A 72089-nucleotide genomic window follows, 5' to 3' on the forward strand; every position below is an offset into this window, starting at 1 on the left:
TTAGAATGCCCATGTTTTAATCAAGGAGCATTGCAGGCATGGTCGACATTTGACTGTGGAGCTATGCATCACTTAACTGAAGATTGTGACAATGGCAAAAAGCCATCTCATTGTTCTTGCTTATTTCTGATACTCACAGAAAAGTGCAAAACAATCTTTGCAATGTGGGATGTTCCCAAAACAAGTGACTGTGGCAAAAACAACTTTTTACTGATTGCTTTACTGAGGAAGAAAAAAAAAAAATATATATATATATATATATATATATATATGTAATCTCCAAAGATTTTCTTGCTTAATACATATGAAGTCTTTGAATTAAAAAAAAAACTCTTTTAACTCTTTCTTTTTCCATTTTATAAGAGCTATAGCAAGAAACCAATGAAAGCTAAATTGAGCCTCTGTTCTTCCTTATTCAATCAAAAGCCACAGCTTCTGGTCCAAAGCCAACTTCATCCTTGAGACATGATGGTGAAGATTGGCATGAACAGATGTGATCACGTGACCAGAGTTGTTTTCAATTCTTACAGTGTGGCTATTGTGGCCATAAATAACCCTTCTGTTGACCCCAAGAACAGCCAATGCAAGTTCAATGGTAGCATCAAGGCTGAGAACACAAAACTTATAGTGACTGGAAAACTCAGCTTCATTTTCTAGAATTGGGATACCACCAACATCAAACAGGGTAATGCTGGTGCTGAATATATTGTAGAGTCCATGTATCTTTTTTTTTTTCACAGTTTTATTGAAGAATAGTTGAAAGAACTACATGTGCTCAATGTGTACAACTTAATGAGTTTGGACATATGCAAACACCCATTGTACCATCACCACAATCAAGGTAATAGACATATGCTATACTTCCCAAAGTTTTCTTGTAATAACAACCTGAGAAAATGCCAAGCCCCACTATTAGAGTGAAGCCAAAAGGTCATTTTCTCTCCCACTTCTGCTGATGCCTCTGTTTTGGGAATGAGACTAAACCAAGAGAAATGACAACTCCCTCAAGATTGTCACCAAAGCATTGTACTGCACCAAGTACTTGACTCCTTTAGCCAAGATCATTCTTGAAATTTTGGCATTGTGAGGGAACTAACAAAGCTCTGACGACCACAGTCCATGACATCACTGCTGCCCAGAAGACCAAAGATTGTCCTCCGGCAGTGGCACTCTGGCCATGATACTGCCCAGAGCACAGCCCCTGTATTTCCTGGCACGGCCCAGGCTGTGGGGGAAGTTATCCCAGAGCTGCCTCTGAAACTGACTGGTGTGGTCTTCTGTGTCCTCACACCCAACCTGATTATATTAGGTCTGACCTACTGTCTAGAGAATGCTACTGTATAATTTTCCAAGGCCTGCCATAACAAATTGCCACAAACTGGCTGACTGAAGACTATAGAAATGTATTCTCTCACAGTTCAAGAGGCCAAAAGTGCAAAATCATGATGTCAGCAGGATTAGTTGTCTCTTGGGGACTCAGGGGGATAATTGTTCCATGCTTTTCTCTTAGCTGCTGACAGTTGCCAGCAATCTGTGGCATTCCTTGGCTTGTAGATGCATCTTTTCATTCTCTGCCTCTGTCTTCACAGAGACATAAAATGTACAGGCATTCTCCCTGTGTATCTCTTATCTTCCCTCTGTGCATATCTCTGGCCAAATTTCCCTCTTCTTTCCTATAAGGACATCTGTCATTGGATTAACTGGGGCACAGTCTAATCCATATTACCTCATCTTATCTTGATTATACATGTATCGGAAAATACATTTTCAAGTAAAGTCACATTCTGAGGTTCTGGGTGGACATGAATTTGGACAGGATACTATTCAACCTAGTAGAACTACCAAATACGATGCATTAAGAAGGTGATGAAGCAGACATTGAAGAGTTCTCTGAAGATCATATCCTGAGATATAAAAAAGACCAGTTTGCCTCCTATGATATTCAAAGTGAAAAATCACACCTTCAGCTTTGAGGCTGAGGTTGGCATTGATTCAGTGAATACTACATGAAGCTCATTTCCCAGTGGGAGAATTAATATGACCATAGCAACCATGTGTTTGACTTCATGGTCTACATGGCCACCAAGCAGTAAAAGCTCTGTATCACCAACCCAGCAAGGACACAAGAAAAAGAAAATTCTTCAGTTGCAGGGGAGTAATTCCCCCCAACTCTAACACTGAGAATCTCCCATCCTCTACAGGATTCCCATCTCAGGCTCCTAAAGAAAGATAGGAGATTAGGGATTCCTACCTTGTCAGGTGCCATTAATATTATCCTAAAATCTACAGCAGCATATAGGAGAGGGATGGAAGTGGGAAAGCCAAATTGAGAAATATGCCTTCAATTTAATTAGCATTTGTTGAGAGCTTCCTAAAAAACATAACATCACACTAGGCACTGCTGAAAATAAAAAGATGAATAAGACCCAGAATAGGCCTTCAAAGAACCTCCAACTTAGTGAGGAAGAAAAGTACATATACAACCAAATCACTGACTGATTGGGTAAATAAATGGAGATAGAAGGTGGGTGACACAGGAGTAGAGAAAAAGGAAAGAGAAATGTTGTGAAACAGTCCTCAGAGAACTTCAGTCATGGGTCCACTCAGGGCTTTTATCCTTGCTATGCTTCTACCTGCAACTTTAATGTCATGAGTCTATATGACTCATCCCCTCACCCTCTTCAGGTCTTGTTCAGATGTCACCATCTAGGGGAGGCCTTCCCTGATCATTCTTATTTATAACTTCTATATTCCCATATATCTTTCTCCACTTAATTTTTCTTCATATCATTCATCACCATATAGCCAATTGTACTTTACTCATTTATTTTGTTTACTCTCTTTTCTTCTCAATAAAACAGACTCTGTGAGGTCAGGTATGCTTTTCTTTTTTTCCCCCACCACAGGAACAAACTAGAGAAAAGAATCTGATATACTGGGGTCAAATAATAAAGTAATTTAAATATCAAGGTATTGCAAAAGGCATGGAATTCATTTTAAATATAGTGGCGAATAAGAGAAGCTTTTGAGCAAATGAATGACGTAATCAGGTTGATATTCTGAGACACAGTGATCATTACTTCTTTGCCAATTCATTTAGTCATATCCTATTTCCTTGAAACCATTATTTTCTAAACACTCTTGAGTAAAAAAATTTCTCCTTGAGTATTAGCCTTGATTGCATTGGATTTGTGGCAGTTTATGTAAGCAGCATTCTCCAGCTATGTTCTCAGGAACACTGGGTCTGGGAGGTATTAAAAGGTATTCCAAAAACCCAAGTTTCCAAGATGAAAAATACACTGTCAAATGCTGTAAAATAAAGTCCCTTTAGGGATATTCACAATATGCATTCATTCTTAAAATTTTACTTGAGCACCTCTTGTATGACAGGCAGTATAATAAGAATACCAACTGGAATGTAAGGGAGCATTTTTAAATGTCCTCTGGAGAATCGTATAGAAAGAACCAATCTGACGTCGTTCAACAAACTAACATATCTGTGCAATAAAAATACTTTTAAGTTGAGAAATAATTTTTTAAGTTTTTTTTGAAAAGTACTGTTTTAGAGTATATGTTAAAATATGAAAGTCTTATGAGTGTACAGGCTTCCTAAAGAAAATGATGGGTGTTTCTACACAGAAATAAAGAATAAGCCATGTTAAGTCAAGCTGGTTATTTTAAAAATAACCATGTGGAGGCAGTTTTGCCTGCGTTCAACTGAATATTTTCAAAATAAGCTTTTGATAGAAAAATTGATTCAGACCTACCAAGTTAATCTCAACTCAACCTCAGTAGAGTATGTATACTTGACCATGAGACTTGAAAATCCCTTTTTCAGATGCTGAATGAGGATTGAGTTTCAGTGAATGAGAAGAAAGCTTCTGAAAATTGGTACTTTATTTGAAACTATTTTTTGCAAATAATTTATATTATATCATATTGTGCATTTATTTGTTTGCATAAGTGTCTTATGTTACGAATTGTAAGATGTGTAAGGTCTTTAAAAGTAAGAACCCTACTACTACTTTTCGTTTTTGTTTGATTTTTCTCTGTGCATTCTACACTCTGGAAACCATGTTGCCTTGTGCAGGCTCTTCAGAATACTAGAACCACCATACATGTTTCTTTTGTGGAATTATTTTGTTCTACCATTTTATTCACTTAAGTATCTGTTCCTTTTTAGATTTTGGACTTTCATGTGACTATTGCAGTTGCTATTTTCACCACCCCAAAATGCTCAGTTGTTCTGGACAATATTTCCTTACCATGTAAAATTTCATCTTGCTCTTCTGGAAATTCCTTTCTATTTTACTTCCCAATTATCACTGGTAATATGTCATTACTTTCAGTTCTTCATTAGTAAAAATTCAGCACATTAAATAAAGTGCAAAATTTATTACAACTTAATTCATCTTTCCCATACTCTCCTTTTCTTTTTTGCACCGATACTCTCATGTTAATCATAAACAATGACTTTGTGCCACCCTAAATAAAATTCAGAACCTTTGTATCCCCAACCTTCATTTGTAAAGTGAAGTCCTCTCCATAAAAACACTGCAAACTCCCAGAATGTGTGGTAGTAAAGTTTTATATTCTTCTTCCAGCTCTTTACTACTTCTTACCAAATATACTATTGATCTTCTAAACTAATTTTCCTTTCTTGAATCAATGCTTTTTCTCTATGCTGGGAACATCATCAAATTTGGAAATTTTCATTTGTTCCCCCCTCTTGACATTGTTTACCTCCTATGTTCTTCTTCCTCCATGAAGTTTCTCCAACTTGGGAGAAAAAAAAAATAGTTATTAACCTTCATTCATCCAAAAAAAATAGAAAATAAGCCATTTATTATCCCACTAGATACTTTGTAATTCATATGTATTAGATATAATCTATCCAATTCTATAAAATAGTCACACAAAAATCCAGTATTATTATAATATTTATGGAAATTCCTTTAGTTCAAAGTCAGTGTTCATTTAATATGGTCTTTAAAATGCACGTATAATTTATAGTAGATTACATCATGTGTAAGAAATATTTAATAACTATAGATTTATGTAAATAAATACATTTAATTTTGAAAGCGGGTGATTGGGTTAACAGCAAATCATATCTGTGTTGTGTTTTCCCTTCATTCTAAGAGGATCAGCTATTTTTTTCTTCTTCCTTCTAATCATTAGCCTTCCTTTAGTGTGGCATTCTGCCTTGTTTTCTCATTTTATTTCTTCTGGGTCTTTCTTCATCAGTCTCCTCAACTCTACTTTCTTCTCCTGCCTACTTGACTCTAAGAGATTTTTTTTTTTTTTGCTGCTCCACGAGGCATGTGAGATCTTAGTTCCCTAACCAATGCCCATGCAGAGGAAGCACAGAGTCTTAACCACTGGATCACCAGGGAAGTCACTCTAAGAGATTTTTAATGCTTTCTTTTGCCAATCCCAGTGACCTCTCCTCATTTTTGTGTTTCTCAACCTCTGCTGTGTTCACCACAACTGATCACCTTCTTCTTCAAACCCTTTTCAATACCCTCCTCATTCTCCCTGTACTACATTACCTCTCACATGTTTCTTCATTGATTCCTCTGCCTTTAACTTAACTCTAAGGCAGTCTTCCAAGATTCAGTTCTTTGACTTTACACCCTCTTCCTCTAAATTCTCTCATTACATTACAGTTTGTACTCCAAATGCAATAGCTGGCCTGTTGAAGGCACTCAATTAAAACTCAAAAGAAAAATATGCATGAGTAAATATTTTCTGTCATGTTTACAGCTTTAAATAACAAATTAATATTAGTCACTTTCAAATTGGTAAGTCATGTACTCTCCTCCTTCTTGAATCTACAAATCTCAGCTAGGCAATTCCCTTCTTGCATGTGGCAACTCTAAAAAAATGCACAATGTGAAAGTTGTGAATTAAGTTTTATTTGGGGCAAAATGAGGACTATAGCCTGGGAGACAGCATCTCAGATAGCTCTGAGGAACTGCTCTAAAAAGGTGGGGGGAAGGTCAGTATATATGTGATTTTGCTGAAGTGGGAGTATATGCAATCAAGCACATATTTTTTGCAGAAATTTTCTACTAATCTCATGAAGGTTACTGCTAGTCATGAGTAGAAGACATCACAACAAAGGATTTTAGTGCTTTTCTAGACATGAGGAGATAAAAAAATTGGGCTCACATACAAAAATTGGACTCATAAAATCATCTCCTGAAAATACCTAACTATCTGAAGACCTGTTCTGCCAGTTTCTCCCAGAGTGCAGAGTGTCTCATTTCTGCTCTCCACCCTGAACTCCTTTCAGGGGATGTTGAAAGTCAGCAAATGCAGCAGCACATGATTTAATTTTGTAGGGGTAGATGGCAAGTGCCAATGGAAAGTGCCAATTTGTAGATGACACATGTGTTATCATAACCTCAAATCCATGTATTTCCAGCAAAACTGACTTCTCCTGAAAATATTCCTGCCCGTTAGTAGCACTACCTCTCCTGATGATTACTCAAGTTCAGTATAAAAGTACCACGTCTACTCATTTATTTGTGTCACTAAACCCAATAATTTTCCATTGGGAATGTCACATGTCCATTTCTCTTTACTCTGTTGTTACAACAAGCCTAATTCTGGGCGTAATCTCCTCACTCTTGGATCCCCCACTGAACCATTAGCTCCAGGTACCCAGACATCTTGCATTTCTACACTCCAATCTCTTCTGCACATTGTTACCAAATTTGTATTTCCTATCACAGGTTTCTTCTGTTTAACATTCTGGATTTCATGTTCTGCTCATTCTTAATCCTCTGCCTGGCTCACAGATCTTTTTAAATATACTTCCTCACCAACCATTCTGAACCTGTTCAAAACTTTATTGCAATAATCATAAAATTATTTATTAAATTCATACATATGAAAGACACCAACCATATTCCCTAGACCACAAATTTAATGCCCATTTTCATCTCTGCCTCTGTCCCCAAGTAGTTCTCCCACCTTGAATTTTGCCTTTTTTTCTAATCTACTGGTCTAGCTCTTCAAGTCCAATTCAAGTTTTCCCTTCTATGGAATCATTCTGTGGTCACCAGAGTCTTCTGAATTCCTGCCAATCTTCTTGTTTGTGTCACACAGCTATTACCTACTATGTAGCTATTACCTACTAAGTTGTGTTCTTGAGGTGTTAGTCTTGATTTTCCAAATAGGTTTGTTCTTTGATGGCAGGAACTGTATTTAATCTGTGTCTCTACAACACCCATCACAGCAGTGATCGAACACATATTAAGTGCTCAATGAATCCCTGTGGATCCTGTGCTGGGCCCAAGTGGAAGAAATATTTGCCACTAACTCTTAATTTGACATCATTTGTTTAAGAGCCACAGTTGCTGAAAATGTGAGCCATGAGCCCGGAGCATCAGCATCACCAGGGAAATTGTTAAAAATAAAAATTCCCAGACTCTACTCGAGACCTACTGAATCAGAAACTCTAGTGGTGGGGCCCAGAAATCTGTTTTTCAAGCCCTCTGAGTGATTATGATTTACACTGTCATTTGAGAACCATGTCTATGGATGAATCATCTGGTCGTCAGGGCAATGTTTCTAGATAAAATAGTGCTGGGCAACACAAATGGTTAATTTACTGAGCTTTTTTTTTTTTTTTAGGACATTCTGACCTGCTTAAAACAAGGCAAGTGGTGATTAGCAATGTCCTTATTGTGATTCACAAAGTTTACATGATAATGGAAACACAGCCTATTTCCACAATCCTTCTTCAAAACCTAAAAGGTTTTGCAGCAAAGGTTAATATTCCATATTTCTTTTAACTTTTGCCTTATTGTCCCCCCAAACTGACTTATCATGCAGTTCTGAAATTGGAAGCTAAAGAACAGAGGTTATTGTTGAAAGCCACATACTTCAGAATATATTGGAAGATTTTAAGATCCAAACATTAGATTTCAGTTACTCCATTCACCACCCTTTATGGATAACCTCATCTTAGAGGATCTGAATAGAGGTGAGATCAAGAAAACAGACTGAAGATGCTGAAGTGAGGACCCCAAAGAGACCATTACAAGTTCAGAATGTTTTAAGAGTAATTGAGGGAACTCAGTGTTGAACTGTAATCTGTTCAAGGTCCACAGTTGTACAAAGGGAAGCCATGAACCCCAGAAACTTAGCAGTTAATTTCATTTCCACCTAGTTGGGTAGTGTGTTAGAATTCTCCAGAGAAACAGAACCTTACAAGTTACAATGTAGGTAGGTGGATAGATGATATGTACACATAGATTATAATAGGAGATACATAGAGTATATAGGATATAGATGATATTAAGCATATATAGGAGATATATATATATATATATATATATATATATATATAGGCTATTATAGGAGATAGGAAAGTTTTATTTAGAGCAATTTGGCTCACATGATTTTGAGGACTGTCAAGAGCAAAATCTGCAGGGCAGGCTGGAGACACAGGGAAAAGTTGACATTGTAGCTCAAGTCTAAAGGCATTCTGTAGGCAGGATTCTCTCTTTCTCTGGTGGACCTGGCTGTGTTTTTTCTCTTAAGGCCTTCAACTGATTGAATGAGGCACACCCACATTATGGAAGGCAATCTGCTTTACTACTTTAAATGTTAAGCTCATCTTTAAAAATGCCTTCACAGAAACATCTAGACTGATGTTTAACTGAACATCTGGGCTTCATAGTCCAGCCAAATCGACACATAAAATTAACCATCACAGATGGTGAACAGTCTGAGTCCTTGATGTTTATTATAACATAATTCAGGTTCTCCACACATATTTAATAACAGAGCTACTTTGAGCTTTAATCTCAATCAAATGGAAAGTATATATCTCCAGGTAGCAGTTTAAAAAAAAAAAAAGATTTGGCTGCTTTGGGAAAGACTTTTCAATGATTTGGTCTGAGGCACAATTTTTCTTAGCAGGCTTTATGGTAATATTGAACATCTTCTCACTCATGGAAGTGCATTTTATTTCCTGGGGAAGCTTTTATAAAGTGACAACAGTCCTACCCCAGACCACTAAACTGAAATTTCAGGGACGGGGTCCAGGCACTGACACTTAATGAAAGCTCTTCCAAGTGAAACTGATGAGCAATCAGATTTGAGAATCACTGCTCCAAATAAAGGAAATGTCCTACAAACCCAGTCATCTGATGAATCTGATATTGCAATGGCTGAGAATAACAGTCACCTGTTTAGATTCGTATCAACAAAATATAAGCTTCCTTTATAATTGCTTAATATCTTACCTTAAAGTTTGGTATTAATATCGTAAACATTTTTATATTTGTGTCTATTAGATGATTAGTCCTGGTCTTTCCTTTGAATTTTACACTTTTGATTTAGTTTTACATGTGTATCTCATAGAAAATACATACTTGTGTTTGCAGTTTTCTTTTATCTTCTTTTTTCTTTATTTTGCTTTTATAGTCCATAGTTTCTTTTAGTTCCAACTCCTCAAATTGTCCTTGTTTTTATTATTATAGTCTGAACATTTTCCTAGTTTTATATATTTTTTTCTCTTAGTATTTAATATACTTATTCTAATTTAGACATATTTTAATTATTTATACTAAATGATGTGTTTAAGTGGTTTCAATGCTCACCATTAGTGCTTAGAACCAAATTCCCTATCTATAATTTATTTATTTGTATTTGACCTTCAAATGGCTAATGTATATCTTCAAGAATTTTATTCTTTTGTTTTGTCACTGTCAAAGATACACTAATAATCTGCTGATCCAGTCCTGCCCACCAGAAAGACAAGATCCAGCCTCATCCACCAGAACACAGGCACCAGTCCCCTCCACTGGGAAGCCTACAAAACCCACTGAACCAACCTTACCCACTGGGGTACACACTAAAAACAACAGGAACTTGAACCTGCAGCCTGCAAAAAGGAGACCCCAAACACAGTAAGTTATGCAAAATTAGAAGAAAGAAAAACATACAACATAGGAAGGAACAAGGTAAAGACACACCAGACCAAACAAATGGAGAGGAAATAGGCAGTCTACCTGAAAAAGAATTCAGAGTAATGATAGTAAAGATGAAACAAAATCTTGGAAATAGAATGGAGGAAATAAAAGAAACGTCTAACAAGAACCTAGAAGAAATAAAGAGCAAACAAACAATGATGAACAACAAAATAAATGAAATTCAAAATTCTCTAGAAGGAATCAGTAGCAGAATAACGGAGGCAGAAAAACGGATAAGTGCTCTGGAAGATAAAAGAATGGAAATAACTACTGCTGAACAGAATAGAGAAAAAAGAATGACAAGACTTGAGGACAGTCTCAGAGACCTCTGGGACAACATTAAACACACCAACATTCGAATTATAGGGGTCCCAAAAGAAGAAGGGAAAAATAAAGAGACTGAGAAAATATTTGAAGAGATTATAGTTGAAAACTTCCCTAATATGGGAAAGGAAATAGTATCAAGTCCAGGAAGTGCAGAGAGTCCCATACAGGATAAATCCAAGGAGAAACACGTCAAGACACATATTAATCAAACTATCAAAATTTAAGAAAAAGAAAAATATTAAAAGAAGCAAGGGAAAAGCAACAAATATCATACAAGAGAATCTCCATAAGGTTAACAGCTGATCTATCAGCAAATATTCTGCAAGCCAGAAAGGGGTGGCAGGACATATTTAACATAATTAAAGGGAAAAACCTACAACAAAGATTGCTCCACCCAGTAAGGATCTCATTTAGATTTGATGGAGAAATTAAAAACTTTACCAACAAACAAAAGCTAAGAGAATACAGCACCACCAAACAACCTTTACAACAAATGCTAAAGGAACTTCTCTGGGCAGGAAACACAAGAGGAGGAAAACACCTACAAAAACAAACCAAAAACAATTAAGAAAATGGTAATAGGAACATACATATCAATAACTACCTTAAAATGTAAATGGATTAAATGCTCCAACCAAAAGACATAGACTGGCTGAATGGATACAAAAACAAGACCCATATATATGCTGTCTACAAGAGACCCACTTCAGACCTAGGGACACATATAGACTGAAAGTGAGGGGATGGAAAAAGATATTCCATGCAAATGGAAATCAAAAGAGAGCTGGAGTAGCAATTCTCATATCAGACAAATAGACTTTAAAAAATATATATCACAAGGGACAAAGAATGACATTACATAATGATCAAGGGATCAATCCAAGAAGAACATATAACAATTGTAAATATTGATGCACCCAACATAGGTGCACCTCAATATCTAAGGCAAATGCTACAGCCATAAAAGGGGAAATTGACAGTAACACAATAATACTAGGGGACTTTAACACCCTACTTTCACCAATGGACAGATCACCCAAGATGAAAATAAATAAGGAAACACAAACTTTAAATAACACATTAAACAAGATGGACTTAACTGATATTTATAGGATGTTCCATTCAAAAACAACAGGATACACTTTCTTCTCAAGTGCTCATGGAACATTCTCCAGGATAGATCATATTTTGGGTCACAAATCAAGCCTTGCTAAGTTTAAGAAAATTGAAATCATTTCAAGTACCTTTTCTCACCACAACGCTATGAGACTAGATATCAATTACAAGAAAAAAACTTTAAAAAATACAAAAAGCTGGAGGATAAACACTACACTGCTAAATAACCAACAGATCACTGAAGAAATCAAAACATACTTAGAAATAAAGGATAGTGAAGACATGACAACCCAAAACCTATGGGATGCAGCAAAAGCAATTCTAAGAGGGAAGTTTATAGCAATACAATCCTACCACAAGAAACAAGACACAGCTCAAATAAACAACCTAGACTTGCACCTAAAGCAATTAGAGAAAGAAAAAAAAAAAACCCAAAGTTAGCAGAAGGAAAGAAATCATAAAGATCAGATCAGAAATAAATAAAAAAGAAATGAAGGAAACAAGAGTAAAGATCAATAAATTTAAAAGCTGGATCTTTGAGAAGGTAAACAAAATGATAAACCGTTAGCCAGACTCATCAAGAAAAAAAGGGAAAAGACTCAAATCAACAGAATTACAAATTAAAAGTAGTAACAACTGACACTGAAGAAATACAAAGGATCATGAAAGATTACTACAAGCATCCATATGCCAGTAAAATGGACAACCTGGAAGAAATGGACAAATTCGTAGAAAAGAACAACTTTCCAAGACTGAACCAGGAAGAAATAGACAATGTAAACAGACACATCACAAGCACTGAAATTTAAACTGTAATTAAAAGTCTTCCAACAAACAAAAGCCCAGGACCAGGTGACTCCACAGGCGAATTCTATCAAATATTTAGAGAAGAGCTAACACCTATCCTTCTCAAATTCTTCCAAAATATAGCAGAGGGAGGAACACTCCCAAACTCAAGTCTACGAGGGCACCATCACCCTGATACAAAAACCAGACAAAGATGTCACAAACAAAGACAACTACAGGCCAATATCACTGATGAACAGAGATGGAAAAATCCTCAACAAAATACTAGCAAACAGAATCCAACAGCACAATAAAGGATCATACACCATGATCAAGTGGGGTTTATCCCAGGAATGCAAGGATTCTTCAATATACGCAAATCAATCAATGTGATAAACCATATTAACAAATTGAAGGAGAAAAACAATATGATCCTCTCAATAGATGCAGACAAAGCTTTCAACAAAAGCTTTTCAAAAATTTCAACACCCATTTAGGATAAAAACCCTCCAGAAAGTAGGCATAGAGGGAACTTACCTCAACATAATAAAGGCCATATATGACAAACCCACAGCCAACATCGACCTCAATGGTGAAAAACTGGAACCATTTCCACTAAGATCGGGAACAAAGCAAGGTTACCCACTCTCACCACTATTATTCAACATAGTTTTGGAAGTTTTAGCCACAGCAGTCAAAGAAGAAAGAGAAAAAAAAAGGAATCCAAATCGGAAAAGAAGAAGTAAAGCTGTCACTGTTTGCAGATGACATGATCCTATACATAGAGAATCCTAAAGATGCTACCAGAAAACTACTAGAGCTAATCAATGAACTTGGTAAAGTAGCAGGTTACAAAATTAATGCACAGAAATCTCTTGCATTCTTATACACTAATGATGAAAAATCTGAAAGTGAAATTAAGAAAACACTCCCATTTACCATTGCAACAAAAAGAATTAAATATCTAGGAATAAACCTACCTAAGGAGACTAAATACCTGTATGCAGAAAACTATAAGACACTGATGAAATAAATTAAAGATGATACAAAAAGATGGAGAGATATACCATGTTCTTGGATTGGAAGAATCAACATTGTGAAAATGACTATACTACCCAAAGCAATCTACATATTCAATGCAATCCCTATCATACTACCACTGGCATTTTTCACAGAACTAAAACAAAAAGTTTCACAATTTGTATAGAGACACAAAAGACCCCAAATAGCCAAAGCAATCTTGAGAAAGAAAAGCGGAGCTGGAGTAGTCAGGCTCCCTGACTTCAGACAATACTACAAAGCTACAGTAATCAAGACAGTATGGTACTGGCACAAAACCAGACATATAGATCAATGGAACAGGATAGAAAGCCCAGAGATAAACCCGTATACATATGGTTACCTTATCTTTGATAAAGGAGGCAAGAATGTACAGTGCAGAAAAGACAGGCTCTTCAATAAGTGGTGCTGGGAAAACTGGACAGGTACATGTAAAAGAATGAAATTAGAACACGCCTTAACACCATACACACAAATAAACTCAAAATGGATTAAAGATGTAAATGTACAGCCAGACACCATCAAACTCTTAGAGGAAAACATAGGCAGAACACTCTATGACATAAATCACAGCAAGATCTTTTTTAAGCCACCTTCTAGAGAAATGGAAAAAAAAACAAAAATAAACAAGTGGAACCGAATGAAACTTAAAAGCTTTTGCACAGCAAAGGAAACCATTAACAAGACGAAAAGACAACCCTCAGAATGGGAGAAAATATTTACAAGTGAAGCAACTGACAAAGGATTAATCTCCAAAACATACAAGCAACTCATGCAGCTCAATATCAAAAAAACAAACACCCCAATCCAAAAATGGGCAGAAGACCTAAATAGACATTTCTCCTAAAGAAGATATACAGTTTGCCAACGAACACATGAAAGAATGCTTAACATCATTAATCATTAGAGAAATGCAAATCAAAACTACAATGAGATATCATCTCACACTGGTCAGAATGATCATCATCAAAAAACCTACAAACAATAAATGCTGGAGAGGGTGTGGTAAAAGGAAACCCTCTTGCACTGTTGGTGGGAATGTAAATAAATACAGCCGCTATGGAGAACAGCATGAGGTTCCTTAAAAAACTAAAAATAGAACTACCATACAACTCAGCAATCCCACTACTGGGCATAAACCCTGAGAAAACCATAACTCAAAAAGAGCCATGTACCACAATGTTCATTGCAGCTCTGTTTACAATAGCCAGTGGAAGCAACCTAAGTGTCCATTGACAGATGAATGCATAAAGAGGATGTTGTGCATATATACAATGGAATATTACTCAGCCATAAAAAGAAACGAAATTGAGTTATTTGTAGTGAGGTGGATGGACCTAGAGTCTGTCATACAGAGTGAAGTAAGTCAGAAAGAGAAAAACAAATACTGTATGCTGACACGTATATATAGAACCTAAGAAGAAAAGAAAAAAAGGTCATGAAGAAGCTAGGGGCAAGACGGGAATAAAGACACAGACCTAGTAGAGAATGGACTTGAGGATATGGGGAGGGGGAAGGGTAAGCTGTGACAAAGTGAGAGAGTGGCGTGGACATATATACACTACCAAACGTAAAATAGATAGCTAGTGGGAAGCAGCCACATAGCACAGGGAGATCAGCTCGGTGCTTTGTGACCACCCAGAGGGGTGGGATAGGGAGGGTGGGAGGAAGGGAGACACAAGAGGGAAGAGATATGAGAATATATGTATAACTGATTCACTTTGTTATAAAGCAGAAACTAACACAACACTGTAAAGCAATTATACTCCAATAAAGATGTTAAAAAAAAAATTACTACCAGATGTGTTTAACGATGTGTTTTCCAGGCAAGTTTATTTTATATTAAAAAGATAAAATGCCGGGGCTTCCCTGGTGGCGCAGTGGTTGAGGGTCCGCTTGCCGATGCGGGGGAGGCGGGTTCGTGCCCTGGTCCGGGAAGATCCCACATGCCGCGGAGCGGCTGGGCCCATGAGCCATGGCCGCTGGGCCTGCGCGTCCGGAGCCTGTGCTCTGCGGCGGGAGAGGCCACAGCGGTGAGAGGCCCGCGTACCGAAAAAAAAAAAAAAGATAAAATGTTAAAAAAAGTAAGAAGAACCTAGGGGCACGACGGGAATAAAGACGTAGACCTACCAGAGAACGGACTTGAGCATATGGGGAGGGGGAAGGGTAAGCTGGGACAAAGTGAGAGAGTGGCATGGACATATATACACTACCAAACGTAAAATAGATAGCTAGTGGGAAGCAACCGCATAGCACAGGGAGATCAGCTCGGTGCTTTGTGACCACCTAGAGGGGTGGGATAGGGAGGGTGGGAGGGAGGGAGATGCAAGAGGGAAGAGATATGGGTACATATGTATATGTATAACTGATTCACTTTGTTATAAAGCAGAAACTAACACACCATTGTAAAGCAATTATACTCCAATAAAGATGTTAAAAACAATACACAACCTTGTGTTGTGTGTGTTTCTGTTTGAAGACATTTTATTTCATATGTATTTTTTACTCATTAGCATTGAACTCATAGCCAACAGCACTGGAACTCATGGCTGAACAGAGCTTATCTAAAACGTGTATTTTCTCCAGAGGGCACATCACAGTCTTCCCGTGCTTAGGAAGCTAGACAGAACTGCAGCTCTATGCCTGGGGCCCATTTTAAACAGTGAAATTACCAACAAAAGGCACAGACATATAGAAAATCTGGCACTGAATATACTGTGAAAAGTGTGCTTGTTCTAGGGCGAAACGAAGCCAGAGGATTGTCTTGTTCGACCTCAGCAAGGAAAGTGCATATCGGGTGACCAGACCTTCCTCCCTCTGCGCATGTCTGCAAATGATTGCAAAAGTGCTGCATGTATTCATGTTGGATTTACAAATAGATTTCAGCTAGTAGGTACATTTACAAATACAGAATCCACAAATAAGGAAGACCAACTGTATTTTATATTGATTACTTATTGAAATGATAACATTTTGGATGTATTGGGATAAGCAAAATACATGCTAAAAGCAAAAAAAAAAAAAAAAAAAAAGATTTGTAACATTTAATGTCATGGGTACTGACGAATCAGGTGGAAACCAGACATACACAATTGAAATGAACAGTTGAACATTATCCCTGCCAGCCTGTGAGGAGGGCACCGAAATAGGAGACAAAAATATGTCAGTAGCGTATCTGACACAAAAGATACACAAACTTGTTAGGACCAGTAAAACATGTTTATTTGGAAATATAATAAGCCCCTTATATACGAACCTTCAAGTTGTGCACTTTGAAAATGTGAACAGATGCTCGCATGTCTAATCACGTAAGTTAGTTCACGTGTCTGGTGTACATTGTCATGTGCGTGCATCCTCTACAAATCGTTGTTCTTTTATGTACTTTACTGCACAGTCCTGTATAGAGTACAGTAGCACAGTATGCTTATTTCAAGCCCAGGATGTCTGGAAGCAAGCATAAAAGCAGCTGTGATGTAACTGGTACTGTACTGTACTTTTCAAGGTATTGTACTGTAAGATTAAAAATGTTCTCCTTATTTTTGTGTTTGTTTTTTTATGTATTATTTGTGTGAAAAGTATTATAAACCTATTGCAGTATAGTACTATATAGCCGATTGTGTTAGTTGGATACTTAGGCTAACTTTGTTGGACTTACACACAAATTGGACTTACAAACGTGTTCTCAGAATGGAATTCCTTCATATGTAGGGGACTTATTGTAATCACAATATAGAAACATAGAATAAGAAGGTAGTGGGTTTACACTTGGACTATGGTCAAAATGAAGTCTTTTGCTTTCCAGGAAGATTATGGAGTACCTCAGGCCTCCTCAATTACAAATAGGACTTTCAAGAAGACAATCAAAAAGTTTTCTGCAGGCTCTGAATATTCTAGGAGAAACGATGTGATTGTGAGACATTGAAATGGAAAAAGCCTGGGATAATCATTTAGAGGAAAATGTGCACTGCAATTACATTTTAGCAGCAAGAATAATATCTTCTATAGAAAAATGGTTGGTATCCACAGCAGGCAGAGCTGTAGCCACAACCATATATATCCACGGCCATATCCACGGCCATATCCAGAACAATATCCACAGCTACCACATGAGTTTCTGTAGTTGTGTTTACACTGTGTTTACAGGAGGAAGTTTGGTAGTTCTGTAGAGGATCAGACAGAGGTTTCTGAAGTCTGAATGTTATCTCTTGCCCTAAGACTTTTAATACTACCAGAAATGAGTGGAACACACAACACAGACTCTGTGGCCTCATTATCACAGCAATTTTCATTTTTAAAAAGCTCATCAAACTAAGGACAACATTTTTTTCATGTAGTTATGTCCAAGATCTGGCCATAGCTAGGCATGAAAATTATAAGAAACCAGATGTAACCTTCACATTGAACAAGCATGTCTTGTGGAATGTAATCAGACCTAATTTAGATTTTCATCCCAGGAGGCATTAACTCTTCTGTGCTTCCAGGTACATATATGTGCGCACTGGGAGATGCTCCAGCATCTCATATCTCAGAATTGATAGGAAAACACCAGGGCTGGAGGTGAGAGGCAAAAAGCAGGGGCATAAGGGGAGAAATTCTCAGGTTATATCTACAAAAATGTGGATGGACCCAGGTAGAATTCCTACTGCAGTTGTGGCTAGTGCAAAAGTCAGGTGAGGCAAAGAAGATCTGATTGGTACAAAACAGGGGTTTGGTATAATATATCAAAATAAAAGCGACCATGATTTTGTCCAATACAACATAACCAACTCTAGTTAAGCATTCTTGGAATATTTCAGTATGATACTTTCTTTGAAACATTTTGCCCAATTACATCATCAAAATTTTATCTACACAAATCCTACTGATTCTTCAAAGCACAGCTTAGACTACACCTCATATTAGAAGCATTCCTGGACATTCACAATGTGCTTTAGCTGTAATTCCTCTATTCTTCCACAGCTCCCCATGTCTAAATGTATTGTGATCCTGAATATGCTGTATTAGCACACTGTTTTAATTACCTGATTCCTTCAGTCAATTGTAACGTAAGACAGATAATTTTATCTTCTGTGACTCTAAAGACCTAAACACTCACTGTTGAATGAGAGACTGTAAGATTTCTTCCACCTGGAAAAATTGTAATTATTTTGATGTATAGGATGTTATATAAGAAAAATAATAACAATGATAATAACAATTAATAATATTTATATTTCCCTTTATAGCTTTGAGGCACACTCATATTTATTACTTCATTTGATTCTTACAAAAACAATGTAATAAGAAGTTGTGGTATTTATTGTCGTATGCACAGACGAGAAAACAGAGGCCAAGGAGAGTTGTCTTGCCCAAGGACTCTCAGCTGTTTAGTAATAGAGTTGAATTAATCCAAATCCTACTATAACCATAAAATCTAGGGGAGGATCCATGAACTATTTTTTCCTCCAGTTTTTAAGATGGAAAATATTCACTGCATCTGACTAAAATTACCAGTATTTTGCAACTTCTGCCTTACACTTTTATCCTCTGGATTTCCTTTTTTTGTGATCTTTGCCATTCTAGCCAAAGCATGCTGTAAACCATCAAGCGAACAACTGAGTCCCTCTCAGAACTGCTCCATAAGCCTTAAGTACCACACAGTGGTATTAGAGCTGTTCTGCTCATGCAAAGGCATTCTCTGTCTGTTGAGAGTAGAAATTCCTTAACACTCTGCAAGTTAATTTTAGAAATTACAGCATCTGTGTGGAAATGATTATAACTTTTCTAGGCATCTCAAATTTTAATCAATAGGATATAAGCACTCTAGATCAGCAACTTTCATGTCAAAATTAAAACCTCAGATTCTAGGTTTGCTTTCTAATTATGACTGTACCACTTTTGCAATTCTTTCCACTAAAATATAGTCAGCATTGGCTCCATTCCTGCAAACTTCATGACCCTATCCACATTTCACGTGTCACCTGCTATTCCCCAAAATAGCTCTAGCATGACCATATTTACTTGCATCATTTCATTACTTGTTTTTCTAGGCAGTGACTGAACCACACAGTTTAACTTTACAAGAATTTTTGAATGCCTACATCATGCAAGCCCTATTCCGGGACATAGAATATTGAATAAAAATATATATATAGTGCTCAAAGGTGAGCTCTAGGCTTTTGAAAGTCTCCAGGGAGAGTGAATACCATTTCCATTTGGACCAGTCTCCATCCTTTCACCGCATGCTACATGAAAGATTAGTCATTTCAATATTTACATTTCCTCACTTATTCACTCTTCAGTTTACTGCAACCACTATTTACTGTTATCACATTACCCCCTCCAAAAAAAAAAAACAAAACACTTTTCACGAAAGATCCTATGTCTTTTGTCAAACCTAATGGAAACTTCTCAAGTAATTATTACAATTTGATGATAAAGTAAAAAAGCAGGACCAAATCACCAGAAAACAAACTATTCCACTAAAGCCCACTAATTTGTTACTAATAATACAATGACAAATATTATATCAATATACCTGGTGTCACAGTGTATTTTAGCATTCATAACTATAGAGTATATATATATGATACACGTACAAAACATCTAAAAGAAGTGCGCCTACCTATTTGACATGAGGAAACAAATTATTGATTAAAATTCTGGGATTTTAAAAATACTATCAATAAAAATAATATATAAAATTGTCATTTTTGTAGATTAAGATGGTTAAATGTCAACAATTTCATTATTCAACAACCTAATAATAAATATAACAAAACATCTACTGAGTTCTCACGGTGGCATAGAATGCATATTTTATTTAGTTCAGTACTCTCAACAATACTGATCTAGCAGTATTCTGTCATTTTACCTTTGAGCATACTGAGGCTCAGAGAAGTTAGATAATGTTCCTACGATCACACAGCTAATAACTGATGGCGTCTATGCTTGAGCATGTAGTGTGACTCCAGAACCTAGGCTCTCCATCACTATCTATACAATCTTCTTATTTTAAGTGTGATCATTTGTATGACCTTGAGGAAATGATATCTTGAAGGAGAGTACAGTTAAAGACAATGTTTCCTGCACCGGAGAATGTGGATATTGACTCAAAACAGGCTAAAGATTTCTGAACATGCAAAAATATTGTAGCCTCTCTTCATTTATTTCCATGGATCTTTCTTTTCTTTCTTTCCTGTTTTTTTTTTTCTTTTTCAGGCTCATAATTAATACATACCTATTGTAAAAATTTCAAAGAAATAAACTTGTTTCTCAATAACAGGAGGGATACGGCAGTGGTGTGCTGTTGTTTAATGACTTCTGTTGGGAGTATGGGGTCTGATTTGCTAATTTCCATGGCATACTAGCATGACTGGTTTCAAGTTACCAACTGGCTTACAAAATTGCTGAAAGCCTATACCATCTTCTAGTACTTTAAAATTTAAATTTCATGTTTAAAACATTAATCAATATGGAAGTTCTGTTGTGTATGGTATGAGGCAGGCATCTATTTTTTCTGTGTCTAAACAGATGGCAAATTGATCGATTCCACTTACTAAATACTCTATCTCAGATCAAAACTTTGCCTTTACTGGAAACCCCCCTCCTCCAGAAGTCTTTTGCATTGAGTACTGTGGTCTTACTTGTTCAGAATGATCTACTGCCTATACGTTGATAGCATGGCTAGATTGTCTGATCTTTACTGGTGGCCTAACATGGTTTCTCTTCCTAGCTACAGACCTCTCTTGACCAGCTTGTTGAGACCTTCTAAAACCACATGGAAAAATAGAAATATATCATGAAATACTTATAGAATTTTACATTTTGCAGGAACCACATTTTAAAAAGATTAAAAGGTGAATTAATTTTATAGCATATTTTAACCTAATATATGCAAAATATTATCACTTAATATATAACCAGTATTCATGAATTTTTTACGGTAAGTCTCTGAAATCTGGTGTGTTCTTTATACTTAACAGCTCTTAGCCACATTTCAAGTGCTCAATACCCACATCTCTCTAGTAGCTTCTATATTGGACAGTGCAGCTTGAGAAAATCTGAGGATTCCTCTATGGGTGTAGCCATTGATTATAACTTTTCCAGTAGCAGTTACTACTCTAGAAATAAGCAGCCGGCTTATTTGCTTCTTTTTCTAAATTCCTCTGCCTTGAATTCTATTTTCCCCCTTATTTAACTCACCAATTTCAACTCATTATTTATGTCTCTGCTCATATACCATTCTCCTTTGGAAGCAATTTATGACCCTTGTGTAGCCTCCTCTTCCCATACTCTGGCTGACTTAGGCTTCCCCCTGGAGTTCTTGTTCAGTAGCCCTATAACACCTGCAAGCATACCTGCTATAATGTGAATCTATGATTTACTATTGATATTTTATATCCTACTGAGTATTTCAAATTCTTAGAAGGAACGGTGTGTTTTATATCTCTATACCAAACACCAAATCCCAGCACATAGCTGGAACATGAACTTAAGGTTTGTTAAATGACTGAAAGAACAAATAATGGATTTTACAGTTTAAAACCTTTACAATATGCAATAGTTCATCAAAGAAAATGATTTTGAGTTTCCTCATAAAGGGGTTATAAAGTTTAAATCATTTCCTAACTACAGAAAAAAACTCATTCATGGCAATGGTCTTTCCTTTCCTCTATAATATGATTAGATATGTGAAACCAAATCTTAATTGTTCCCAACATTCACCAAACCCATACTACATACACACACACACACACAAATTTTCTCTAATTTTAATCATCCTTATCTCTCTTATTGCCATTTTCTCATTTCACTCAAGCTGATAGTATCAAATTTTCTTGGAGTGATGGTTATAACATTTCAGATTTTGAGGATAGATTGTGAAAATGCTTCTCTGGATATATAAATTATTTCATACATGCCTAATAATGGATAGAACCTTTTCTGGATACATAAATTATTTTATATATGCCTAATAAATTACATTTTTCCTTATTTTAGACATACTTTTGATGAGGAGGAACATAAGGAAACAAGTTAGATTTTTCAAAGAGCTTTAACTGTTAGAATCCTCTGCCTCTGCTTGTAAGACTAACCTTAGGGTTACCCAGAGCATAGTTATTCCTCAGATCAGACTAACAAATGTTCCGGCTACAAAAACCATCCTGCTCTTGAAAGAACCCCTGTTTCTTCATCAGTTAGACAAATTACATCCTGGACATAACCCTACACCAGGGCAGACTTTGATGGCAGGACGATCTTCCTTGGTTTGGGCCGTTTTGTGGGGTCTCCTAGCTCCAGGGACCTCAGTGTCAGACTTTGGGCAGTGACTCATGTCATGCAAATAAGACACAACATCTTTAACACTGCTGGTTGAAACTCGATTGCTACCGAATCTGAAGAGGCTTTTCTGTTGTAGGATCTAAATGTTAGAGTTTAGGAAGATCAGATGAGGAAAGAACATTAAAGTCAGAATCCAACAAAGCAATAGGTTCTCCAATTCAGTAATTTAACTGGACTTTTTAATCTCATTCTTGTATCTGTCCCAATTAAGGCATTAGACAACCTTATTAAGCCACTAGACCTTACTCTTTTCCAGCTGAAAAATGTAGTACTACCTAAGCAAACCCAAAGCTTAATGAACTCCTCTTCCCTCTGACAATTGCTACTGTCCTTTCTAGTCTTCTTTTGCAACTGGCATCAGCTCATTGGTCACAACTTTCAAACACCTCCCTGAGCTATATCCCTAATATTTCAGTCCTTACTATATCTCTAATATTTCAGTCCTTATTCTCTTTCCCATTAAGTTGTTTTATTTCCTCCATAGCAGCTGTCAGTCTGAATTCATCTTAAATCTTTTTTACTGTTGATTTTTATCCTCAGGTACCAGAATGTAAACACTGTGAGAACAGGAAACTTGTCTATAGTTTTCCTACTGTGTCTTCACTGTATAGAATGAGACTCTTTCAAAACTATCTGTCAATTAAGTGACTTGAATAAATTTCCTCAATCTCAATAAATATGTGCAAATAAATATATTTGCAATTCCATCAAAAGCAGATGATATAGTAGAATAATTTTATTCTAACTTACCCTTTCCTAGTTCTTTATTCCTCATGTACTTTAATACCTAGCTCTGCTTCTAATTTCTCATTAATTCTGGAAAGTATCTCTCCCATTCCATTATTCTTTTAAGGACTCAGGCCACTTCTTCTCTACCTTGGACTCTGCATTAACATCCTGGATAAAGTGTCATTCCTCCTTCTCTTTCCCCTCCAGCTCCATCCTAGACACAGTGAGATTTGGAAAGCAAAGTTCTGAAATACTGTGAGATTTGTGCTTGGGTATATGAGTGCCTGAGCATGTGGGATAGAAGAAATAGGTGGAGAAGACATTATTCCTGGTGCAGGTATAAGAAGGAATGTTTGTATTATATCAAGGAAGAACTCAAGGTTCAGGCAACATGTTAGCCCAATTTTCAACAGAGGCCATATTATCTCAAAAAAGACTAATTCACAAACAAGTACACAGAGATTTGTTAGGAGCAATGGACCATTTTTATTGAGGATAAGTGATTTCTCCAACTGTACAATGTTAGGATCATCAACACAGTCATAATAGAGAATCAGAGATTAAGAGAGTAAAGCCTAACATTTGGAAAAGAATCAGATGATACTACCATGGAGCTTCAGGCCACAAAGATGCCAATCTAAAAATGGGTAGCTGGAGGTCAAAGTCTCTGTCAGGCATATAATTTCTTGGATACAGAAATCATGGGTTATAGATCCTTGAATCACCATTATCTTTAGGTGTGTTGTTTCAGAAGCAAACAAGGCTTGGATGGTGATGTTCTAGCAGCAAGAAGAATAACATCTCCTATAGCAAACTGTCCAGTAGCTGCAGTAGCCAGAGCCGTATCCACAGCCACATCTGGTTCCATAACCACAGCCATAATGCGAGCCATATCCACAGCCATAGAGAGTCCCATATCCACAGCCACAGCAGAAACCATATCCACAGCCGTATCTGGTTCCATAGCCACAGTCATATCTACAGCCATATCTAGTGCCATATCCATAGCCATAATAGGGGTTAAATCCATAGCCATAGCTGTTTCCACAGCCATAGCCACAGAAGTTGTCATAGTACTTGCAACACGTGTTGTTAATGGAAGTGGATTCAGATGGTTTCAAGAGGATGTTTCTGAAGCATGTGTGTCGCCTGCTTCCCATGGACCTTTATATACTGTCAGTAATTGGCAGAGCATACCATTCATTCCCTGACATAGACAACAAATATGCAAGCAACCTTTATATGCCAGTCACTGTTGACAATCGATAACAGTTTCTTTAAAATGAGCTCATTATTTTGTATACTCCAGTTTTATTTAAAGAGCATCATTTTAATTTGTTCTGCTGAAGAATTGTCTCAGTAGAATCATGTGCCCAATAACTGATTTTTTGGTTGGGTTGTTGTTTTTTGTGCCTTTGAGTTGTATGAGATGTTTGTGTAATTTGGATATTAGCACCCAGTCAGTCACATCATTTGCAAATATTATCTCACATTTCATAGGTTGTCTTTTTATCTTTTCAATTGATTCCTTTGCTGTGCAAAACCTTTTAAGTGTAATTTTGTCTCATTTGTTTATTTTTGCTTTTATTTCTTTTGCGTTAGGATACAGATCCAAAAAAATGATGATATAATTTACATCAAAGAGTGTTCTGCCTATGTTTTCTTCTAAGAGTTTTATATTTGCAGGTCTTACATTTAGGTCTTTAGCCCATTTTGAGTTTGTTTTTGTATTTGGTGTGAGGGAATGTTCTACTCTCATTGTTATATATATATGGCTGTCCAGTTTTCCCAGCACCATTGTTGAAGAAACTGTCTTTTCTCTTTGTATATTCTTGCCTCTTTTGTCATAGATTAATTGATCATAAGTGTGTGGGATTATTTCTGGGCTCTGTATTCTGTTCCACTGTCCTATGTGTCTGTTTTGTAGCAAATACCACACTGTAATATAGTCTGAAGTCTGGTAGGGTTGAACCTCTAGCTTTGTCTTTTATTATGAAGAGTGCTTTGAAAATTGGGGGTCTTTTGTTGTCCTAGTTTTAGAAATATTTTTCTATGAATTTTAGAGTTGTTTAAGGATTATTTGTCCTAGTTCTGTGAATTTTAAAAATATTTGTTCTAGTTCTGTGAAAAATGTCATAGGTATTTTGATAGGGATTGCATTAAATCTGTAGATTTCATTGGGAGGTATGGCCATTTTTATAATATTAATTGTTCAAATCTAAGGACACAGGATATATCTCCTTTTCTTTATATCAATTTCAATTTCCTTCATAAAATTTTATAGTTTTCAGAGTATAGATATTTCACCTCCTTGTTTAAGTTTATTCCTAGGTAATTTTTGATGCAGTTTTAAATGGGATTTGTTTTACTTTATCTTCCTAATATTTTATTATTAATATATAAAAACACAACAGATTTCTGTATATTAATCTTGTATCATGCAACCTACTGAATTCGTTTATTGGTTCTAATGGTTTTTGGGTGGAGACTGTAGAGTTCTCTATATAAAGTACCATATCATCTGCAAATAGTTATGGTGTTAACTCTTACTTTCCAATCTGCATACATTTCATTTCTTTTTCTTATGACTGCTGTGGCTAGAACTTCCAGTTTAAGTAGAAGTGGCGAGAGTGATCATCCTTGTCTTGTTCCTGAATTTAGCAGGAAGGCTTTCGCATTTTCACCATTGAGTATTATGTTGGCTGTTGGTTTGTTGTAAATGGCCTTTATTATGTTAATGTATTTTCCTTCTACACCCACTTTGACAAGAAGTTTTATCATAAATTGATGTTGAATTTCTTCAAATGCTTTTTCTGCATCTATTGAGGTGATCATGTGATTTTTGTCTCTCTTTTTGTTGATGTGGTGCATTACATTGATTGATTTGCACATGCTAATCCATCCTTGTGACCCTGGAATAAATCTAACTTGATCATGACATATGATCCTTTTTGTATTATTGGACTTGGTTTGCTAATATTTTTTTGAGTATTTTTGCATCTGCGTTCATCGAAGATATTGGACTATAATTTTCTTTTTTCTATAATCTCTTTGTCTGGTTTTGGTATCTGGTTTTGGTGGCCTTGTTGAATGAATTTGGGAGTGTTTCCTCATCTTCAATTTTTTGGAACATTTTGAGAAGGATTGGTATAAGTTCTTCTTTTTATGTTTGATAGAATTCCCCTGTGAAGCTCTCTGGTCCTGGACTTTTGTTTGCTGAGAGTATTTCAAATTACAGATTCTACTTCACTTGTAGTGATCAATCTGTTCAAATTTTCTGTTTCTTCTTGATTCAGTCTAGTCATTCTGTATGTTTCTAGAAATTTGTTTCTTCTAGGCTGTCCAATTTGTTGGCATATAACTGTTCATAGTATCGCTTATGATTTTTTGTATATCTGTGGTATCAGCTGTTATTTCTCCTCTTTCCTTTCTTATCAAAATTAAAGTAACTTTTTATAGTAACAATTATGAAATCCAAGTTGGAAGGGAGTATAGACTCTGGAAGGTGATTCCTTCTACTGGAATCTCACATTTCAACAACAAAAAATGAGTTATGATCCAGTAGTCTATAGAATGCCTTCAACAGGAATTTTCATGAAGCTGCTGATTTCACTTTCTGAGAACATTAATTATTAGCCAAATTTCTTCCAGTTAATGAATATATCTTTTTTATGATATTGGTCACTGGTATAAACTGATCACTCTGCTATGTTTAATCCATAACAATAGGCATAAAGAAAATATCAATATATCTCCATTCCAATTTTTATTATTCTTCAGTTTCTTTCCTTTTCTGTCATCATTTAAATTCAAAACTATCAATGTTATTTCACAAAGTCTCTGGATTAGACACTTTACTTTTCAATACCACTGTCAACACACATTTTCTGATAACTATACCCCTGGATTACTGAAAAGTCTTCTATCTTTATTGCATTACTTCTAATACCTTTCCATTCAAACCTCTCGATATTGATCCAAAACAAATATACATACATATATATATATATATATATATATATATATATTCTATACATCACTGAATAATCATCTCTCACAACAGTGCCTGGCACATAATTTGTACTCAATCAATATTTCTCCAATAAGAAAATGGATGAAGTCAAACATTTGTGTGGCACATATAAATTGTAGGATATTTGTAAATATTATCACCATTTCTCATTTCTATAAAGCTGAGTGTCTCAAATGTTTTTTAACTAAGGAGTCACAACGTTTCAGATTTTGAAAGTATGTTAAGAGCTAGTGTGTGAAGATTCTTTTCTGGATACACAAATTATCTCATACATGCTTAATAAATCATATTTTTCCAAAACTTAGTGAACTTCTCTCACCCCTTACACTTACTACTGTACTTTCTGTCTTTCTTTGCAATTGACATCAGCTCATTTGTCACAAGTTCAAAATTCCTCCCTGAACTATCCCTCTAACACTTCAGTCCTTACTCTCTTTCCCATTAAGCTGTTTTATTCTCCCAACTGTCGGTTTGAAATTTTCTTAATTATTTTTTATACTTTTTTTATCTTCACATACTAGAATATAAACACTGTGAGAGCAGGAAACTTGTCTATAATTTTCCTACTGTGTCTTCACTGTATCAAATGAGACTCTTTCAAAACTACTCAAAATTATTTCTCAATTAAGTGACTTGAATAAATTTCCTCAATCTCAATAAATATGTGCAAGTAAATATATTTGCAATTTCATCAAAAGCAGATGATACAGTAGAATAATTTTATTCTAACTTATCCTTTCCTAGTTCTCTTTTCTTCATGTACTTTAATATCTAGCTCTGCTTATAATTTCTCATTAATTCTGGAAAGTATTCTTTCATTCCACTATTCCTTTAAACACTCAGGTCACCTTTTCTCTACCTTAGGCTTTGCATTAACATCCTGCTTAAAGTGTCATTCCTCCTCCTCTTTTCCCCTCCAGCTCCCTCCCAGACAAAGAGCGATTTGCAAAGCACAGTTCTGAAATACTGTGAGATTTGTGCTTGAGTATGTGAGTGCCTGAGCATGTGGGATACGAGAAATAAGTGTAGAGGTATTATTTCTGATGCAAATATAAGAAGAAATGCTTATATTATATCAAGGAAAAACTCGAGATTCAGACAAGATATTAGCCCAATTTTCAACAGAGGCCATAACATCTCAAAAAAGATTAATTCACAAATGAATACACAGAAATTTGTTAGAAACAATGAACAATTTTTATTGATAACAAGGGATTTCCCCAACAATAGGATGTTAGGATCATCAATACAGAGAATCAGAGATTAAGGGAGTAAAGGCTAACAATTGGAAAATAGGCAAATGATACCACCATGGACTTCAGGCCACAAAGATGCCAATCTAAAAATTGGTAGCTGGAGGTCAATACCTCTGTCAGACATGTGATTTCTTGGATATAGAAATTGTGTCCTAAAGATCTTTGAATCAGCATTATCTTTAGATGTCTTTTCAGAAGCAAATGGACCTTGGATGGTGATGTTCTAGTAGCAAGAAGAATAACATCTCCTATAGCAAACTGGCCGGTAGTTGCAGTAGCCAGGGCCAGAGCCATATCCACAGCCATAGTAGGAGGCATATGCACAGCCATATCCATAGCCATATCCACAGCCATAATAGGGACTAAATCCACAGTCATAGCTGTTTCCACACCTGTAGTCACAGGAATTGCCGTAGTAGTTGCAAAACATGTTGTCAAGGGAAGTGGATTCAGGTGGGTTGCAAGAGGGTGTTTCTGAAGTGTGTGTGTCACTACTTCCCATGGACCTTTATATACTGTCAGTAATTGGCAGAGCATAACATTCATTCCTTGACATAGGCAACAAATATGTAAGCAACCATTATGTGCCAGTCACTGTTGACAATCAATAATGATTTGCTTAAAATAGCTTGTTGTTTTGGAGACTCCACTTTTATCTAAAGAGCATCATATTAATATGTTCTGCTGAAGAATTGTCTCAGTAGAATCATGTGCTCCAAAACTGATAATCATTTTCAAAGTCTCCTTTCATTTAATATGTATCTTATAAAACAAGCTTGTTGGGGAATGTAGGAAATTTTTGCACCTTTTTCTCTCTCATCTTTCCAAAACCCCTGCTTCCGGCTATAGGAAAGGTAATACTCCTGTCTCCTTTCTTGACTTCTTGCCGGGCTTCTCCAACCCTCTCAGTGTTCCATACCTCCTCCATGTCCAACTCTCCTCAAATCCCAAGAAACAGATCAACATCTGATCATTCAAAGCCAAGCCCATCCACTGGAACAATAACTACTTATAAGTGTGGAGACAGTGTGCTGTATGTAAGTGTTTCTTGTTATATTTCCTTCTTCCATGTACCAGGCAAAGTAAGGTCCTTCACAGGTGAGGCAGCCCTCCTTTCTCTCCCATTTTTTTGTAGCTACATAAGTATTATCATACCATTGAGGAGACTTTCACAACCTAACCAACTTTATTTGGCTGAAGAATCAGAAACCTCGGACCAGAGTCTAATTTTTCATATGCAGAACTTATCAGAGTTTTACATTATGAAAGATTAGTGCATTCCCCTAATTCGATAAACCATTCTTTCCTTCTCCTATCACTACTGTTCCTTGTATGTTTAGTTCAGAAGCTAAAGTTTAGGAGATAACATTGATAACTACAGCAAAAGCCCACCCTCATGACATAAAGTAGTACAAAACTCAATTTTGCCCTGTATTTATACGTACATTAATCAGCAGTTCTCAACCTTCTACAAAAATTTTTGTTGTGATTTTGAAGTATAATGTGTCCCCTTTCTTCCAAATAATCCTATCACATTTACCTTTTCAACATGTAAAAGAGGGAAAAGAGCATCATTTCTTCTGCTATTAATGTTTTTCTTGCCACCTTAATTCTCAGCTAAAAAAAAATCTGTTTGCCCATCAAAATTCACATCTGTGATAAGTTCCTGCGAGATGCCTTTCCTCACTGCTAACATCTGGATTGGATCATCTTCCTCTTGGCTCCTATGTGCAGATACATGTCATAGCACTTGTCAAGGTTTATTGAAACAATGTCTTGCCTCGCTAATTAAAATATGTCACTCTATGCCAAACATTCAGTCTTTCCCTGACCAAACATTCAGTCCAAAACAAAAGTGTTGCTTTTTTTGTTTGTTTCAGGGGAGGAGGTTGTTTTGTTTTGATTTGTTTGCTTATCTTACTTTCTAGGTTTTATTTAAATCAGCAACTTCAGAATCAGGAAGACTCCAAAATTTACATTATTTTTTACTGTAACAACCATGAAGTCCAAGTTGGAAGGGAATATAAGGCCAAGAAGGTCATTCTTTTTACTGGATACTTGAATTTCAACAACAAAGGAATGAGTGGTGATTGAGTACTTTATTGAATGCCTTCAACAGGGATTTTCACAAAGCTGCCAATTTCAATTTTTGAGAACTCTCATTATTAGACATTTTTCCTTCAGAGAAATCATTCTACCTATTTTTTCTGGTATTGGTCTCCAGTCTAATGATCACTCTGCTATGTTTCATCCCTAACCATAAACATAAAGAAAATATATTCCCACTCCAATTTTTCTTATTCTTCAATTTCTTACCTTTTCTGTCCTCCTTAAAATTCAAAACTATAAATTCTACTTCACGAATTCTCTGGAATAGACACTTTACTTTTCAGTGCAACTGCCAACACACACTTTTTGGTCACAGTACCCCTGGATTATTGAAAAAGTCTTTTATCTTTATTGCATTATTTCTAATACCTTTCCATTCAGATCTTGGATACTGGTTTATAACAGTAGAAACAATCTCTATTCTGTGCATCCCTGAATAACCAGCTATGAGTACAGTGACTGACACATAATTTGAACTTACTATTTCTCCATAAAAAATGAATGGATCTAGGGCTTCCCTGGTGGCACAGTGGTTGAGAGTCCGCCTGCTGATGCAGGGGACAGGGGTTCGTGCCCCGGTCCGGGAAGATCCCACATGCCTCAGAGCAGCTGGGCCCGTGAGCCATGGCCGCTGAGCCTGCGCGTCCGGAGCCTGTGCTCCGCAACGGGAGAGGCCACAACAGTGAGAGGCCCGCGTACCACAAAAAAAAATTTAAAAAAAAAAAATGAATGGATCAAGTCAAACATATGTTCAAACGTTGGTGTGCCACTTATAAATATAAGATATTTGATTATATGCTTAAATTGTCTGAACACCAATTTCTTCTTTCTAAAATGGAGCCTAACTATTTTTACATAACTGTTTTTCATATATTGCATGCCTATTTAGTGCTCTGGGTCAGGAATATTACTCAGTAAATGCTATTCCCTTTATCTCAGTTGTTTTTTTTCCCCTTGGCTATAAATATTTATTTTTGTGATTATCATTTTAATACATGTTATTTAAGAATGTGCTTTTTAGAATCCAAACATAAGTTTTAATTTTAAATAATTTTACTTTTTTTTTTGCAGCGACATGGATGGACCTAGCGATTGTCATACTGAGTGAAGTAAGTCAGTCAGAGAAAGAAAAATACCATATGATATCCCTTATATGTGGAATCTTAAAAAATGGTCCAGATAAACCTATTTACAAAACAGAAATAGAATCACAGATGTTGAAAACAAACTTATGGTTACCAAGGGGGAAAGGGAGGGCAGGAGAGGTAAATAGGGAGATTGGGATTGGCATATACACACTATTATGTATAAAATAGGTAACTAACAGAAACCTACTGTGTAGCACAGGGAACTCTACTCAGTACTCTGTAATGACCTATATGGGAATAGAATCTAAAAAAGAGTGGATATATGTATAACTGATTCAATTTGCTGTGCAGCAGAAACTAACACAACACTGTAAATCAACTATACTCCAATAAAAATTAATTTTAAAAAATCTCATTTTTCTTACCCCATAGTTTTAAACTCTTGTCTACTAATAGATTTCAGATACCCATATTTATTTGTACTGAAATGTTGATTTAGTCTGAATTTAAGGTAATAGCTTTGTAACTCAAAAGAGGTTATTCTATGATACATATATATATGCCTTAATTAAAATTATTTTTCTGATAAGGAAGCAAAACCCCCCAGAATATAAATTACCTTCTTAGCAGCCTTTTTGCAACCTGACTGAGCCATTTTGTATAGTGATTTATTACCAAAAATACAATGTCAACATTATATCATGGGGCATGGAATCATGCATATTTTCAAGTTCAGAAATTTATGTTGTATTTTTAAAGCATATATCTTGGGAACACTTTTAGGTACATATCATGTAAAAACTTGATGTGGACTTTTTTGAAATCCACAAGGGTAAAAAGCTCAGTCCATAGAAAAATATTTTATTTTTAAGACTATGTCTATTTTGATAGCTTGGATTAAGCATCATCTTGCAGTAAGACATTTTAGTCAAGATCAAAGATTTATTAAACAGTAAATCTTCATTATCCATGTGAAATATGTTCTAGAGATTCCCATAATTAGGAATGTACATAAATTTCCCCCTTAGAGTATATTTTTTCTAGCTTCAAATCCCCCAAAATCTTCTAATCTAAACTCTCATTAAACAATGAAAACATTCCTTCTAATCAGTCCATCTCTGTTGTATGTTGGAAAGTGTCTGTATACACATTATCTCAATTCATTTTCACAACCTCGTAAAATTAACAGAGTGGGTACTTGACAAACAAGTGTTCAGAGAAAGAAGCCGAGCCTCGCAGTGATCAAGTCACTAGCCTGAAGTCACACAGCAGAGGGGTATCAGAGCCAGGTCTTCATAGTCTTCTGCTGGTGGGTTCCCTGGCATATGCTCCTCTGGCCAGGCCCTCTCCCGCTCGCAGAAGAGGTATGCACTGCGCTCTAGGTACTCTTATGAGAACAGGGAAAGCCTGAGAGTTCCTCTCTAGATGTGCTTAGTGATTACATGTCCCCCAGGAGTGATAATAAATGGACACAAAGATTTATTGTCCCACTCCCCTATCCGTCTGGCCAATTCCTACTCAGGCCTCAACTCAAGGGCCTCCTCTTCTCAGATCTCTTTCCTGATGCTCACAACACTAAATAACCCTCCATATTTTATAACTTTCACAACATATGGCTATAAAAACAATTATTTCATTCTATTTTTAATCTTATGTTACTCCTACACAAGATTATGAATTCACTGAGAACTGAGCCCATTTGGATAGACAGATTAGATAGATGATAGATAGATAGATAGATAGATAGATGGGTAAATAGATATAAATGATAGATGATAGACAGATGATAAATATAAATGATAGATAGATGATAGATATGATATGATAGATATAGATAGATATGATAGATGATAGAGAGATAGATGATAGATAGAATATAAATAATAAACAGATACACAGATAAGTTGTCCACAACATCTGCCATACCACAAACCTTACCTCTCTTTCCTTAACCTCTACACTGGACAACAACTTCTTCCTACACTGCTGAGGATCCAGAAGACCTGACATGATTTTACTTAGAGACAGAATGACTGAAGCTCACACCAGCCATGATATTTTTCCTATTTTTCTACAATACTTTGCAGTGTGAAAAGCTGACTCTCCCCTCCATCCACTCTCCTTACTCCTGCAATGGAAGACGCAAATCAGAGAAAGAATATTCCCCTTTACTTTCTTGTTTCTAGAGTACTAACATCATTTTCTCTGCTAGTCAGGCTCAATACTTCTGAGTCATTCTTGATGAACAGTTCACACAATGTCATGCCTGGATGTATCCTAGGTCACCACTTACCTTGGAGTTCTCACTGTGGTGATCTTGCCTTCCTTGCCTATGATCAGGCAGCTTCCATCACATGCATTCCAGTGGAATAGTCAGTTCAGCTCTCAGAGCCATAGTTATTGGAAACATATTTTATATTTAGAAGTCATTTTCCCAGTAATTATCACCTATTAGTTCCAATTGTGATTTCTGGGACACGAGAAGCAAATCCAATTCTCCTGCCATATTATAAGCCTTTAAATATGCTTTGATAACTCATGTCACTTCTTTCCTCACAAGTCTAGATATTATATGGTTACATTTCCACTGTTTCTCTTCCTTGGACACCTCTTCTATCTTCCCCCCTCATCATGTCCAGAATTCAGAGATTCACCCTCTCAGGGGGTTCAGAAGTCTATCACTTCTTTCCCTTTATTTGTGTCAATATCCAATTCAGGTCCACATCACAGCTTCCCTGAATTCTCCTAGACTCATATCTCTTTCTGTTTCAATCCATTCTGTAAGACAATACCAGTTTCATTCCCCATAAACACATAAATAATTCTTCTTTCTGTGTATATGCATATACAAGTAGGTATTTGTTATTTTATATGTGAGTAATCGCTAAACAGTAAATTATTGAAGAGAAATGTTTGGAGGAACCAATGAAGTCACAGGGATGCACAAGAAATTAAAAATTAAAAAACAGGGAAGTTACAAAACCTGTAGTCAGTGATGCATTATAGTAAGATTAATGACACAGACTAGATAGATTCAAAGAAGCATTTCATTGGGAAACCAATTTGCCCCAGTGTGGAACACTAATGCTCATGGCCAAGGACACAATGTAGAAAGGAAGCATGAGATAGATGTAAGGGTTAAATTTCAGAAAACAAAAGGAATTTTATCTTCTTTCTTCCATTGTTATCAAAGCCCATCTATGATAAAAACATTTGAAAGGAATAAAAATATTCAATGACTCCTCCTTGGAACAGAGTTCCACTTGTCACTTCAGTAGCAAAGGATATTCTGGTAGTAATTTGCTAACAGCAAAAGAAATAGCATCTCCTGTAGCAAAATGAATAGTAGCCACGGCAACTACAGCCAGATCCATAGCTTGACCCATATGGCCACTACCACAGGGCCTTTATTCATAGACATAGCCAGAGCCATAGCTGTAGCTATATCTCCATAGGAATTTCCATAGCAGTAACAACTCATGATGCTTAGGAGCTAAAAGTGTCAATGGAAGGTATATGTGGGAAGCAAGGGAGTCTGCAAATCAGAGCGTTACCCACAATCTCAGACCTTTACATGCAGTCAGGTGTGGATGGGAAACACTGAGTCAGCCTGCTCAGTGACATAACAATTTGCTTCGAAAGAGCTCATTTTACTAGGCACTTCAAATTTGTTAAGAAGTGTCTTTAATTTGCTCTTTCCCAGAGTTTTCTCTAGTTAATAATAAGCCTGGAATAACATTGACTTCTTTTTCATGACCCCAACTCTATTAAAAACATATCTCTCATGTGACTCATGACCTTACAAAGACCAAAGTAAATATTTTGTCCCCTAATTAAATTCAGTGGCTTTGAAATCATGTGTGTGCATGTGTATATATGTTGCATAGTGTGTGTATATGTTTATCCTTATTAGGCAAGACTAGTAATATTATTATCACTATCTACACTTTATATAAAATAATATAATACTATAATACTGTGGGGTTTTTTGGAGATCCAGAGAAATTGGAGGGTATTTTATTTATTGGTCCCTATATTTTTATTTTCATACAATTTTTAAAGGTTAGTTTCCATTTACATTTATTACAAAATATTGGCTGTATTCCCCTTGTTGTACAATACATCCTTGAGCCTATCTTACACCCAATAGTTTGAGATTTAAAAAATTAAGTGACTTGGTCAGAATAGCACAGCTGTTTAATGATAGAAATATAACTTAGTCATTTGATTCCAAATTCCATATGCTTCAAGTTTGACTTCAAGAAGAGGCAGAATTTAATAAATTAGTTATCTTTAAAAATATAAAAATGCCAATATTTGCATTTTGTAAATTGTCAACCTCCATGCTTTGCTTTTTTATATTAACAGAGCATTTCTTACTTTTCACTTTGCCCTCCATAAGTCTGTATAAACAAAATGTGAGTGGATAATTTTAACTATGTTTCTGTGAGTTCCAAGTATCCCTTCATGAGCAAAATACCATTATTACTCTCTCTTCCAATCATACTGCTCTAAGCTTTGTCCTTTGAGGTCAGAATTGCCTACTCTTCTTCCTACTGAAAGGAGAGATAGGCAAAGATAGGTTTAAGAGAGGATTAATATGGCTGTTTATAAGTGCTTTAATTCTGGATCTGAACCTGTGTAAAACTTTAATCATGATCCTATAAAATTAAACCATAAAGTAAATGTCATCTTGAAGCTTAGACTTCCATCATTATTGCCTATGCCCATCCCTGCCCCCAAAGAAGTCCCCAATACACGTGTAATCCTTTAAAATTGGATCGGTGCTATGATTCCACCCACATAGCAAATTCTTCCTGCCTTCTCTCCAAACAAGTTTTGAATAACGATGTTTGCTTACACAAGTTTAATTGGATTCTTCGCTAGACAGTCATGAAGCAAATCAATTCAATTTATCCAACATATGCTGAGTACACACCATTTATGAGGCACAATCAGGGCCAACTGCACGGCTGTGCAACCAGTGCATGGGCACAAGGCCCAGTGCTCAGAAGGCTCCCTGTGCTTGGTGTTAAATGCTCCATCGTCACCATCTCTAAGTTCTTAACACTTTTCATCTTTAAATTTGTGGTTTGTAAGTGAAGTCTGCTGGGACAATGGAACATGTGCAGAGGATTTGGGGTGTTATGTCACATGCAGTCCCACCTCTCACCACTTCCCCACCTCCCCAGAATAAGTCCTTAGTTTCCCACTGCCTCAGTCCCATCCAGTAGTCCTATAACTGCTGCTACCTTCTACCCCCTCCGCCTGACAGGAACCTGGGCATGGGAAAGTTGGGATCCGGTATTTGTGAGGGTCTAGATTCACTCAACAGCTATCCTCATGCCCAAAAGCACATGACACTAAGTAGAAAACAAAAAGCATCATAATATGTCAAAAGAGACCACGGAATACAGGCAACATATCTTTTTTCCTGCCTTTTTGACACATTTTCAGTTTGCTGTGGACTCCGCAGATTATGTAGCTGGCCCTGGACACGGTGCCAAGGATTGGGAGGATTAAGTAGGAAGAGCAGGTGTTCTCAGACATGCAAAATTCCAACGATATTTTAGGAATTAGTCCTTGACCCTGTAAGCAGTCCGTAAGCTGCCAGTAGGGCACTAGTAAATTGACTCACTAAAAAAATTAAATATTTCCATCTTGGTTAATTTCAAACGACCAACAGGATGTCACTGGTGTGGAGCTGGGGAGAGATGCACATTGTTAACCTTCCCAAGCTGGTACAGGCTGGCTTCTGCACACGTCTACAAGAGAGGCCTCTTGGTGTGGCACTTTAAAAACGTGAATCCTGGCTTCAAATTCTGGCAATTCAATGAACTTCTCTGTGTCTCAGTTCCCTCACCTATAAAATGAGGACGTGAAATGATAGTATCTAACTCTTAAAGTTGTTGAGAAAATCTGAGTTAATATCTGTAAATCACTTAGAATAACACCTGACTTCCAGTAAGTACTATTTAAGTTCTATTTGTGTTATAAAATGGCATGTGTGATCTTGTTACCTCTCCCATACCCCAGAGTATGAATTCCTTGAGGTCTAGAAATTTAACTTATGCCATTAAATCCACAGCCCCTAGTGAAGTCCAATACATCATATTTCATGAATGTTTGATGAATGAAAGTTTATAATTCAGAATCTAAAATAGAGATTGGTTCATTAAAGGTGAATTTTTGTCTTTCCTCAAAGCATCCATACACACACGCATCCATACACACACACACACACACATACACACACATACATGAACACATACATACAAACACATACACACACACACACACACACTCTCTCTCTCTCTCTCTCTCTCTCTCTCTCTCTCTCTCTCACGCAATCACATTTTATCTGCTCCCTACTTTGGATCTCAAAGGTATTCAATGCTAGAAGATATCTCTCCACAATGTGATGAGGTTTCTTAAAACTAACTAATACTATTTGACTTCGCCCTCCATTACAGAAACTTGTACAAAATCATGTTATTTTTTTCTGTTTCTACATCCAGCATCATTATTCTTCTCAAGCCTTTATATTTCAGTGCCACTCTTTGCCTGCAGAATCCCAGAGTATTACAGTAAGAAGAGAGTTGAGAGGACAATTAGTTCTACCTCTCTCCTGATGCAGCATTTCCATCCACAACATGTCCACAAATTGGTGACCTGAACTAGTTTAAAACTTTTGGAGACAGGGGAGCCAAGCATATTGCCAATCCACTTTTCAGACAGAACTAATTTTTAGAGGAATTTCTAATGTCAAGAAGTCTAACCCCTTGAATCTTCCATTTACTCTTAATGATTATGGCCTCTTGAGCCGGGAAAGCAAATAAAATACAGTTATCTAATACTTTTCAAATATCCAGCACCCCAGACAATATTTCATGCCCCTATTTCTATCATTTTAAATACTATGAAAATAGGCTTCTTTTTTTCTAGTAAGGGAAATCTCCCAGTTCTCCATTTTCAAATGTGAATATTCAACATATTGATAATTTAACACTAAATTCTTTCCATGTATTTCCCATATCTTGCTTTTTCTGTTATTTTTATCTTTATTGATCTAATCATGGTTTGTTTTGTAAGCAGATCACTGTGATTAATTCACAAACCTATTGTATATCTTCTCTGAGTTACAGAATATTATTATCACTGCTATTCTTTTATAAGAGTTAAATTTTGGCAGAATATAGGAAAAAAAAGTGGGATCACTCCAGGAGTTTCTCTTTTTATATATAGTAAAGGAAAGTGGAATACCAAAGATCAAAGAATACCCATCCTAAAAACAGAGCCTCAAGTTCTCAACTATTTGTAGAAATTCTTTATTATTCAGTCATGAATGGTAAACTTTGACAATTTTTACCCATTAAAAAGTAGCCATCTTCCCTCCATTCTTCCTGAAGCCAAGCATATTTCTGCATTTGTTTCTCGCATTTCTTCTCTCTCAATAGTTTTGTAATGTCAATATTTTTAATTAATTTTGCTGATTGTCTTAATAAGGAACAGCTCTCATTAAACCCAGACAATATATAAGTCATGTCATGGTCAGCAGAATTCTAAGACAGCCCCCATGAGTCCCACCCACTGGCATCCATGCTTTTTGCAATCCCCTCACCTTGATTATGGGCAGGACCTGTAACATCCTTCTAACAAGAATTCTATCACAAAAGTGATGGGAATCATTCCCAGGATTGTGTTACCTCATATGGCAAAAGTGAAGGGATTTTCTGATATAATTAAGCTCCGTAATCAGTTGACTTTAAATTAATCAAAAGGGAGATTATCCTTGGTGTTCATGAGCCTATCAGGCAAGAACTTGAAGTGGCACATTCTCTCCCTTTCTCTCTCTTCTTCTTCTTCTCCTTCTTCTTCTTCTCCTCCTCCTTCTTCTCCTTCTCCTTCTCCTCTCTCTCTCTCTTTCTCTTTCTCTCTCCCCTCTCCCTCCATTGCTAGTCTTAAAGAATCAAATGAAACATGAATTCTATAGCATCAAGGAAATGGATTCTGCCCAAAACCTGAGGAAACTTGAAGTAATGCGTTCTATTTCAGCCTCCAGGTGAGAATCCAGCCTGGCCAACAACTTGATTTTAGCCTTGTGAGACCCCAGGCAGAGGCCCAGTGAAGTTGTTCCCAGACTCCTGACCTACTGGCAGATAATAAATGTATGTTGTTTCAAGCTACTAAGTGTGTGGTAACTTGTTACACAGCCATAGCTAATGAATCTCTGAGGAACTGCAAAATTGAAGAATACATATATTCTTCACCTTATGTTTTCACATAGAGTGTTTTGGAAGTTCCTCTCTGATGAATGACCGTCAATCTCCCTCCTCCCCTTGACCATGATGCTTCTTAAAATAGTAACTGATACTCATTTTATTCACTCCTTTACTATTCTTTCAGTCCCAAGTTAAGCAAACTGTATTCACTCTCACCTCTCTATGAAAATATTCAATATTCTCATGAAATCACCATAATTGAACTATTTGTCAACGTAATTGATGCTTTGGAATAATTCCTTTATTATTTTACAAAGAAGCAGGAAATAAAATGGTCATATCATGGAAATATAAGCTCTTACTTTTAGTGGCCTTATTATACTTTGCCTGAAGTGTTTTATATAATAATATATCATTGAAAATGTAATAAAAGCAATCTGGTATAATATGATACTTTGGAGTTCAGTAACTAAGGGATGAAGAATTTTTATCCTTACATAATATTCCATTTAGAACTATTTCTATACGTTTAATTATGAATAGTTGCAATTCTTCCTTGAAATTTTATTACCATTAAATGAGTTTGATGACTTTTAGATGATTAACTCTTAGAATTTAATAAACCCTACTCTAAAAGCTACATTTAATCCTCACAACACTCTTATGAAATGGGCACTATTATTCCTTATAATTTATTCTTAAAAATACAGTTTAGAAGGAAAGTAAATTATCCAAGACCACAAATCAAGTAAATAACAAAGAGAAGATCCTGTTTTCATGCTAGATCCTGGAATTTCAATCATTGTATGTCATTAAGTTTAGGCTTAGAAATGCTCTTTTAATGAACTGAAATCATTATTTCTTGTCACAGGAGATTTTAATGGTAATCAATGTTTCTTTCAATATTCTTCTGGAATACAAGGGTTCCCATGAATCAGAGTGTCCCAAATATCACACAACGATAAATATATGATTTTCCTAATACTCTTTCATTGCTCTCCATAGCATCTTGTTTTAATGCACATGAATACCTATTTAATTTAAATAATTCTATCATGAATCTTTCTAAATAAACTTTAAAATCTCTCCTATGCCCTTCGTGAATGCCACAATTAACAACTACAATGAAAAAATGTGGTGTATTAAATTCCAGACCTCTATGAGAAGAAAGAGTGGAGAGGATTCATCTCCAGGAAATAAATGGTATCTTAATTTAGGAATGCAACTTTGTAGGTTATTTTTATTTTTAGTAGAAAAAAGTAAGGCCCCAGAAGCATAACCTAGATGATGGCTACAAAGAAAACTAAATTACTCTGCATATTAAAAGAGAGAGAGAGAGAGAGAGAATTTGGAAGTGGGGAACAGAGATGACATAGTGAATGGTGATTAATGAGGAGAGAACTGGTCAGAGAGAAATGAGACAGATGGCAGAATATTTATAAATCTTTCATTATAATATAACATGTGTACAGAAAAGTACAAATCTGAAGTGTGCTGCTCAATAAATTTTCATAAAGTTAGCACAACTGGGAAACCACCATCGATATCAAGAAAAAACATCAGTTTCTCTGAAGCCACCCCTCTCCTCCTCCTAGCTACCATTTCAATTCTCTTCCCAAAGAGGAGAACCAAAATTATAACCAATACCATGAGTTTCAATATTATAAATTAGTATTACCTGTTTTTTATTTCACATAAACAAAATCTTGCCCATCCATTATTTTGTGTCTGACTTCTTTTGTTCATAATTATAACTGTACAATTCTTTCCCCATTTTGCATATGTCAAAGTAATGTGTTCTTTTTCACTTCTTCATAATATATAACTTTATGAAAATACCACATTTCATTATAAATTTTACTGTTGATAAACATTTGAGTTGTTTTATGTTTTGGCTCTTAAACATAATGCTACCAAGAGTATTCTGTGTTACATCCTTTTATAAACATATGTATGCATTTCTTTTGGGAATAGTCTTAGTAGAAGTACTTGATCGTAGGGTATGCATATGCCCATTTTAAAAGATACTGCCAAGCAATAGTCCAAAATTGTACCAATATATATTCCCTGGGGCAGTAAATGGAAGTCCTATTTATCCATATCTTTAATTACCTTCGATATTATCTGTTTTTACACTTTCACCATTCTGGTGGGTATGTAATAATAACACATTATAGTTTCAATTTCCATCTCCCTAATAGTGAAGATTAAAAAACTTTAAATGTTACTTGGCTATTTGAATATCCTCCTTGGTAAAACCTCCAAGTTTTATGTCTGTTTTTCTACCAGGCTGTCCTTTTTCCTGATAATTTTATAATTCTTTATATATTTTGGATACAAGAGAAATAACATCTTCTCTAGCAAAATGGACCACAGACATAGCCAGAACCACATCCACAGTCATATTTGGATCCAAATCCACAATGATAGCTACAGCCATATCTGGAACCATATCCACAGTTTAGTCCTCTGTAGCTCTTGCATCCACATCCATAGCAATAGCCATGGCCACATCCACAGCCATAACTGTGGTCCTAACCACAGCAGCCCATGGTTTCAGGACTAGTGGGTTATAGTAAGAATTTTCTAATGTCACTCACACACCTGGGACTCATATACTGTGAGGAATGTGTGGGGCTTACCTCAGTAAGAATCTTTTTTTCATCACAGAAATTTGAATAAAATGAACTCATTATTTTGGTGACTTCAAATTTGTTGTAAACTTTCTATTTAATCTGCTGTTATTGAAAAAGTATGTAAAGACAGTCAGCAACCTTGAAGGAAATCAACATCACCCCAGTCCATGCTATTAAAACATATTCAGCAACCTTGGTTTTAACCTACAACAGTCCCTCTCCTTGTTAATCTCTCTTCCATAGTACTTTCAGAAATACTGAAGATTAAATTCAACATTTCCCTATATGATGCTTCAAATGTGTAAGACATACTCCCACCAGAGTAATGTCTGGGAAAACCTAACTCATCATTTGAGAATCAACACAGACATCACCTTCTCCAGAGGGTCTTCCCTGGTTCCCACAATCTGATTCACATACCCCTTCTTGAAGGATGTAGCTCTATACTATATCATGACCCCTGCACATTATACTATAGTCTTCTCTTTATCTACCTACCTTACTGAATTTTATTTGCATACCTGAAATACCTTTTGTTTATTGAACCTAGCCCAACATCTTGTTCAAAAGAGGCACTGAGCAAATTGTGGTTTAATAAAGCAAAGAATGAATGAGAAAATGAATGAATTAATGAAAGACAAATAATCACTAGATCTGATAATATTTAAGATGATCCCAATTCTAATATTTAATTTTTATTATTTTTGTTAGAGATAAAAACACAAATTTCAACAATAATAGTTAATAAAACAAATATTAACAATTATATTTGATTTGATTATAAAGTACTCCCACCCATGTTAGCCCATGTTATTCTCAAGAGTCCTGTGAGAAATATTTTATAATTTGTTCTTATCATTTTATAAATAAACAGGCCGATGTTAGAAGTTAAGATATTTACAAGACCACTCAGATCTTCAGCAGCAGAACTTAAATCGTCTTTTGAATATAATATCTATACTTTTTCCTTAATGCCTCAAAACAAGAGAAAGATAAATAAGGTGATTCATTACCAAGGTTTTTTCATAAAGTTTATGTTCACCACATCTTCTAAGTAACAAAAATTTATGATTCTTTCATTTTAGATACCAATTTTTTTTAATCTCCTTTTTGACCTCCACCACTGCAGTGAAACCACGAATGCTTCTTAAGTAGGCCCCCTTACTGAGCTCTTACATTCACTGCAAGGCTGCCTTCAAACTCAAAGTGTTATGTTCTCGTGGTAATGCCATGCTATTGTCTGGTTTTAGAGAGAGGGGCCTCAGTATTTTTATGAAAAGGAGTTATGTAACACTAGGAGTTAAGGAGAAAGAACAGTGATTTTTCTAACAGTTTTAATTTTGAATCTTATGTAATAAAGTGTCATAAACCCACAACCTCCATGGGCAAAACGTGCCTTGTATTCAAACATTCCTCAGCCTGTTTAATTATTGTGGGTTCTATGATTACTCTTTCATAATTATCTTCTGAAATATCAATCCTTCCAGACTCCAGGATTTATTATAAATGTGTTTTTCCACTACCATTACCACAAAGTAGATTTTATTACAATAATCTTTATTTGCATTAATTTTCTTGCTTTTCTGTGGTCATCAGACAACTGGTGAGCATTTATTAAGCACACACAATCTGAAAGGCCTTAACTTATTGAATTTTAAAAATGTTTCCCTGTCTTCCAGGTTTAAACTTCTATTTCAGGAACTCCCCTTTGACCATGCATGTCTCCTGCCTATGACCCAATTACACTTCTTTTTCATGTTATCAACCTCCACTTCTTCATGACTACACTTCAACACCATCATCTACTAAAACTGTTCTTGGTAAGGATGTTTATAATGACCCATATTACATTTTCAGTGCCTCTTTTACATGCCCATTTTCTAGCATAGTAACCATGCCTTTTTCTTGAAAACTTGGAATCTTCAGTTTCGTTATAATAGACATTTTTAGTTCCGATCTTACTTCTCTGAAAAATTCTTATTTCTCATTGGCTCCTCTTAATATACCTCCTGTTTGGCTTTTTAATTATTAGGGTTGCATTAATTCTGTCTTCACCACTTATTTCTCATTCTTTACATGCTTACTGAGTTACCTCCCCTCTTCCCATTTGTTTAACTACCTGTAATTCCAAGTACATAAATCCAGCTTGCTAAAAAAGAAAATTTCTCGTGAACGTTGCTGAAATACCACAAATTCCATAGATCTTTTTCACCATTGTATTTCCTAGGATCTTAAGTGGTGCCCAGAACTTTGTTAGATCCAATAAATGTTTCTTATATGGATGAAAGAGTAAATACATCTTATTTATCCTTAAATCTCCTCTTCCTCCATGTTTCTACTCTCAATGATCAGTACAACACAATCACCCAAGCCACAAACCTGAAAGTCATGTTTCACAATGACATCTCCATCAACCACCAGGCAGTCATCAAGTCTTGATTCTATGTCGTACATATATCTCTGGAATCTGCACGTCCCCTCAGGCCATGCTCTATTCATATATTATCATCATCACCATCATCTTTCCTGCATTATTAATATAAATTTGGTCTAACACCAACCCATTTAACAAACCACTACCATAAGTTTTCTAAGCTACAAGGCTAATTGTGTGTCTTCATTCATTTAATTCAACACTCCCCATCACCATAAGAGTGAAACACACATTTTAAATTACAACATGACATACTATGTATTCCTTAACTTTGCCAAACTACAAAGATATGAATCCTAGCCTGCAGGAGGATCTTAGTAAACATCTGTTGTATTTAGTTGGCAAGAAGAATACCAGTGTTTTCATACTTTCCTGCTTTTTCACATGCTACCTTGCCTGCCTGGAATATCTCCATCAGGGTGCTATCAGGCAAAATCAGCCTTCACCTCTTTTGTGAAGTTTTTAGGATGTCCTTTCATACCAGCCAGTGTCCAGCATAGCACTCCATTAATGGCTTTACAGATGAGTAGACACATGAATTACAAAGAGAAATTACTTTTATCTGCTGTTTCATTATTCATTTTGAACTTTAAACACAAAGTAAAGATGTCTTAATTAAAAACAACTACTTAGTATCCTGAGCATAACTTTGTTAAAATTGTCATCTTGTTGGTTTTGTTCCTTTTTTTATAAAGTCTAGGAATACCTTGGGTGAAATGATTTTTTCTTTGTTCATTTATCTTATAGTCTCCCATTGTCTATCATACACAGCAAGTGGTATATATATAGGCTTGATTATTTGCTACATCAAATGGAATAAAATGGGATGGAGTGGAATTGGGTTGGATACAAAAAAATTAATTTTTATAGTAAGGTTTAGGATGGATTACACAAGAGAAAAGCTGAAGTCATAGAGAGCATTTATAAAATTATTTTACTAGATAAAAGGCAAAGAATCTCCAACCCAGACAGTTGAAATGACACTCGAAGGAAGAGTAAATTAAAAGAAATACGAGCAGAATTTGACAAGAGATTGGTTCTGGTGGTAAGGGAAAACAACTGGATGATGATGTCAAACTTTCAGACCTTTGCAATTTGGCAAAGACGACAACATTTTAATATCTATTATTTTACTTTTCTTTACTTTTAAAGTTAAGATGATTTCAGTTCTCTATGTGTAAGATCTTTGGGATCAAGGAAAGATTCCCACAATGAAAGCTCTGATACTCATCTCCACTGGGTATTTCACACCCTGGAGATGCTCATAAAAGAAATGATCTAGTTATTAACTTTACACCTTTGGCTACTCTTGTAACCACCACAATCCCTTATTGTAAACACAGTTTGCAGTTGTTACATCATTTATTTTGTCATCCTAGTATAACAGCAAGTGAGGTAACCATGATGAAGTATAGATGTGGGCCTGCCTAAGTGTTCCTATTAAGAATGACCCTACGAATTTTATACCAGATAATTTCTTTCTGAGAATCTCAGGTTCACCAGCAAACTGTAATTGGCTAAATGTCTGAGGGAATGTAAGTTTCAATGATAATTGGTCATTACTTCTTTAAAGTTACAGGAGAATCCAGGGAAGCCAGTATTGGGTTGCACTCCTAATTGAGCAGAACAGAAACCCAAGGGAGGGCATGCCTTCTGGCCTGAGTTGTGCTGATGCTGATATTAGAAAAGCAAGAAATTCTTCTTTCACAAGTACTGAGACTGTGTTTGCAACCACCAAGCCTCCAAAACTAGAACTGAATGGCAAACCGTGTTGTTATATTTTACAGTCAAGACATTTTTTGTGCCAATTGTATAATTTTGCTGTGTTTCACAAGAGAAATCTATAGCAACACGTTGCATATGATGTTGAAAGAAAAAGAAAATTATCTCAAGGAAGATACAACTGTGCCCCTACAATCCTATGAAATGTTGTGTATGCAGCTGAGAACTGAAATCCATGAAAAGACGCATAATAAACTAGACTTTAAAATAGGCAGCAAGAGGATTCATGATGGCTCTCTCCATTGTACATATGACACTTGGTAACTATCCCAACTTGCAATTAGCATAGGTTCTTTCTATGAATTGAATCATGTCCCCATAAACTCATATGTTGAAGCCCCAATCCCCTGTGTGATAGTGTTGATATTTGAAGACGGGGCTTTGGGGAAGTAATTAGGTTTTGTTGAGTTTTGTACTCTTACCCTCAGTCAATGAAAAATAAGCAGGTAATAAGCAGTATTTTAGATCTCTTACCTCCTCTTTTCATCTTCTTATGCCTAAAATATCTTTACTGTAAAAGAATTGATATAGTTTGGCAGATGAATCCTTTTTAAAACCAGTAAGTAGTTTTATTTCCTTCCCTATAACACTAGCAAGATTTTATCTCCCTACCTAGATTTTAAGTTTTGAACTGTTACTTCAGGTAATAAATTCCTCAACATAGGTGCTTCATTAAATATAAGATAAATTGAAATAAATACAAAATTATGCCTCTCATTGGCACCTCATAAAATCCAGCTCATAGAAACCTCTGGGTTTTTCATCAGTTTAAATACCTAGAATTTAAATAAATATAAATATCTAGGAAAATACCTAGACCTTGTCTTCACGTGATCAAATGTCACATCTGAAACCTGAAGAAAAAAATTAGATAATATTCTGGCTATTTTAAATATTTGAATGTTTAGCTCTTACACACTGTATCTATATTTGCTAAAAAATTCTAATTTTCAAATATTTGTCATGGACCATAAAAAAGAAAAAAGAAAGACTCAGACTATGTGATGGAGTAGCCACACACTCCATTTCTGAGGAACCCCTCAGGCGATTGATTAATGCAATCAACTGAGTACCAGATCATTACATCTGATTAAGCACTCCCTGATTTTATTGGCAATTTAAGAACTCCAGTTTAATCCTGAGGAGGAAATCAAAAAATATTAAAACACATATATCATTTTTTTTCAAGAGGGAAAACTTCATTTGGTATTCAGTCCACACTAGATAGCGGGTGATCTATGGAAACAAACATACTGAAACATGGACATGAATAAAATGAATAAACAGAAGGAAAAATATCCACAGAAACACAGGGTTTTAACGGACTGACAATCTTACTGTTGAGTGGGCTGTTCTTTCCAGTGAACTCCTTTGGAACTCATGTTATAATAATGCCGATAATAACTAATGAAATGAAGTCTCTGTTCCTTGCAATCCTAGGAACCAGAGTATTACTTAATACTCTTCTCTTATTTCCTCAATATTTCTTATGAATAAGAAATACAAGCTTCTGTAAGAAATTTCCAGAGACTCAAAAAGCACCTGAATACAGACAAAAGAAAATGGGGGTACACCAAGGACTGTTGGGAGGCATCTCTCAACCTGACGTTGAAGAACTGACTCCTGTAAAATAGAGATTGTCATACTAGCAGTTATCCTATAATAACCTTATATGAAGTGAAAAGAAAATGGGCTAGTTCACCGTGTTATAGGTAATTCAGAGAGAACCATCATGAATCTTCTTGCTACCTGTCTTAAAGTATAGGTTATGATGAGTCTTTTCATGGGTTTCAATGCTCAGGTACACACACAATGCTTCATATGGCCAGTATGGGCACAACTGTATCTTCTTGTATCAGTACTTCATTCTTTTTTATTGCCAAATAATAATATTCCATTGAAATGGATATATAACATTTCTATACACATTCATCAGTTGGCATATATTTGCTTTGTTTCCGCTTTTCGACTAATATGAATACTGCTATGTAGATTCAAGCAAAAGTTTTTGTATGGACATATGTTTTCATTTCTCTTGGATATATATACCTAGCAATTGAATTGCTGGGTTATGTGGTTTCTTTATGTTTAAAACTTTTGAGAAACTGAAAGAATGTTTTCAAAAGTACCTGCACCATTTTACATTCCCACAAAGTACTGTATGAGGGTTCCCATTTCTTCACATCCTCAAATGTTTATTATTACCTGATTTTTTATTATAGTGACCCTACTGAGTGTGAAGTAATATCCAACTGGGATTTTAATTTACAGTTCTCTGATGACCAATTATGATGAACATCCTGTCATGTTCTTATTGGATATTTGTAGAATCAGATGCTGTTTGCAATCAGATGTTATACACATATTTGAATTCGGTTGTCTTTTATTATTGAGTTGTAAGAGTTCCTTATATATTCTAGATAAATCCTTCATAAGGTATATGATTTGAAATATTTTCTCCCCTTCTGTGAGTTATCTTGATCATGTCAAATGAAGACCAAAAGTTTTTAATTTGATAATGTGCAATTTACATATTTTTCTTTTGTCACTTGTGCTTCTATTATCATAACTTAGAAAGTTTTACCTGAATGTCCTGAAGTTTACTGCTATATTTTCTTCTAAGAATTTGACAATTTTAGCTCTGATATTTATGTCTAAGTTCTATTAAGAGTACACAGGGAAAAGAAGGGGTCAAACATTACTCTTTTGCATGTAGATATCAGAGGTTCCAGCACAAAATATTTTTTTAACATTTTTATTGGAGTATAATTGCTTTACAATGGTGTGTTAGTTTCTGCTTTATAACAAAGTGAATCAGTTATACATATACATATATCCTCATATCTCCTCCCCGTTTTGTTCCCTCCCACCCTCCCTATCCCACCCTTCTAGCTGGTCACAAAGCACTGAGCTGATCTCCCTGTGCTATGTGGCTGCTTGATAATAGCTATCTATTTTACATTTGTATTTACATATGTACAAATATACAATACCACTCTTTCAATTTGTCCCAGCTTACCGTTCCCCCTCCCCGTGTCCTCAAGTCCATTCTCTAGTAGGTCTGCATCTTTATTTCCATCTTGCCCCTAGGTTCTTCATGACTTATTTTTTTTTAATTCCATATATATGTGTTAGTACATGGTATTTGTTTTTCTCTTCCTGACTTACTTCACTCCGTATTACAGACTCTATGTCCATCCACCTCACTACAAATAACTCAATTTCGTTTCCTTTTATGGCTGAGTAATATTCTATTGTACATATGTGCCACATCTTCTTTATCCATTCATCTGTCCATGGACACTTAGGTTGCTTCCATTGTCCTGGCTATTGTAAATAGAGCTGCAGTGAACATTTTGGTACATGACTCTTTTTGAATTACGTTTTTCTCAGGGTATATGCCCAGTAGTGGGATTGCTGGGTTGTATGGTGGTTCTATCTTTAGTTTTTGAAGGAACCTCCATACTGTTCTCCATAGTGGCTGTATCAATTTACATTCCCACCAACAGTGCAAGAGGGTTCCCTTTTCTCCACACCCTCTCCAGCATTTATTGTTTCTAGATTTTTTGATGATGGCCATTCTGACCAGGGTGAGATGATATCACATTGTAGTTTTGATTTGCATTTCTCAAATGATTAATGATGTTGAGCATTCTTTCATATGTTTGTTGGCAATCTGTATATCTTCTTGGAGAAATGTCTATAGAGGGCTTCTACCCATTTTTGGATTGGGTTGTTTTTTTTTTTTTTTTTGATATTGAGCTCCATGAGCTGCTTGTAAATTTTTGAGATTAATCCTTTGTCAGTTGCTACATTTGCAAATATTTTCTACCATTCTGAGGGTTGTCTTTTCATCTTGTTTATGGTTTCCTTTGCTGTGCAAAAGCTTTTAAGTTTCATGAAGTCCCATTTGTTTATTTCTGTTTTTAGTTCCATTTCTCTAGGAGCTGGGTCAAAAAAGGATCTTGGGGCTTTCCTGGTGGCCTAGTGGTTGAGAGTCCACCTGCTGATGCAGGGGACATGGGTTCGTGCCCCGGTCTGGGAGGATGCCACATGCCGTGTAGCGGCTGGGCCTGCGAGCCATGGCCACTGAGCCTGCACATCCGGAGCCTGTGCTCCGCAGTGGGAGAGGCCACAACACTGAGAGGCCCATGTACCACAAAAAAAAAAAGAAAAAATAAAAGGAATTTTGTTGTGATTTATGTCATAGAGTGTTCTGCCTATGTTTTCCTCTAAGAGTTGTATAGTGTCTGGCCTTACATTTAGGTCTTTAATCCATTTTGAGTCTATTTTTGTGTATGGTGTTAGGGAGTGTTCTAATTTCATACTTTTACATGTAGCTGTCCAGTTTTCCCAGCACCACTTATTGAAGAGGCTGTCTTTTCTCCATTGTATATTCTTGCCACCTTTATCAAAGATAAAGTGACCACATGTGCGTGGGTTTATCTCTGGGCTTTCTATCCAGTTCCATTGATCTATATTTCTGGTTTTGTGCCAGTACCATACTGTCTTGATTACTGTAGTTTTGTAGAATAGTCTGAAGTCTGGGAGTCTGATTCCTCCAGCTCCATTCTTCTTTCTCAAGATTGCTTTGGCTATTCGGGGTCTTTTGTGTTTCCATACAAATTGTGAAATTTTTTCTTCTAGTTCTGTGAAAAATGCCTGTGGTAGTTTGATAGGGATTTCACTGAGTCTGTAGATTGTTTTGGATAGTAGAGTCATTTTCACAATGTTGATTCTTCCAATCCAAGAACATGGTATATCTCTCCATCTTTTTGTGTCATCTTTAATTTCTTTCATCAGTGTCTTATAATTTTCTGCATACAGGTCTTTTGTCTCCTTAGGTAGGTTTATTCCTAGGTATCGTATTCCTTTTTTTGCAATGGTAAATGGGAGTGTTTTCTTAATTTCACTTTCAGATTTTTCATCAGTAGTGTATAGGAATTCCAGAGATTTCTGTGCATTAATTTTGTATCCTGCTACTTTACCAAATTCATTGATTAGCTCTAGTAGTTTTCTGGTAGCATCTTTAGGATTCTTTATGTAGAGTATCATGTCATCGGCAAACAGTGACAGCTTTACTTCTTCTTTTCTGATTTGGATTTCTTTTTCTTCTCTGATTGCTGTGGCTCAAAATTCCAAAACTATGTTGAATAATAGTGGTGAGAGTGAGCAACCTTGTCTTGTTCCTGATCTTAGTGGAAATGGTTTCAGTTTTTCACCATTGAGGACCACCTTGGCTGTCTGTTTGTCATATATGGCCTCTACTATGTTGAGGTAAGTCCCCTCTATGCCTACTTTCTGTAGGGTTTTTAACATAAATGGGTGTTGAATTTTGTCAAAAGCTTTCTCTGCATCTATTGAGATGATCATATGGTTTTTCAATTTGTTAATATGGTGTATTACATTGATTGATTTGCATATATTGAAGAATCCTTGCATTCCTGGGATAAACCCCACTTGATCATGGTGTATGATCCATTTAATGTGCTGTTGGATTTTGTTTGTTAGCATTTTGTTGAGGATTTTTGCATCTATGTTCATCAGTGATGCTGGTCTGTAGTTTTCTTTTTTTGTGACGTCTTTGTCTGGTTTTGGTATCAGGGTGATGGTGACCTTGTAGAATGAGTTTGGGAGAGTTCCTCCCTCTACTATATTTTGGGAGCGTTTGAGAAGGATAGGTTTTAGCTCTTCTCTAAATGTTTGTTATAATTCATACGTGAAGCCATCTGGTCCTGGGCTTTTGTTTTTTGTAAGATTTTTAATCACAGTTTTAATTTCAGTGCTTGTGATTGGTCTGTTCATATTTTCTCTTTCTTCCTGGTTCAGTCTCAGAAGGTTGTGCTTTTCTAAGAATTTCCAGCACAAATTATTGAATGTATTGTTCTTTTGTAACTACAGAAAGGATACACTGACATTCACAAAATATTCAGCTCATAAGTGTGTCAATGTTTTATAAGGACTCTGTAATCGGTTTTATTGTATTTTATAATTTTAATTCATTTATTTATTCTTTTATATTTAGTTAATGAACATTGGATTTTGTGCAGAGGACTAAAGATAAAATACACATTTTTTAAAAATTAAAATGCAGTGGGTAAATCAATACAAAAATTGTTTTTAATATTTTGAAAACACATTAAACAATGTCCTTGAATTTTATAGTAATTAATCACATTGAAAATGAGCATGGATTTGGAAATCAGAACATCACACTGAAGCTCCAGCCATCCTCATATGATATTAAATAAGTCATTTAAGCTCATTGAGTTGTAGTATCTTTGCTTTTAAAATGAGTGAGAGAGGAATGGATGAAGGAGATGTTGTACATATATACAATGAAATATTAGCCATTAAAAAGAATGAACTAATGTCGTTTGCAGCAACATGGATGGACCTAGAGATTATCATACTAAGTAAAGTAAGTCAGACAGAGAAAGACAAATATATCATGTTGCTTGTATGCTGAATCTAAAAAAAATTATACAAATGAACTTATTTACAAAACAAAAACAGACTCACAGACTTAGAAAACAAACTTATGGTTACCAAAGGGGAAAGGTGGTGGGGAGGGATAGATTGGAAGTTTGGGATTGACATACACATACTACTAATATTTAAAATAGATAAAGAGCAAAGACCTATGGTATAGCACAGGAAACTCTGCTCAATATTCTGTAATAACCTAAATGGGGAAAAAAATTGAAAAACAAATCGATACATGTATGTGTATAACTGAACTACTGTACTGTACATCTGAAACTAACACAACATTGTTAAACAAATATACTCCAATATAAAATTAAAAAAATTTTAAATAAAAAGGTAAAAATAAATAAAATGAATGAGGGGAAGGGGACAGCAGAGTGAGGGGATTAAAATAGTGAGATGTTAATGCCAATCTTGCCCAATTCATTGAGCTATAATGAGGATAGAGTGAAATATTTTTTGCAAAAGAGGTTTTTTTTCTGGTATTAAAAGTTGAAGGTGGGGCTTCCCTGATGGCACAGTGGTTGAGAGTCTGCCTGCTAATGCATGGGACACGGGTTCAAGCCCTGATCTGGGAGGATCCCACATGCCGCGGACCGACTGGGCCCGTGAGCCACAACTGCTGAGCCTGCGCGTCTGGAGCCTGTGCTCCGCAACAAGAAAGGCCGCGATAGTGGGAGGCCCATGCACCGTGATGAAGAGTGACCCCCCTTGCCGCAACTAGAGAAAGCCCTCGCACAGAAACGAAGACCCAACACAGCCAAAAAAATAAATAAATAAACAAAATGTGGGGTTTAAAAAAAAAAAGTTGAAGGCAATACAATTTGCATCATTATAGTAAAAAACTCACACATGAATTTATTTCACAAAAATTTACTGAGTCCACATTATGCCAGCCACTGTTCTGGGACTAAGGATATAGAGGTGAACAAGAAATAAGACACAGTCTCAGACGTTACAAAGCTTCCAGCTAGAAGAAGAGCTTTCAGACTACAAATTTAGGCCTTATATTCTTTTATTTTTCAAATTTACGTATATAATAATCACTCCAAAATCTAAAGTGATAATAAGAAAAATAATTACCAAATGGTAAAAATGAAAACAAAACAGCACTAGTGCTTGGCACTATACATACAAACGTCTGGTTATTGAGTGAACTTCTGCTGTAAAATTCCTTACTTGTTGGAATATTAAAGCCTTAAAAAGCTCCTTTTTACATTTTACTTTTAATATGCCAATATCTTCTTTCATGTGCAGAATCTCCCATTTTATTTTTTTCCAAAATCTGGGCTTACTTGCCCCAAAAGTTTCCTATCTAGACTCACTGAAGTATAAGCTATATTTCAAGCATGAACATTGTGCTTGAAATATAGACTTTCTAAATTATAAGGAAGGCCTCTACAGTTTATTTTATAATGCACTCACTAAAATACATACCCACAGTGCAAGTTGAGCAATAAACAGTGTTCAAGGTAAGTCAGGTGATGGAAATTAATAAACATAGTAATGTTTTCATGTGTTAAAGGGGTAAGAAACACTGCAACTTTTATAAACATCATGGTAGAAAGAAAATAATCATTTTTCTACTTTATAACAAACCAAGACAAAGAAGATTTCTCAAATAACATTGTTCTGTAGCACTTGAAACTTAAAAAATGGGTATATAAAACGTATAAGATTGGAAGTAGAGACCAAAAGCAACACAAGCTTTTTCATCTGATCTAATCCTTGATTGCTCCTGTGTCCTCTGTAGCTCTGTAGGTGGACCAGTTCTTCTGGACGATTACAACTGTTAAACATGGCCCAGTTCATGGTTAAAAAGAATCATAAAGTCTTTAACAAAAATAAGCAGAAAAAATAGTGAGATGAATTTAAATGCATTTATTAAGGAACTGTGCTATAACACATAAACTAAATAGAGTGGTTGGAACACCAGAGTTTAACAGTTTAAGAGCAATTGTTTAAATGTTGATTGTAACAAAATATTGGTAACTCTGTCCCAGAGGCTGAAGTGTAAACTGCCATGTCGTGCTGTCGCCCACTGTCCACAAGAGATGAAGATAAATGTAAGGAAAATCAACACGGGCTTCCTGAAATTTGTCACAGGATACTAGTGAGAAGCATAAAAACTCTGAAAGTCAAAAAATAGCCACAAGGGACTTCCCTGGTGGTGCAGTGGTTAAGAATCGCCTACCAATGCAAGGGACACGGGTTCAAGCCCTGGTCTGGGAAGATCCCACATGCCGCGGAGCAACTAAGCCCGTGCGCCACAACTACTGAGCCTGAGTGCCACAACTACTGAAGCCCACGTGCCTAGAGCCTGTGCTCGGCAAAAAGAGAAGCCACCGCAATGAGAAGCCCGTGCACCACAGCAAAGACTAGCCCCCACTTGCCACAACTAGAGAAAGCCTGCACGTAGCAATGAAGACCCAACACAGCCAAAAATAAATAAATAAATAAATTTATTTTTTTTAAATAAATAGCCACAAGATGACCAACATCTTTGGGAATATAATGGTCAGTAAAAAGAGTATTCATAGCCAGAGCTGTATCTAGCTCCAGCCATAGCTAAATCCACCGTCACCACCATACTTTGAGCATAAACTACAACCTGGCCCTGGGTAGCTCTTGCATCCATATTATAGCCACTACCAAGGCCACATCCACAGGCTCTGCCAAGAGTTCTTGCCATGACTGGAATGCATGATGTCAAAAGGTGAATTTTCAGTTGGTTGTAAAAGAAGATTGATGTCACTCAGAGCTCCAAGACCTATACATACATCCACTGCCAGGAATGGGTGGACCATGTCTCACACGGACTCTGCCTTCCCACTAAATGCATCCGATTGTGTAGCAGCCTCTCATTATTTTGTGGTGCCCTCAAAAAAAGACTTTGTCACAGCAGTTAAGGAAGTTTTAAGGTCACCTCCTACTAACATGGGTGTCCCCAAAATAAATCTTCGGTCTAAAATGATAAGTTCTATTACTATGAAATGTACTATTCAGATTTTATTATACATAATCATCAGTGTGACACCTTCTATTAATGTGAAGTTCCCCTGTGAACACAAAACTATGTGAAAGCTACTACAACAAATTCTTTTGCTCTTTCATTATCCTGGTATTTTACCTAAGACCATAAACTCAACTTCTTCCTCACTGCAATTTAACACGTCAGATTAGGCAGGAGTTACACTCCTATTAATGCATAAAGCCTCAGAGACAGAATTATGTCAGTGTCCACCTGCTGTCTAAACAACATACAGATGGCCAAAAAGCACGTGAAAAGATGCTCAGCATCGCTTTTCATTAGAGAAATGCAAATCAAATGGGTTATCATCTCACACTTGTCAGAATGGCCATCATCAAAAAGTCTACAAACAATAAATGCTGGAAAGGGTGTGGAGAAAAGGGAACCCTCAAACACTATCGGTGGGAATATAAGTTGCTACATTCACTATGGAGAACAGTATGGAGATTCCTTTAAAAAAAAAACTAAAAATAAAGCTACCATATGATCCAGCAATCCCACTCCTGTGCATATATCTGGAGAAAACAATAATTCAAAAAGATACAAGCACCCCAATGTTCATTGCAGCACTATTTACAATAGCCAAGACATGGAAGCAACCTAAATATCCATCGACAGGAATGGATGAAGAAGAACATATATACAATGGAATTTCACTCACTCATTAAAAAGAATGAAATAATGCCACTTGCAGCAACATGGTTGGACCTAGAGATTATCATACTAAGTATGATACTAAGTCAGACAGAGAAAGACAAATATCATATGATATCACTTTTATGTGGAATCTTAAAAAAAATGATGCAAATGAACTTATTTACAAAACAGAAACAGACTCACAGACTTCAAAAACAAATTTAAGGTTACCAAAGTGGAAAGGTGGCGGAGGGATAAATTAGGAGTTTGGGATTAACATATACACACTACTATATATAAAATAGATAATCAACAAGGACCTACTGTCTAGCACAGGGAACTCTACTCAATATCTGTATAACCTATATAGAAAAATAATCTGAAAAAGAATAGGTATATGTATATGTAAAAAAAAAAGTACAATTGTGATTAGGTCACATGTGCCATCAAATCTATAGAGTTAACTAATAAGTAAAATTATCAACACTTGTATCAAAAATTATGCCTTAAAAACAAATAATTTATTTTTTTCTGTTTGTAATATCTCATCTAACTTGTTAGTTGTTAATCATATTTTGATAATTTATCCATCCTTCATGTAATTGTTTTATGTATTTCTATTATTCAAAATTCATTCCTATGGTAAAGCTGATAAAAAATGTTTAACATTTTCCAGTGTATTCTTCAAATTCCTGCCCTTCATTCTGTTTCTCTTTTTCCACTATGAAACATCACTCATCTTTTGGCGATTGGCACAAACACTGACATATCCAAATGAAGAAATAACATAATCATAAGTATAATGCATTTTAAATGTGTTTTTTAACTAAGCAACCATATAATCACAGTTCAGTCACAAGGAAAAGCTAGTGGGACCACGTACTTAATTCGTTAGTATAATTATTAATATTGCCACCCTTTATTCTCAGGGGTATTCCAGCTTAGATAATAAATTCTACTAGTGTCCTATTATCACTGACTTGAGGGTCTGCCTGTTTAGGTTCAAATCCAAGCTTTGTTATTTACCATTTGTGTAAATTTGGACAAGCGTAATCTCTCCGTCTCTCAAATTGCTTCATCTGTAAGTAAGTGTTAAGGGTTAAATGAGTTACTATATGTACAGCATTGAGAATAGTGTCTGGAAATAGTAATTATTATTATATTATTGAGTGTTAGCTATGGTTATTATTCCATATAGTAAAACCAAATACACATTCACAGAGAGAGAGAGAGAAGAGTAACACATCTTTATGGCCTATGGCACTTCAAAAGTAAAACAAATATAATATTGAAAAAACAACTAAAACAGTACTATTTGATTATACATAGAATTAAGGACAGAGAATGTTAATAGGTACCTTTGGGACTGTGAAACTTTTAGAAGTTATTAAATAGTTATTAGTTTTGCTATATTTTACCTAAGGCAAAATGTATGTTAATATTACATAGAAATGTTAGCAGTTGGTCTTGAATATTAGTTTTAGTTTAACAATCATGGAATACAAATAGGATGCATTTAGAAAATTCTGGGGATGAAACATATATAAATAAGTGACTGTTAATATGAATAAAGTAGTTTTTAATTTAATGTTTTATATATTTAATTTTGAAAGATAAAATATTTTAAAAAATATTTTCCCCAGGATTTTAAAGCCATTGTGGAAAATAAGAAATGAAATAAATTTATTTTCCCTGAGTTTTTCACTTACAAAATGGCTTAATATGCTACCTACTAATGTTTCTGAAAATTGAAAACATTTTTAGGAAGGCATGTGGTGTGTTTTGAATAGCTTTATCTTGTTCTATTAGCGTTTACATAGTTTTTCCTTTTCATAAATATGACAGAAATAAGCCATCAATAGAAGATATACTTACATAACTATTTGTAAGAGAAACAGAAGAATAGAAATAATTAATCCATATTTTTTCCCTTTAGAAATGCCAACATGCAGATCAAAGGTGATTAACCTGGATTGGACGCCAAGCCATGGTGATGGAATACATTACACTCAACTCCCCAAGTAAGAATCATGCCTAAGACCTCCACATTATTGAGAGAATCATAGACAAGAATCACTAATTGGACCAGATGCTCTTTTACACTCAGTATTTCTCCAAAGTTCTGAGTTTTCCCCAGCAGATAATTCAATTGCACCAGCAAGTATAGAAAAGTGAAAAGAGCCACAATCAGAAAGTTCAGAAACCCCGAAACTCCTAAGTTGATTTGCAGGTAGAGTGTGAATAAAGAACTCTATGAGGAGAGTTTTATTTCCAGTTGTCATATAAAAGATTAAGTCATACAGAGTGAAGTAAGTCAGAAAGAGAAAAACAAATATCGTATATTAACACATATATGTGGAATCTGAAAAAATTGGTATAGACAATCTTATTTACAAAGCAGAAATAGACACACAGATATAGAGAACATATGTATGGATACCAAGGGGGAAAAGCGGGAGTGGGATGAACTGAGAGATTGGGATTGACATATATATACTATTGATACTATGTATAAAATAGATAACAGATGAGAACATACTGTATAGCTCAGGGAACTCTACTCAGTGCTCTGTGGTGAATTAAATGAGAAGGAAATCCAAAAAAGAGGGGATATATATATGTATAGCTGATTCACTTTGATGTACAGTAGAAACTAACACAATATTGTAAAGCAACTATACTCCAATAAAAAGATTTTTTAATAAACTAAAAAAAAAACATTAAGAAAGATCTTCCCTCCCATAACAACCAGAAAAGCTTTAACAAATGAAAATCATACTCCTCCATGGGGTTAACAAAGAGCAGTAGATGCAGGAAGACCTTGTGAACCAAATTCAAGAGAGAAGTGAGCCTCATAGAAGAGCAGGAAGCCACCAGAATTTTCACTCCTGAAGGCAAATGCCTGCTGTATGTGCAGGCAGACAAGACCTAGGGAGAAAATTTAAAGATAATCTTTGTGTATTTCAAATACAAAAGAGAAGCTAATTCCCTGATTTCACCCCAACTCTATGAAGCAGCATGTGTTCTGATTTCCAGCAGGAGGATGATCTTATATAGTGATTAAAAACTATGAATTCCATTTACAGAAAAGAAAACCAAGGTTTGGAGACATTAAACTATTTTCAGATGGCCAAGCAAATAGTGAATAGAGGGGCAAATTATTACTAAAATTTCCTTGTTCAAAATATAGGGCTCTTTCTACAGTAACACAAGACCATATTCTTTCCAATAGTTAATATTGCAATAACATGCTGGATCATATAATCAAAACCTTTGTTCTGGTCTCCCATTATTACCGTCTGATAAGCAGATGCATTACATGAACTAAAGCATCCATTCGATTGTGCAATAAATATTAATTGAAAAGTTTACATGTGTTAAATCATGAAAATGAAAAATAATCCCTATCCTCAAGGATCATACATGTAATAGACATGTAAGTTGGAAAATCCAAGGTAATATGACAAGGAGAACATAGAGATGGGTTCTAGGTTAAGCTAGAGGGTTCTGAGAAGCTTCAAAAGGATAAGTAAGTTACCATAAGACAAAGAATCATGGAAAATATTCCAGGGGGAAAGAAAAATTATATGAGGGTAGAAAATAGGGAGAATTGTGATATAGTTAGGCTGAAGCAGGATTTTGACATAGAGCACCTGGAATTCTCTCTTTGAACCTCTTCCCTTTTCTGCCTGCATTTATTTCCTTCATGGTCTAATCCTGTCTCATGGTTTTAAATACTTGTCTATTTTTAGTAGTTTCTGAAAACTACCAAACTTAAAACTCTGACCCAGACCTCTTCCTGGACATCTTTCTCAACTGTTTAATCAACGTCTCCACTTGAATATCTGTTGACTATCTCAAACATAAAAAGTCCAAACTATACCTCTTGATCTTGCCCCACAGAACCACTCATCTTGCAGTTTACTTTACCTCAATTTAAGACTGCCCTATCTTTCCTGTCACTCAGAGTAGACTTTGGAATCATCCTTAACACCTCATTTACACTTCAGCATCCAATCATTCAGTAAAATTGGTAAATTCTACCTTTGAACTATATCCTCATTTCCATTGCTATCACCAAAAGCCAATTGCAATAGCCAGTAGCCTTCTGACTGGCCTTCCTGATCCCAGTTTTGCCTGTCCCTACCCCTTAGCAGAATATTATCAACACACCAGCCAGAGACATCCAGTTAAAATATGTCAGGTTTTGCCTCTAGTCTGCTCCAAACCCTGTGTGGACTCCCATCTTAGAATAAAAGCTAAAACCCTTATTGTAGGTTCTCTGACCTCACTTCCTACTACCCACCCACCAACTTCACTCCTCTGTAGCCAAATTCCAACTCTTTCCTCTTCGATACACTAAGCAGAGTCCAGCCTCTGCACTCGCTGTTCACTTGGCCTCAGATGTTTTCCTCACATAAACAGGAGTCACATGTTCTCTTCCTTTAAGATTTTCTTGAATGCCATCTTATCAGGGAAAGCTTCACTGACCATCTTGTTTAAAATTTCAGTAAGACTGAATAAAACTTAACTCACTGCTCTTACTTTGTGCAGCTTTTCTTTTAGTCAACACTAGAAAAGAGGAAATTCAGGTCCCAATCCAGACCCACTGAATTGGAATCTGATTTTTAACAAAACCTCATGTGATTTGGGCCTTGGTTCTGCACCCAATTCCAATAGTGGGGGTGGGTGGCAGTGAATACCCCCCAACACCACCAAGCAATTCTCGGAATGTCAACCAGGTGTCCTACAATTTAACTCAATTTGGACACTATCTACTTAGAGATAGTGTCAGATCCCACAGGTTAAGGGGTCAGTCCTGCAAGACACACCCTCCCCACTTCAGATGCCAATCACAATCTCAGCAACTGACTATAAATTAGAGGTTCCAACAACCGCCTACTTGGGTTCATTTAATTTACTAGAGAAGCTCACAGAACTCAGAGAAACATTTTACTTACTAGAGCACCAGTTTATTACAAAAGAATATAACTCAGGAGCAGCCAGATGGAGGAGATGCACAAGGAAAGGTAGCACATTTCTCTTATGATCATGAATACCTCAATTAGCACTTCAATCTACAAAAACATGAGCAGTTCAGCTTACATCTGGACAGTTTGCCTGTATTTGAAGGGAATATTCAGACAATAACTACAAATCTTAACAATATGCCTTGTCTAGATAACTGATAATCACCACAGGACTGGAACCATCATAGGCTCAGAAATAATGAAAAGTTCAGAGAGTGGACATTAGGCTGCTCAGATTTCCAGAAGCTGAAGCCAAGGCAAATGTTAATGTTATTCTGTACATACCTGGACATTTTCTTTCTTTTTCTGTTACTTTTCCTCTTAAAACAGAATATATACTTATGTGCTCAGGACAACATGTTTCTAATGAAAACATACTGCATCTTTCAGCCAGGATGAATTCTACCCTCTTATATACTGATATGCTCTTTTATTTCCAGGAAATAACCCATATCAATATCTTGACAAATTAAATATGGTAGTATAAAGAATGTTATGTGTATTGTGCTTTTCTCATGAAGATTAATTAATATCACATGAATGCCATAACCTTTAGAAATATTATCCCTATGCCCCCCAAAATTAACAAGAATAATTAAAAGACCTTTATATAAAAAATATGATCATGCCTTCTAAATGCACACAGGGAAGAGTAAGGTTCTTCCCTTAATCAATTATATAATCTATAAACATTCAGGACCAAATCAGAAAAAAACAATCTGAAATGATCAATTATCAGGCTGCTAACCATAGCCCACTTGGTGCTACATTTTAGGAGGAGTACGTATGTGTTATTCATTCATTTCTCTAGGTACTCAACACATAAAATGATTTTTTAAAAAAACAGAAGTCTAATAATTAAGGACTTCAATTTTTTATCATTGATATTAACTGAATATTAGAAATATTCTAGTATAAACAACAAATGTGTTCCATCCTCTGGAGAATTTCCTAGGTAATATTTGAGCCCTGGATCCAAAGGAGGTGTGTTACATTATTTCAGGACACAGGAATGCTCCTCTTTTGGGGACCATACAGGTCAAAATACCTTAGTGATTCAACAGTGATCAAATGGAAAGGACCCTCAGAGAATCACAATCCTAAAAATACAGGCCGAAATCTAGACATAGATCTGATCAGCTTTTCAGAATAGCAGAAACATCTGCCCAAATGTGAACCTCTGAAAATTCAAAATCATGAGCAAGTGAAACAGAGGGCAAATTCAGGAAAGAAGGAGGCAAAACTGGAAGATAAATTATTCTGGGATCCAGGGTACAGACATAAATCCAGAATCCAAATTGAATACAGAATGAAAAAAATGCATAGCAACAATACAACAAAATAGACACAAAAAATCAGAGAGGGGTCAACAATGGCTACTCCAGGAAAAGAATACTTAGAATAATCCGCATAGCAAAGTGGTCCCCAGCTTGAACGACAGTGAACTCTAAGCTCCATCACTCAAGCATAGCATTCCATTAAGAGGAAAATGGACTTTTAAATAGAGAGTATCTGAGGAACTTCAGGTAAAATTCATTGCAGTCAATCCACTTTGAATTAAAATGTCAGTTCAACACTCGCATTTGGATTCCCAAGTACAAGAAAGAACAGGAAAATTAGTTACCAAAAAATAATATAGGAACTGGCAGCTAGGTATGAAGTGAGCAGGCAGATAAGATGACAGGTCATGGTGATCAAGGTGTAGAAGTCCCCAGTTAAAACGTGGGAGAGTCCAGATGACCATTATCTTCCACAGTAAACTGGGGCTTGGGTATAGGCCTAACCAACAGCAAAGACACATCCACAGTTATATCCAAGTCATTGGAAACTTTGCAGCCATAACCAGAGCCCCAGAGCCCCAGCAATAACTCAGGTCTCAAAGACACCATATCTAGAGTCACAAAGTCCAGAAAAACCCGGGGGCAGGGGGATAACCAGTCAGAAGAGCAATTTTTGTAATGTCATATTGAAACTAAGTGTGCCCTCTGATATCCCGGAGCATGTAATCAAAGTTAGACCATCACGGTTTCCATGGTCTGTAAGTCTGTTTATTAATACATCTACCTAGCAGTGGGTGGGATACTGCAAGTAAATCCCCTAACTCATTATTCTAAAATCGTATTTAAAAAATAATAATAGGGCTTCCCTGGTGGCGCAGTGGTTGAGAGTCCACCTGCCGATGCAGGGGACACGGGTTCATGCCCCTGTCTGGGAGGATCCCACATGTGGCGGAGTGGCTGGGCCCATGAGCCATGGCCACTGAGCCTACATGTCCGGAGCCTGTGCTCCGCAACGGGAGAGGCCGCAACAGTGAGAGGCCCGTGTACCGCAAATAATAATAATAATAATAAACCTCATTAACCAGTTTTCTTTTTACATGAGGACAAACTTGCTACACATTTAAAGACACAATATTCTTTGAGGTCAAGTTGCAACTTCGCTGTACCCATCTCAGTCTGTAAACTATACTAGGAAGAGAACATCTTTAATTTTTTGACCCCAGAGGTAAAGCTCTGAAACTAGACTGTTTGATTCTGTTCACATACAGCATACTGAAATTTCCTTGCCCTCTAATAAGATCTCATATCCCCTCTCAAAACTTTTGACTAGATGAAACTTCCCAGAAACTGGGAGTTTCTGAACAAATTCCCTTGTTTAGAATGCTGCCTTCCCAACACAGGGTTTCTGGACGCTGACACACCCTGCACTCCCACCAGTAAGCTGAATGACCAACAGGATGTGTCCAAATGTAGCAATTGCCCACAACTGTTAGAGATATTGACAGACCCCAGCTAAGATAACTGCCAGAGTTAACCAACACTGTTGACCTGAAGCCATGGCTATTTCTCTCAAAAAGCATCTAGATAATGTAATAGGGAAGAACTATTCTGACTCCATATTGGATCTGTTTCTTTTACTTTAACCTTTGTATTCTATTGCTTTTGCTACAAGTTAAGAATGTTGCCTATAGCCTGAAATTTACAGGATAGCCCATTCTCAAGGCTCTGACCTTTAAAGGTATAACACTTTTCCATTCATATAGAGATAAAAAGTTGCAGAGCAGAGAATAACATTTGTCTTGTTGGAGATTTACAGGAACATCATGACCTGACCTATGTGGACAGATGCAAGAACAAAGGATTCTGACACCAAGAAGTCTGCAACAACCATACCTCCTCCCCTTTTAGTATAAAAGAAGTCTGAATTCTAACTCGGTTAAAATGGTTCTTTGGGACACTAGTCCACCATCTTCACAGTCTGCTGGCTTTCTGAATAAAGTGTCTATTCCTTTCCCCTACAACTAGTCTCTGGATTTATTGACCTGTCATATGGTGAGCAGTATGAACTTGGACTCTGTAACAATAATAAATGGCTTCACTTACTTTTCCGGATGTACAGGTGTTTCAGTGAATACCTCTGCTCAATAGGAATCATATTAAACTTAACAGTTGCTGGTCCCTGAATTGATGAACAGCTCAAGTAGAAATCCCAAGGCCCTGCTCAAAAAGAGTTTTTGAAAATGAAACCTATTCTACACTTTGATTTGTCACAGTTAACAGTAAAGCAACATAAACAAATCTTATCTACTCAATAGGTTTCTAGACTGGACCTTGAAACCTACAGAAATTCCATTCTAGATCCAGAATTCTACTTTTCTATTTTTCTTATATTATGGTGAGAAGTACAATGTGCTGATACATTCATAGAGAGTCACCAAATTGCTGGTACAATCAATAAAATACTCTGAATTGCTGTGCAAACACAAAGTAAACAGTTGTGCTATCACAAGTACAAGTTTAGAAAGTAAATAGAAATAACTATACATATATCAATAAATTCAGTAAAAAGGAAAGCCATTTTCCTTTCAAGGCAAAATTAGAGCCAATGGTACTGCTTAACATAATGTTCACTAAAAAAATGATATTGTAATGGTAGAAACACAGGCACATTTGAGTATGGACTGTTAAAGGAAGGTTAAAGCTATATAAAGGATTGCAGGGATTAGAGAAGCCTTAAAGTCAGGATTAGTAGGATTACAAGAAACAACATTTTGGCAAGTGTCTGAATGTGATTTTCCTCCAAGCTACCACTAACATTTCTTTGCTCTCTTGCCCAATCCTGCCTCTTGTCAACAGTCAGTGAAAAATATTGCTGCTCTCTTCTTATGGAGTAGTGTTTAACTTCTGTGTCATGTTGCCCTGAGTGCTGGCTTCACCATTTTATTGACTGACAAAACAATGTTTAGATCAACAAACCAGTCAGTTTACAGGAGAGGTCGCTGCCATTTTATTACCTGCTCTTCTCACACTGTACTGTTTTTTGCTTTTTGTTTTTCTCCTTTAGTTGGGTTGTGTTATGGGTCATAAGTAGTGGTAAGAATCTTCTAACAAAGAAATAGATTTTTTTTAAAAAAAGATAGAGTATCACATGCACAGTATTTAAAAGAGAACACAAGTATATTAATAAATGTGATATTCTAGAAGAAAAGTCACAGGAATCTGTTCCGCATGACCTAACCTGGTAGTAAAATTTAACTTAAAAAGTATTTCCAAGCCAGCACCTATGAAGAGAATCCTAAAAGATTTCACAGAGGGGAGAAAAAAGCATTCATACAAAGGACTAGAGATCAGAATGATATTAGATATCTCAAAAGCAAAATTGTAAGCCAGAAGAAAATGAAGCAATGATTTTTAGTAAGATGAAAAAGTATATATTTCTAGCTTAGAAAACCAGTCCATATATAAATTAACTGTCAGTGTAATAAACATACTTTCAGGGCTTCCCTGGTGGCGCAGTGATTGAGAGTCCGCCTGCCGATGCAGGGGACACGGGTTCGTGCCCCGGTCCGGGAAAATCCCACATGTTGGTGAGCGGCTGGGCCCATGAGCCATGGCCGCTGAGCCTGCGCGAAAAAAAAAAGAAATAGACATTAGAAACTCATTATAATGTTAATTATGGAAGTGTTCTTAAAGTGATATTTAATAATAATAGTAACACTTAAAAAAATTATTTAACATTGACAGCTAATTCAATGTAAGACCATGAATGCACAAAGTTATGGACCCAGGGGGATGTGAATATTATTCAGGGAACTGTAATTTTGGTCAAGTTTGATCTAATGCAGTGAATCTTCTGCCATTTCTCTTATGTGTCCATTTTTATGTCAAGTTCGGTGGTTCAGGAATAAACCAGAATGTGAAATAAAACTTACTGTAACAAAATTCACCTTTCTTGACCTTTTATATTTAAAGGAATTTAAAATGTATTTCTCATCTTCCTTCATGCAGTCCACTGAGAATACTCAAAAGAATAACCTTTCTGTAGCTTGCTGTGTGAGGCAAATACCACTGTAACATCATTGGGATTTATTTTAATTCACATGTTTGTTCTTTTTTTAACCATTAAACTCATACCACAGATTCAAGAAATTAGCCATATAAACAAAAATCAAACTGGAAACAGAAAATGATGGACATATAAGGGATATAAATTTTGATTTCACACTGTGTACAAATTTAAGATTGTACACTGTTTCTTCTAGTTGGCATTGTCAGCACTGAGCCAGAATGAAGACAACAGGAAACTGGAAAGTATTCTTAAAAAGCTGAAAACCTTTTATAGTGACACTTAACACAATGGAGATTAGAGAGGTTAGGGCTAAATTTAATCTCCATATTTCTTATTCAAGATTATAATATGAATAAGGGAATGAAAGAAGAATCCATGAACATTCACCACCCACTGTCTACTTTTTTCTTAAATCAATATCCCTTTAATAGATAGAATGCTTAGAATAGCAAAGTATTACCCTCACTGCAAAATGCAGGAGGAAAAGATACCCACAAAGAATGAATGAAGAGAACACAACGAAATTGAAAATCACGTTTATAGGCTAAGTATATTTATTAGAATTGGGAAATTAATGGAAAAAAAAACTGAACTAGAATTTAGGGGGAAACATGAAAGTCAAACATACTGGGAATTTAAAATCTTAAGGTACAGTAATCTATCAAGAAAAATTAAGAGTTCAAATAAAGTTCAATCCACAAAATTTATGTTCACTCTACTTTGCACAGTTTAACACATAGAGAATCTGAAGACCATGTTTTATCCTCTGGAAAGCTGTTAGTACAACATTGCTTCAAATTTGGTTCCTGAGGACACATTGTACAGTTCTTGTGGTTAGAAGTTGATTAATAGAGGTCGAATGTCCAATATCTTCTGTAGTCAAGTGGCTGGGAGGTGCCATATATACATCCAAAGCCATAGCCCACTGGGGAGTAGCTGCTGCCATATCCATAGTCAATACTGCAGCCCAGGGGGTAGCCACAACTGCTCCAGTAGGAAGTTGGGTAGATGTCCTCACTGAAGAAGCCACAGGACATTTTGTTAAGAGTTGAGTGTTGAGTGACAAAGATAACGTTTCCTGGGAATGACTTGCTCTATCTGTCCAAGCCTTTTATACACCCCCACTAAAGAGTATAGCAAAAAATACCCACCTGTTCTTAGGCATTTTCATTACTCTTTAAAATTGTTTGAGGATGACTGACTGCCCAGTGTTCCTTGAATTAGTTTAGCCCCTATAATGGGGAAGCTACTGAAGAGTCATCAACGTTTTTGTTAAAAGCAGGTTCCCAATTTAACCTTCAAAACACAGGCTTCCAAACAACGAGGAATATTCTTACTGTATAACCTAATATTGCCTGTGAGATTGCAGACATCTTCTGGTCACACAAAAGTGATTATTAATGTTGTCTAAACTGTGTGGCTAAAGATACCAAAGATTGTTCTCCCGAGAATTTTTTGATACATGATTGAACCCATTATAGATGTTTTCAAAAACTAAGGCAAATCTTCTGTTAATCATATCTCATGAGATCTAGAAACCTTTATTTTCATTGAGAATCTAGTCCACAATTTAATTGCAATTACTTTGTGTTCAGTGATCACTTGATATTTATCAATGATGAGGAAATATATTTTTATGTTTATGAGTAATCAGTTTTTGAGGATGGCCACTATCTTCAACTAACTTTTTAATGAAGTTTCAATGTTTTCACTGTTTTTCCTTTGTCATGAAATAATGAACCACGTTTAGGCTCTAAGTTTATTAAATAGCCTTGATGTTAACCAAGATCTACCAGACATGAGAAAATAAGTAATTAGAAGAATGCAGCATTCTACAGGGTCAACCACGTGAGATAAATTACAAATGTAGTTTCCCTCATGTTTTTCTCAATAACCTACCCTCAAGAAACATGACTTTGCATGATTAACTGCTCTCTTGCACTGAGACTGAGAAGAACACATCAGAAATGTAACATTAGCCTTTCAACAAAACTTAAAGCATTTGTGAAAATACTTTACATCTTACGTATATTTAAATTATTAAACCAACTGGCTTTCACTTAACTGTTCCTTAGGATATGATCAATATTGCCAGAAAAATGCCCACTGAGATGATTTAAATAAGAAAAAGCTAGATTATTGTATCAAAGTATGAATTTAATAAAACAATAATAATTTTTCCAATGTTTACTTAGTTCTTTAAAATACCTCATTGTTTAGAAAAGTGTAACAGAATATGGCATGGAGCTTGATGTATATTTTGGAAAGGTTAATGAAAAGAATATATTTGAATTTCTATCTAACTCTGGATTGATCAAGTTGAATCTATCAGGGTTCAAATGGTATAAAGGATCCTATTGGAGCTATATTTAATATTAGGTAGAAGAACAAAGTGTTGGCCTTTAAGGTATAAAGGCCAAAATGAACTAATGTATTTCTTTATTATTCCAAAAAGTACATAAAATATCCAAGAATGTATTTAAGCCTCACATGGACTTGCTTATATTTCTGTTTTTATCACTTATTAGAGTATGATTTGGTTAACATGTAATATAATGAAAGGACCACAATAGTAGCAAATATAAATTCTGGTCTAAATTTATATATTGTTTGCCTGACCTTTGATAATAACACCACATTCTCTGCCTCAGTTGCAAAGTTGTAAAGAAGAGGCACTACTATTCCTAATTTGTGAGGTTTTGTGAAGCTCTAATAAGATAATGTAGATAAATGTACAGTGAAATCATAAGGTACAGTATAAATGTATGTTAAAATCATTATTTTCTTTTGTTGTTCCAAATCTAATTACTCTTACAAACAGTTAACTAAAACTATTCTATATTAATTTGATGAACAAATACACTAAATGTTCTACAGCAGTATTTCACAGATATAACATACATCAGAATCTCCTGGATGACTTGTTAAAACACACACTGCTGACTCTTTAAGTCTTGGGGAGAGGAGATAAAAGGCTTGAGAATTTGCTGTTTTAAAATGTTCCTAGTTGGTACTGATGTTACTGGTCCAGAAACCACACATTGAGGAACATGGTTCTAGAGAGGAGGTAAAATTAAAGAGAATATAGTAGGATAGAGAAATGTATGTTCATAGCCATACATAATGTATACTTCAACATAAACAGTCATTCTGTATTATTTAGGATGCAAAGTAAATTGGTTTGACTTCATTACTGAACTTTACATATTAATAATCAAATCAAATTAACCTGGACATCACCAATCCCATTTGAATTAGCCCAGATATTAGAGCTAACACCATTTGGTAATCTATAAAAATCAATCTTCATTTTATTGGATTTAAAATGTTATCTTTATTGTACAACATAACTGAAAATATGACCACCATAAACATATTTAAACCAAAAAAGAGATATTCAGACCACAGGTTCTTTGTCAACTCAGATAAATTTTTGAGGCGAAAACAGAAGTGCCCTCAAGATGAAAAACCACTTTCAAATGTATTAGAGCAGAACATATTTCAAATAAGAATCACAGCCTAAATGATGAACTTGTGGAAAAGTTCAAAGACTTATCATCTAAACATGATACATCTTGAAGTGAAACTGATCCAGTGTATAGAGAAACTGGATTTGGTCAAGCATCATCTTTGGGCTCAAAGAAAGGTGGAATCAGACAGGAAACAAAAGAGCAAAGTGTCCCAGAAGTGCCAAGGTCTCAGATATGCAGATTAATCAATAGGCTCTTGTTGCCCAATATCTTTTACAGCCAAGTGGTTGGTAACTTCTATAGCCATAGTCCAGGCCACAGCCCACAAGTAAGAGGATGTTACCATATCCACAGTCAGTACAGTGGCCCAGGGAATGCATGTAATTTCCCCAGTAGCCATTGGGGTTGAAATTGTCAGGGAAGAAATCATAATACATTGTCCGGGAGGCAAGGATTTGATCAGTCAGCAAGTTTGATGGCTACAGCACGTAATGGGATCCTTCTTCCTCAGTGATCCATATAGCTGTGATGAAGAAATGTACCTCCTTCATTCTTTAAATCAAGGGAATTAAAATTCTTATTAAACTCTTAGATCTCATTGAAAAAAGAAGAGATCCTCATTATTCTTGAAAGAAGTTTGAGCTTGATTAACTTCTCAAGGATTCTTCTTTATGGGTTTTGTCTCTGTAAATGAGAAGTTACTGCCATGTCTTCAAAATCTGGGGTTAAACCAGACTCCAAATTCAATCTTCCAATTATCAGACTTCCCAACAACAAAAACTGTGCTGGTTGCAACACCAAACCATGTTTTTAGTCCACAGTAATTTACTGAATGTCCTCATGCTTCATAAAGCTCTACACCAGGATTTGAGATATAGATTTCAAAGAGCCCGTAGATCTAGCAAACCTTTCAAACTGGAAGCAAAGACAAAACAAACAAGCCTACAATCAACATATATATATATATGCAGCTAAATCCCATAATTATAAAATGTTGTGTGGACCTAGTGGAACAGAGATTCTAGTAGGAGTTTGTGTAGCTATAAAATTGTAAAGATGAATTAAACTTTAAGATTGATGTTAGGACCAACGAGTGTGTAGCATAGCACTCAGATAACAAAGGAAAGTTTCTCTTGATATTTTAAATTATGAAAACAAAATTTGAAAACAGACAAGGAAAACTGAGAACTG

At 35.8% G+C, this 72089-nt stretch overlaps 1 protein-coding gene across 1 annotated transcript; it reads right to left on the bottom strand.

Annotated features, from left to right (window-relative positions):
• Positions 1-24112: 24112 nt before the first annotated feature.
• Positions 24113-29052, bottom strand: LOC105748867 (keratin-associated protein 21-1-like). Its single transcript, XM_012538958.1, has 2 exons — positions 28905-29052; positions 24113-24399 (listed from the first exon to the last, which is right to left on the bottom strand). The coding sequence occupies exons 1-2, from the start codon at positions 29050-29052 to the stop codon at positions 24113-24115; spliced, it is 435 nt and encodes a 144-aa protein (XP_012394412.1).
• Positions 29053-72089: the final 43037 nt, after the last annotated feature.

Source organism: Orcinus orca, chromosome 5, assembly GCF_937001465.1.
Source record: "Orcinus orca chromosome 5, mOrcOrc1.1, whole genome shotgun sequence".
In the NCBI taxonomy this organism is placed as follows: domain Eukaryota; kingdom Metazoa; phylum Chordata; class Mammalia; order Artiodactyla; family Delphinidae; genus Orcinus; species Orcinus orca.

What these genes read in the sequence shown, in the direction of transcription:
- LOC105748867 (XM_012538958.1), bottom strand. Translation starts at nt 29,052, where the DNA reads ATGTTTTGCAACTACTACGGCAATTCCTGTGACTACAGGTGTGGAAAC. An exon ending in CTGTGGATATGGCTCTGGCC is followed by an intron (nt 24,400 to 28,904) that starts CTGGCTACTGCA and finishes AGTACTATGACA; the next exon opens with ACTTCTGTGGCTATGGCTGT.